Genomic DNA, 66,755 nt, shown 5'->3' with positions numbered 1-66,755 from the left:
AGACATGCTGAACTCTTAGCATTGGTCTTGGGAGTGCAATTGGCCATTGATAATCACCTTACACCTTTGCTAGTGGAGACTGATTGTCTGGATTTGGTGTCTGCAATATCCTCTTCTTCCTTGGATTTGTCGGAACTGGGTGTTCTATTGGCAGACTTGCGGGTCTTGTTGTATGATGCACAGAATGCTAGAGTCCTCAAGGTTGGGAGACAGGCTAATAATGTGGCTCACCTCTTGGCTCAAGAGGCCAAGCATGCTGACTATCAGCTAGATCTTTTTTCATGTATTCCTCCGTCTGTAAAGGCTACTCTAATCTCTGATTGTAATGATCTTCCATCAATGAATTAGTCTTTCATTCCCCTAAAAAAAAAAAAAAAAGGTACAAAGCGTTCTTTCTTTCATTTTTTCAATCGAAAGGGAACAAAGTGCTTAATTTCACTCTCTATCCAACCACATGGAAGGGGCCAACATGCGCAAACAGGCTACGCTAGGACAACTTGATAATCACCTAGTATAATACAACAATAGTAATGAATTTGCCTTCAACCATGTGATTATTATTACACTCGTCGATCACAATATAATAGATCGCCAAAATGTTTGTATGCAAACTAGAATCAACGTGATATTAAAAATATATGCCATGGATAAATGATATAACAACACCGGTTAATAATCACCACAATTATGCTTTCCTTTTTCTTTTCTTTTTTCAAAAGTCCAAAGCACCGGAGTTTGGATTTTAATAAAAGTTTAAAGCTTATGTGATGACTTTTAACAAGTGATGCTACTTTATTGGGTCCACGTCACATAATTTTGATGCACTAGATACGATTAAACTAGTTTGGATGAAAACATTGTCCTAAACCCTTTTGAGCCTCATGAGTCACCCCTTAGATCGATCTATCATTCATTGGAATGATATAGTGAGACCCGCTATTGACTATCGTCGTCCTTGTGGGTCTTGGAAAATGCACAGGCAAAGTGGGGCTCATCCGATGTTGCCATCGGAATTTCCGGAGCAAGGCCAGCACTAGCAACAATTCACCCACCCACAAAAAGGAAAGTGAAGGCTGCCAGGACTTTGGAAACAGAAGAGAGGCCAGTGAGGTGATTGAGACTGAACCAAACACCATCATGGCTATGCAGCATCGCCTGTATTTTCGAGTATCTCTATGACGATCATTATGAATACGGCTTACAAACCCAAAGGCCAAGCAGTCGGCACTGAACCTAGAGATGAAGACAGCAATGGTTTTAGGGTGTGTTTGGAACAAATCTTCTGATGGATATCGGATCTGGACGAAGGTCAGAATGATCGGAATGAGGTGTGCAACTACGTCATTGGGATGATTTGAGGTTGAGGATTGATTCAGAAACTGCCACAAACTAATATTGTTGTTGGTGAAGTACAGGTTGATTACATGATTGATTGGATTTTGGCTCTGCATTGTTCTCAATCCCAGTCACTCCTAGAAAGAAATATTTCTTGGTAATATAGGAATGTTGAGTGATTGGAAAGAGGAGGTAAGGCTATGAGTTCATCCTTTAAATAGAAGTGATTGTCCCTCACCTTTGAGACAGCATCTGTCCCTAACCCTTGTGACAATTTTGATGGAGACTTGATATTCCAAAGCGTTTTTTCTGTTGTCATTTTCCTTCTTGTTTAGTTACGAGCCCAAATCCAAGGGAGTGAGCATGAACGACAAGGAAATGCAACAAAAAGAACCAGAAGTGTGAGATACACTTCTTTTCTGATTGGCGTTTCTTTGGGCGATTTTCTTTATGATTCTATAGATTGAATTCAGAATATTCGATTGATTACAAGTGAACAAATTAGTAGCTGGATAGCTGGTTCTTCCTTTCAGACAATTCCCAGGCTGCACCAAGCTGGAAGGAAATTCTTATTAAGAGGGCGATAACTTTCACGTTGTTTTTGAATAGGTCTTATTTAGCTAGTCTATCTTTTCTAAGTTAAAAACGTCTTATTGTATACACTAGCTAGCTAGAACAAGTCTTATTGTCCACTGGTTGGATAGGATAGTCGAAAGGAATACTAGATTAGGAAATCTGTCTAGCTTTTGATATGTTGGTACTTGGTACTAGTTCACTTCATGTTTTAGAATTGCGATAGCGGCCAGACAAAAGAAGATCCAGTTCGTAACCATTTGGTAGGATTAGAACCAACTCTTAAGTTCTAATGTTTACGGTAACAAACCATTGGCTGAACGTCCAGAAAAATGGAAAAAGAAGAAGAAAAAAAATGCGGGATTATAGAGAAAACAGAAAAGTACTCCATCTAATTTGAAGTTTGCGGACTCTCCTATTTCTAGCATATACTTGAATTATTGAAAGCCTCATTCTTTGGTTCCGTTTTTGCAAAATATAAAAAATAGCCAAATAAATTGTTTGGTCATTTAATTACCATCATTTTCACACTATTTGTTTGCTTAGGTTGGCATTGGATCTAGTTGATTTCTGTACAAACGAGTCTTCCATGCATATAGGAAAATAAAATATTAACAGTTCTGAAATTTAAGTGCATGCTGCCTGAAATGGTAGAAATTTGCAAATATCAAATTTGAGGGAGATTTCTCTAGATGCCCATATATAACCAAGCGCTGAGAAACATTATGAATGGAAGTATGGAACTATAGCTAGGGAATTCAAGAGATTCGATTCTCTCGAATATAACAAAAACAAAATCCATTTTAACAAAATGGAATTGTTTGTTAATGAACTAGTATAATATGAAGACAAAATAAAAATGGCTATGGTAACTACCATATGTCCAATACTACTTAATAGTAATTTATGATAACTAATGCCTAATTAGTTTCACCTTTAGCTGATTTTAATTTGTCAGATGATATTTTAAGTCCGAGGTCAACATTATATCGATAAACTGTGACCTAACCTATTGTTATTCACAAAGTTAGTCCATGAAGAGTCATGCAATCAAATCTTATTGTATAAACGAATAAGGAGATAAAAAAAATTAAGAACCAAATAGTGTCCACCATCTTCTCTATAGCCAAGAATTACAAGGAGCAACATGTGAACAAACTTGGTAAAAAAAAAAAAAAACACATACACACAAAACAAAATAGCAAGCAATAGTAGAATAATATTATGTCATTACTTTGTTCATTGAACAACGAATGATGTGAGAGTGATTCCTTTATGCAAACTTTTTTTTTTTGTTCACTAAAATTTGGAGCCTCAGATCTAAAAAATAAAATCTTTATTGTAAGTGTCATTTAATTTTACAAACAAAACATTGTAAACATTCGATTAACAAATTTGATGATTCAAAAAAAAAAAATTAATATAGAAACGTGAAACCTGAATCCACATAGACCAAGTTCAGGCCAAATTGATTGTGGTGAGCGGCAAAAGTGGATATTTCCTCCCTTTTCGATTTAGCTGCTCCGGACACAACAAAGAAGGAAAGATTTTACGGAGCAGCAGTACTAGCTTGAGGAGGAAGATAAACACTAGCAACAGCTGACCCGTCCACAAAAGATAAAGCACAGCCTGCCAGGAACACTAGTCCAGCAGAAGCCAGATGAGTGAAACAACTGTAACTGAACCAAATACCGATTTGGCTATGCAGCACCAATAATATTTAGCATCACATCTATGACTATAACTCTGAGTTTGACCTATTAGTACCCAGAAGCTTAAGGCCAAGCAATATCCAAGTAAGCTTGACTGAACAAAGATGATGGTGATGGGGTGTGTTGTGAACAGGTTTTCAGCCGGATATCTGATCTGGACCAAGGTCAGGAGTACCGGAATGATAAACGCAACGGTGTCGTGATCATGATCATACCTGTAAGAATATATATCTGGAAGCAGTTCCAGGCAGAATAAATATTTGTCCAAAGTTCTGGAACTGAATTAATGTTGTTAGTGATGGAGTGCATGACTCCCATGGCCGTGAACTGATGTCGATCTCATGCTTATTTAAAGTTTGAAGATGTCTCATTTACAGAAGCAATGAAATTAATCACGTGTTTATTCACCAAAACATAAACATACACGTGATTAATAAAACATCAAAGATGCTCAGAATTTGCACACTCAGAACTTTCATAGAAGCTCACACAATGATCAATAATTTCAACCTCAAGAAAATTAAAATATGACCACAAAATATATTAAATGCTATATTAATGAGAATATGACTCTGATGGATCCATTTGCAACACTCAGCAACAGCGTTATTAACATGAGAGATTATTCAGAGCACCGCCGTGCACTTGCACCAATATAAATGAATGGTTAGATTGCATTAAATACACTTTTTGTTTATTAAAAATAAAGTTGATAATAAATATCAAGGGTTGAGATTATTTTATAAGGGTTTGGTCACTTACACAGTCGGTGCGTAGAATAATTTCCATATTAACACAGGAGAATCATATGCAATATCAATCAAATATTTGAATTCTTGCAGTAGACTACATGAATTTTAAATGCTTCATCATTTGACCTAACTATTTCACATTCAGGTATGTGTGAGTGTGTGTTTATTATATTATTATACTTAATTAATTAGTACTTATTTTTTTAAATTAATTTATATTGTTAAAAGCCAAAGTATTACTGCATCGCATAAAATTATGGCTCAAAAAGATTAAAATATTATACAAATCACAAATCAAAATTAAATACAAACTTTAAATTCTCACATGCTCATTCATATTTCATTTATGACTAAACCCGAGCCAAACTAGATGTTGGCTGCCTGTTTCAAAACTATAAAAATTAGAGCATCTAATCTAAATATAGATAGAAAAACTCAATCATACATATGAACTCTTGGGCAATATTGAAACTTTCGACGTTGAAATACTTCACATTCTCATATATGTGATGTGTCCCACATAGCAAGAAAAATATATACAACATATTGTATTTTAATTAATTAATACTTTCTATATTCCACATTCATTCGTGTCCTGGAAGGATTGGTTTCTGGATAGAGCCACTACTATGACTCCCGAGGGTTTTGATAAACTACTTGTTTTGATGTGGAGTCTCTGGAGGAATTGAAATGATAAGATGTGGAGGGATCGCTCACACACAGGGCTTGGTGTTGTGGCGTCTGCCATGGCTTGGTTTGAGGAGTATTCTTGAGTTCATAGGGATTTGGATGCTATGGAGCGCAGTCGACTTTCTCGTAGTAAGACGTGGACTTCACCGAGGGAAGGTAGCCTCAAACTCAACGTAGATGGAGCGTTCCTTCCTTCTGTTCAGTATGGAGGGACGGGTGGAGTGTTACGGAATTCTCACGGGGGTTTTATTGCTGCCTTCTCGCACATGTCAGATTTTGTCACCTCTTCGTTGCATACTGAACTGTTGGCACTCAAGTTTGGTTTGGAGTTGCTGCAGGCTTGGAATGTTACAAGGGCGGTGATTGAGAGTGATTGCTTAACTGCGGTTCAGGCCATTAATATATTCTGTGGCTGGGGACCTATCTGAACTGGTAGCTTTGATTGCTGATATCAAAGGTTTAGTGACTGCCATAGGGGAAGTGACAATCTGCTTCTCTCCTAGACAAGCAAACATGGTTGCTCATCGTCTAGCTCATCATAGTTTTGAATCAAATGTCCATCTTGAATGGTTTACTACTGCTCCAGAATTTATACTAGATGCCCTCACGTACGATTGTAATCGTATCTAGTTTATAAAGTTTTTCTTCTCCTTCAAAAAAAAATTTGACCTAGTGTGTGGGATTTACAATAAGACACTATTCAAACATGATGAAGGAAATATTAGAAGTGGCCATCTCACCCCTCTCAACCCTTGATAAGGCTCAAACCAGGGCCGGTCCTGACATTTTGAAGGCCTTAGGCAAATAATTAAAATGTGTCCTCAAAAAAAAAAATCAAATAATCGAACAAATTTTATATATATATATATATAAATTAAGAGAAGTTTTAAATACACACCCCTAATTACTTAATACACACTCCTTACTCAATACACCAACCATTTAATTACTCATTCTAATATTTTACTAAATACACAACCCAAATTACCTAAAATATCCTTAACCTAAAAAACCATGAAATTCACTATTATTTAACTACATTAAGGCTACTATTTAATTTGATTAGTATATATTTAACATATTAGTATTTTATAATTGACCATATTAATTACTTGTGTTAGTTATTGAGAAATCCATAAGGAATTGTTATTGTTCCCTTCAAATAGATGCTTAGAAACAGGTTTTGTATTATTTAAGTTCTCATCCACCAAACACCATATGATAAAGTATAAAATTTTGAGTCGAACATTCAACCAAGACTGTATCAGTAGTTTCTCCACCATGGAGGAACTACGAAATTGTCATTGGATGGTCAAACAAATTAACAATTACAAAATTTTATACATGTGATTTTTTTATATTAGATAATAAATTGACTAATCATAACTTTTAGAAAGAAAAAAAACTAAAAGTGGGAGTAAAGCGATTTGTTTTAAAAACATTTAATGTCATTGATTTTGTAAATGATATGATTTCTCACCCCTTTAATTACAATTTATTTAAGGAAAATTTAAATTAGATGCACTACACCAAAAATCTTATCAGACAACGGCAGAAAACCGTTGTGGGATTTAGAGATCCACCGTTGTAGAGTGAGCCGTTGTCTGATGAAAAATCAGACAACAGTGGAACACAGTTGTGTGAGAAACACACAGACAACAGGTATGTGTTATAACTGTTGTGTGATAGCTCGGCAGATGCCAAGCGCAGCTGCGCAGCAGTTGAGGCGCTGTCTTCAGACAACAGTGCCAGTTTTAAGCTGTTGTATGTTAAGCGTGTCAGACAACATATTTTTATTTTGTCTGTTGTCTGATTGATCTTCAAACTTCAGTTCTCGGACTATATCTGTTGTGTGATTAACTTTACGACAACAGAGTTCAATTGATTCTGTTGTGTGATTAACTTTTAGAACAACAGACTTCAATAAATTCTGTTGTGTGATTAACTTTTAGGACAACAGAGTTCAATTAATTCTGTTGTCTGAATATAAATTAGAAGACATTGATTTGTTAAAAACTGATGTGTGATATGATTGATTACAATGTGTTTTTGTCCTATTTTTGTTACCTGATCATTGTGTGATTAGAATTAGGCAAAATTAATGCTCCATTATTACCTAAATAATGGTACATCTAGATCGTTGATCAATTGGAAAGAAAACACATTGCAAATGCTCAAATGAGTAATCAAACCTATTTCATATATCTCTTAATGTTAAAAGCATTTCCCAAAATCTAATACAACTACGTAAAACATGCCACATATAGAGTTTGTGCGCAGGAACTTGGTTTCAATAGCCAACATATTGATACAAACTCTTGTCTTCCCACTATTCCAGGAACTTAGTCTGTGCAGCCATGGTGTCAAACCTTTAAAGTTGAAGCGAGTGGTTTGCAATTTCTGTCCAAATGTCCAACCAAAGACACCTCAACCAAAAAAGCCAGTTCAGAACCTATATACAAACAAATAAGCTTCAGAAAGTTGAAATTCATTTCTATCCATCAGAACACAACTTTCTACATGCCATCCAAAAGTGCATATATCCAATTGTTATGCTTATGATTTAAATATTGAAAGAGGCAGCTCACCATTTTTTGTGAAAATTGTAAATAAATAAATAGAGCAACAGGCAGCTCACCATTCACACACAAGCAAATCTCCGAAACCTCACACAGAAGCTATCTTCGCAAATCTCCTTTTTCATATCTCCAGATCCAACACATTTCCTCTCCTTCCCTCATTTCAATGAAGAGATTGTTTGCTAAGTATCGACAATCTCGAGATGAAGATCATGAAGAGATGTGTAATACTAATGCTCTTGTGGTAGCAGCAGTCGCTGAAGCTGAAGCTTCCTCTCAAACACGAAGAGGGGGTTCTCGACCGGGGCGTGCACCGAATGATAAGCGATTTAGGGAATCAAGAAGGAAAAACATGATGGAAGATTACTTTGTGGAACGTCCAATTTTCAGTGAAGAGGAGTTTCGGACAAGGTACCGGATGAGTCACAATGTTTTCAACCGCATCTCCAGTGACCTTTGTCACTATGACCAGTACTTTGTCCAAAAATCAGATGCTGCTAAGAAAGTCGGACTACTTCCCTAACAGAAGCTGACATGTTCCGTAAGAATGCTTGCTTACGGTGCTGGGGCAGATCAATGAGCTGAGTATTGTCGAATGGCGAAATCTACCGCCATCGAGGCTCTGAAACGATTTACAAGAGGAATCATTAATCTGTACTCGGTAGAATACCTCCAGGCTCCTACTCCAGCTGACCTCAGAAGACTTCTCGCCAAAGCTGAGAGAAGAGGTTTTCCTGGGATGATTGGAAGCATCGACTGCATGCATTGGCAATGGAAGAATTGTCCAACAGGTTGGGCTGGAGAATACAGCGGTCGAAAACGTGTGCCCACTATCATCCTCGAAGCAGTCGCTTCTTATGACACATGGATATGGCATGCCTTCTTTGGAATGCCTGGATCAAGCAACGACCTCAACGTGCTTGCTAAGTCCCCGTTGTTTAACGAGCTCACTGCTGGTCGAGCTCCTCAGATCCAAATTCAAGTGAATAAAAGAATTCACAATTTAATATACTATCTCGCTGATGGTATCTACCCGCAATGGGCGACATTCATGAAATCAATTCCAAGGCCTACACGACCCAAGGATCTGAAGTTTTCCCAGGCTCAAGAGGGGTACAGGAAGGATGTTGAAAGATGTTTCGGTATTTTACAGTCGCGCTTTAATACATCATGTTGACATGTATTGTTCTACACAACATGATAATCGAGGATGAAAGACCAGATGACAGCGAGTATTGTTAGAGGAGCGGCTTGTGGATGGGATAGAGAAGACCTTCAATACATCATGCTGACATGTATTATATTACACAACATGATAATCGAGGATGAAAGACCAGATGACAGCGATGAGGATTTGGAGTCCGATGAAGAAGAGGATAACAATATGAGGCCCAAGTTAGCCCAGGTTTGGGAAGGACCGACCGGTGATGACTTCGATCCTGTTGGTAGAGATGGTTATTATTTCAACAGATTCATGGGTGCCTCTCTGACTTTTAATTGGACATGTAACTGGGAACCTTATTCCCAAATGACTTTTAATTGGGGTACTATTTTTAAAATTTTCTCTAAAGAAAAATGGTATGAGAGGGAATCTCTCACTACGTACCTGACGGGCGGTCTATATATGAAGACGTAAGGTACGTACACACTTAAAATTCGATACTACTTGGGTATGTAGCATACCTGGCCAGCTATAATACAATGTTAAATTTGCATACATATTGGAGTGTTCTTTTGGTTGTGATACTGTCGTGTTTTTTTTTTTTTGTACATACGTGCTGTCGTATAGGTATTTTGTACATACATGTGGTAGTTTGGTAAGTAGTTGTCTATAAATTATCATTTCACTTCTTGGCTCTGAAAACCAGATTCCTCTTCTAATATCCCCTCTCATACGTCTAAACAATCTGGTTAAGCTTGGTGCTTCATTAATATTTGTATCTATGGCAAGCATCAGTTTTTTTGTGTTGGGCTGATCAACAATCCTCATTTCAATCATGTTGACATGTACTTGATCAATAACTACATGCTGTTCATGGATTTTTCTGTGCAAAACCATCATGAAGGTGAGATTGTTGTTCGGTTCGCCATTCCCATACTGCTAACCTTGGTTCAGATCAGATATCCAGCCGAAGATTTGTTCCGAACACGCCCTATAACCATCACGGTTGTCCTGTCTACCTTGCTTTCCTATGGCATGGCCCTCGCCTTCGGGGTACTAATTAGGCAAAGACGTGGCCATGCTCATTTTCATGGTCATGGCCGGTCATAGTTTGTCTCCTCGAAGTTATTGGTATCGGATTGCCTTGACGGTGTTTGGATCAATTTCTGTGGCGTCACTCCTTGCACTTCTGTTTCCACACAACAACTCCACTTCAGAGCTGCATCCTCGATCTGCTCTTCGTTTTCTTCGTCTTCGTGTTGCTGGGAAGCTTGGTGCGGAAATTGTACAGGCGAAATCGGGTCATGATCTGAAGGGCACGTCCACTTTTACGTCTGTCCTTCATGGATTTGCATATGCCACGACCTAGAGGGATAGTCATGCCAATGACCAACGTTGAAGAGGCCAATCATTTTCCATGCATTTTCTCGGTTGGACTTTTCTTTTGAAGATTTTATCATTTGAAGAATGTTCCCTCGAGTTTTATTTCAATAGTTTAATGACGAAATACATGTCTGTGATTCTGTGAAATGATAGTTTTAATATAAATAATAAAACAGATTCGATTAAAAAACTCCACCACCAATAAAACAATAAACCTTTTTTTTTTTTCACTCTATGAGAGTCTAATTAGGACCTAACAGAAGAGAGATTTATATCACTACACCAATTAGTACTGCTTTCTTTCAAACACTTGGCAAGAAAACTGAAATTTACTGCAGTAAAAATTTAAGTAGTCATAATATTGACTTGTTTTTTTATCTCATTTTTTATTTTGTTCGACTCATATATGTCAAGCAATTTCACGGGAATCAGTTTGTTCGGAATTAGTTAATTAACCCAAAATTCCACCAATCCACCATGATGCCAGCACCATCTATATTGATCGATCAGACTAGCTAAGAGAGAGTTGAATCAGTTTAAAAGAATCTGGATAAATTGGTCTGCTCGTATATTGGCTTGACATAAATAAATTTATGAATTTTTTTCTCAGATTCGGCAAATCAAAGAAAGAAAATAATTGAAATACATCTAATGGTACACTTGTTTTTGTCTCGTCTACCACATACCATTATGAATTGGTCAATACAAATTTATAGAGTTATGCATAACTACATGAACTTAGCAAAAATATATATATATATATATATATATATGTGTGTGTGTGTATTGTTGCATCAATGCAACTATATATAACTAGCCAAAGAGAACACTAACATCGTCAAAAGCAGATTTTGCAACTTATGATCCAACAAACAAGCAGATGCTTTAGCAAATTCATAATTCACTATCTTATTTTTGGTACTCAAATTTATCATCTTGCTAATTTGTTTTGCAACAACAAAAGACCATATTTACTATTCTCGCAGCAAATCCGTCGACGTCAGTGGCAAAAGTGGAAGTTTCCTCCTTTTGCCCTGTAGCCGAAGGAATTTAACCACCACCAACAACAGTACTACTACTAGCAGCAAGACCAAACCAAGAAGTGCTGGCAGCAGCAACACTGACTGACATATCCATAAGATGACCGGAAAAAGAAGGGCCACGAGTAACGAAACTGAGACAAAACCAAAGAAAATCATGCCCAGGCCGCACCACTTACGAGCTCCAGCATATCGATCACAATCAACATCTTGACTTTGGCTTGTAAGAATCCGGAATCCCGTTGAGGACAAGCAATGTGCGAGTAAGCTGAGCACGACAAGGATGATGGTGACAGGGTGAGTTTGGAACAGATTCTCTGCTGGATATCTGATCTGGATGAAGGTGAGGAGTATCGGAACAGTGAAAGCAACAACGTCGTGATGGCTAGAATAGATTGAATATGCTTTCGTGTACCGCCGATTGTTGTCGAAGAAGTACATATTGACATTTGAAGGATTACTCATTCCAATAAAAAGACGATAAATAGCCATTTTTCTTACGTACCCTACTTGGTTTCGCAGAGACGAATTAATGGAACTGCAAGTAATTTATAGAGAAACCTAGCTTTCGATCACTTCTTGGTATCCATGTAATCCAATGGCATTTCTTGTAATAATATGTAGGTCAACATTTGCAAGGGTAAATAACTAAATACCTATTGTTGCCGCCTTTATCCATGTCAGCTGAGCAATGATCCTTAAACCGACTTTGCTACTGCTTAAACCGGCCAACATATTTGTCCTGCACAGTGCCTCTCTGACTTTTCTCACATGCGGCCATGCTGCCACGTAAACGCAATGGGAAACAAAAGGGAAGGTTATTTTCAACATTTGTTAGCCCATTGCCCTTGACGTGTATTGGTTATTACAAAGGTTGCCCTACATACTCGCCCCCTTTCCATGATTCTGGAATTTGACCCAAAAAAAAAAAAAAGATGATTGATTCTGAAAAGAAATTTCGTGAGTATTGTATTTGACAATATGTGGCTCAATTTTCTAAATCAATATCTGAAACCTTTTATTGTTTTATTGTATCGCATCCACATTGATTGTTCTCCGACGTCTACATTATCACAATTTTCTTAGTCAATTTTTAAAAAAAAAAACAATCAGCACAACAAAAACATATTATGCGTCTTCGTCAAAGCGACTGACGGAGAGGGAATCAAGGAATCAGCGATTACCATCAATCAGCACAATTACGGGTCAATCAGCATTTAATGTCATCATTGTAATTGATATTTCGGTTGTAATTCTCTCCTTATATAAAGGGACTATGAAATGAAATGAGAATACCAATTCCAAATCTCAATTTACTTTTACACATTATCAGCACGCTCAGAGCAAATAGCCAAATGAAAAAAAAACAACAACAACAACAACCGAAAATCCTAGAAGAAAAACTTTTTCTTGGCCGCCACCCTACAAAAAAAAAAAAAAAAATTCCTTTTCTCTCCAGCCACACATCAGCCTGCCCACACCTCGTCTTCCCCAGACTGGCCTGCCACCCTCCCTGCCTACAGCAGACCCGCGTCCAGTAGCCCGCGCCTTGCACACCCCGCCTCCTCACCTGCAACGGAGCTGCTACACCTGTACGCACGGCCCAACTCTCGCCTAGTCTCGCACAGCCCGCTGCCCACCTCGCCTAGCCTTGCACGACCCAAGAAGGCTACTGCTCGCCAGCTCTCTCCACCGTCGCAGTATCCAGATCGGATTCGTCAACCCATTATCTGCACAGCCTCCAGATCGCATTTCTCCAGATCGGCGTCAGCCCATCAGTTGCCGGAGTTAGCCCAGCGCAGCGCACGGTTACGCAGATCCCAGCGCCCTTCCACCTGCGCACACCCTGCCTCCAACAGACCCGCTAGCTTGCTGCTTCTGCCAGCGTCTCCCACCCATCAACAGCAGCATGTGAAGAAAGAAGAAGACGCGACGCGAAAGAGGAAGAAGAGAGAGAAAAAAAAAACGGTGTGACCCGGCCCAAAAAAAAAAAAAAAGGCCTGCGGCCCAGCAGAAAAAAAAAAAAAAAAACAGAGAAAAGCAAAGGGAAAAAAAAAGCAAGGCCTTATGGCCCACTGCTGAAAAAAGAGGAAGCTGCCTAGTTTTTCTCAAACCCAAAAACATCGCTACGCACACATGCGTGTGCTAGGATTGTTTTATTTTCTCAACAACAAGTATGTTCTCTTTTATTTATTTAATTTAATACTATGGTATATTTAATTATTTATAATTAGAATTTTTTTTTTAGCATGCTATTTTATTGATTGTTATATATGTGATATATATTCGTGGAATTTAAAGCATGTGATTTTCATTTATGTTTACTATTTTTTTAAGCATGCTCTATATTTTATTGTTTATGTTTGTATCATGAAATTTTGAGCATGTTTTATTTTATTTACGCTTATATAATTATTTCTAAGCATGTCTTTATCTTATGCTATTGTTTATATTTTATTTTTACACATGATATATGTAGCATATATTTTGTTGTATATTTGTGCAATTTGAGCATGCCATGCAATTTATTTTTATACATGCTATGTTTTATTCTTTATTATGTGCTATGATTATTCCTTATTTAGAATGCTATACAAAAATTCGGTTTTGCCTTGATAATGAAAATTCATGCGCATTATACATACACACTTACCATGATAAAGTATTTTCACATAGCATCGAAAAAAATGTGACCATTACGAATTTTGGTCTTGAAATCTAATTCATATTTTTGGAATAAAAATTCACGTGGATGTCTTTATGACTGCGTAATTTATATCTTCCCTCTTGTTTATGTAGATGTCTGATCCAACTCGACCTGAATTTGACGTCTTGGACTCAGAAGGACTTGAGTACCATCGTTGGGTTTCCAATGTGGAAACTGCCTTTGTGGCAAAAGACTACACTGCTACCATTACCAACCCCAAAGATGATGAACTATCTAATAAGGTGAAAGCAAATGCCTTAATGTTTCTGAGGTGACATATTGATCCTAGCCTACGCTGGGAGTACATTCAGTTGAAGACACCCAAAGAACTGTGGGATGCCCTTAAGGAAAGTTTTGGAAACATTCATGACACTTTGCTCTCAGAACTGGCCGTTCAGTGGAATAAAATCCGCTTGCTTGACTACAAAAGGGTCAATGACTTCAACAAGGAATTGTTGCGCTTAAAGGCACGTCTCAATTTCTGTGAAAGGAAAATCACAGAAGATGATATGATCTACAAAACTCTTTCCACCTTTCCTACTTCAGTGCTTATACTAGCGAACCAGTATAGGCTGGAATATGACCACAAAAGAATCACAACCTTCAATAAGTTGATCAGCCTACTGCAAGTGGCTGAGAGGCATAATGAGATTCTCTTGAACAACAATGTCAGGTAGGGGTCATCATGGGCAGGGCTAGGGTCGGCCCTACCCTAAATTTTAGGGCTTAGGGTCAGGCTGGGCCGAGCCTAGTCAAAGTCAACAAAATTTAGGGTCAGGCCGGGGCTTAAATATGCTAACCCTTACCTGCCCGAAAAGCCTGAGCCACTAGGGCCAAAGGGCCGGGTCGGGCTGGCCTTCCGAATAGGGCCAAATAGGGCCTTAATTTGTTTAACAAAAAGAAATATATTACTTTTATTTTTTATCTCAAAATGTAGCTCTCAATGATTATATAGGTAATACAAGACTCATTATTTTTGTTGATCATATTTAATATAAATATATATATTGAAATTAACTTATAAGTTATAACATTTATAAATATTAGTTAAGATGGTTATATTCAATTAACTATCTCTCTAAATCTCCCAAAATTAATTGTTGTTTAGCAAAGGAAACAAAAATTAAAGAAAATAAAGCTTAGGAAATCAATTACAAAAAATAGATAAGTTGTATGTTATAGACTAAAGAGAAACATATTTAAAAAATAGAAAAAATAGAAAATTATTAGGGCTTAATTGGCGGGCTTAAAGGGCTGGGTCGGGCCGTAGGGTAGGGTCGTGCTTCATTTGCATAACCCTTACCCTACCCTATTTGAGAAAGGGTAGGGCCGGCCTGCCCTAATGCAAGGGCCGGGTAGGGCTTCGGCCCTATGGGCCAGGCGGGCTAAGGGCCAAAGGGCTAAATGATGAGGCCTAATGTCAGGCCCACTGGGACAAAGAAAATTCCCGAGGCTAATTATGAAAAAATGAAAGGTGGAAAGAACTCCAATGCAAAGGGGTTTAGATCGATGTGCTGATCCCTACCCACGTGGCAACAATGCACCACGTGGAAAGGGACATGGGGGTCATGGAAACAAGGTGCAAAGGGCACCTACAAACCCTTCAGTCAAACAGGATAGCGTTGGCAATGAACCATGCTATAGGTGTGGAGTCATTGGGCATTGGTACATGAACTGCCAAGCAAGCAACATAGTTGCAGCCAATTACAAGAGGTATAGGGAGTCTAAAGAACAAGAGGCTCACTATATGGAAGAAGGAGGCCATGACCTAGACGTCAACCTCACAATTGCAGACTTCAATGGTAACGAGGAACTTGCTCAGTCAATGGATGGTCTCAATCTTGACTGATCTGCTTTATTTATTTTATTTTCCAAAGACAGATGTGAAGGCATAATGCCTCATTTTTAATTAGACTATTGCTTGGTCTTAAAGTTTCTTTCAATAATGGTTTGATGAATTAGAACAAGACCTTGATTTGATTATCGTTGGCTTATTAATAAATTTTGAATTTTCTTCTGAAGCATTGAATTTATTCAAATTTATTTACTACACATATTTACATGGTTTGAAATAGCACTATAAATATGTAAAGCAATACATCTAGAAAAAAAGAAAAATTTAGAATGAAAAGATTATCATTCTACCTAAATAGAAATACTCTAAAGAAAACGAGATATGCTATGTATGCACCATGTTAGGTCCATAATTACCTAGTAATTATTCCCCTAATCTTGCACTTTTGCTTAGCCTTTGTGTTTATTTATATCTATTTATTATGTTTTCCTTATCATGCTAGGAAATGATGGAGAAACTTGAAAATGCACTAAAAAGTCAGTCTTAGGACATTTTCCTACTCTGGCTAGGAGAAACCGAGTAAGGCAAGGAAGGAGTAGCGGCAGACTGACCAAATGAACTCCGAATGATTTGAAAATTTCCATATCCATTCTAGACATCCTAAGGATCATTTTTTATGAATAGTGTAAGAGCTAGTTCGGAGTGGAAGGCCTTCAAAATATAGGTGCAAGTTTCTAACTAAAAGAAGAAAACTACTAAACCGGAGCTGCAATGATTCCCGCAGCATTTACGGCCACACCACTGTGAATTAAGCTCTGAAATTTTACCAGGATGATCTACACTCATGGAGGAATATTTTTTATGAAGAAACCGAAGGCCAATTCCAAAGTCTCCGTGGAGATTCAATTGAAGGAAGAAAGGAGAAGAAAGTGCGCAAAATGACAAAAAAATGGGTCAATGGAGGTCAATGCCGAATTTCCAACCATTTCTAGCCAAGGACATGTGTGGGGGGTATGGAACAGCTGTTGACTAGGGTTAGAGAGTTTAGGTGGGAAGACTTTAGGTGTAGGTTCTTTTGAAATCCAAAATTTGAAGGATGACAAGTGGTCCTCCTCTTACATCTTACACCTTTGTCTCCCATGACCCTTCTATTCTTACTTTATCTCCTCCACCAAAATATCTATGGGCTTCCTAGGTCATTTTCATGTAGAGTTAAGGATTAGATCCACATTTTGTGCTTACACATTTGTTCTTTACATCTAGCTCTTCATTTCCTTTGATCTCCACCCTCCATTCATCACTCTTGGCCTATAAAAACACCCTCCCCTCATGGTGGACCTTTTTCATGTTCTTCTCTCACTTTCTCACACATCTCTTCACACATTTCTCTTAGTTTCATAGCTTTAGTTCATAGCTAGTTTCTTAGTTTTGTGTAGAGATAAGTGTATAGCTTCTTGGGTTCTTGGTTTTTCCTTACCAAAACCGAAGTATCTATACACTTTTGATCAATCACAACTCTAGTTTCACATATTCGAGTCTTGCTCATCATACTTCTAAGAGACTTTGTGGAGTTGCATGGTGTTTTTGGATTCTTTCTCTTATTAGAAACCAAAAATACCATGCTAGGAAACATTTCTCACCTTATTTTGCATCTTAGAGGGTAGAAAGTGTTCTTAGAGGTACGGTTTGGTTCTTTTTGGAACCAAACCCGTGGGTATTCCTTCCTTTATCTACTATTTTCTCTCTTAACTTGATGCTTTACAAGTTTATGGCTTTAATTTATGGAACTATGAGTTGTGAATAGAATAATTTTGAGGCTAGGGTTTAGCCCTAGCCGAATTTGTGTACAAACTATGTAGTTAAATTTAATATGGATCATGCCATGAATTTTTACTTTGCTAGTTTAATTGTTCATCATTTATGCTTCTTAGATTCGTCACCTAAGGTTGGTAAATGTTGATAATTTCATGGAAGTATGCTAGGCTTGACAAACTTAGTAAACTAAAGCATGTTGCAAATGTAGAAATGGTAATCTTGTGATAATCAAATAAGGTTGCTTGGGTCCTTATAATTGAGCTTATCATGTGGATGTGGCTTAGGTGTCCGATAATCAAGGGATCTTAGCTTGCATCTACATAGGTCTACTTGTGTCCAATAATCAAGGAATGGGTAGAAACTAAAAGGATTGTAGGAGAGTTATGTCCGATAATCAAGGGGTAGCTTCGATACATTCTCTAGTATAATTGTTTATTGGTTACTCGATAATCAAGAGAACCGAGGGGGATTCCATCTTGGCTTGAGCATGTTAGATTTCGTTGCTTAGAATTTGAACAAAGGAGGTTAGGTGTGATGCCTTACAACCCCTTTTATCTCATTTGATCAAATCTCTTACACTTTGTTAATTAGTTTATTTTGCTTTATTTGCACTTTAATTTTTAATATAGTTAAAATTAACTCAAAAGCCGATTCACTACTATCCATTGTTAATATCACTTTTGGTAATTAGACTTCCAAAGGGCCAAAACTATTGAACTTGTAAAAAGGTAGACTTTGCATGTTTTTCTAGGTTTATTTTCGCGGTGATCTAGTTAGGGTGGAGTTTCCCCCAATCCCTTGGGTACGATACACTACACTTTCCCTTACTAAAACTTGACCTTCTACACTTGGAAGTAAGGAACATCATACACAAATTTGCACACACTTTCACACTCAATGATGTCTCTAACACACCAAGAGCTAATCGAACCTTGTTAAGTTTCAAAGATATTCGTGCCAATGATTATCATGTAGAAATACACTGAGAGAATGGAACTGAATACCTTTATATTACCTCCAATGAATGTGGAAGGAAACACATTTTAGAGAAAATTATGAATCAATATAGTGGACTGTACCTCACTACGATTCGGATCATTGAATCCTATGCTGTCACCAACAACAAAATGTGAGACACTGACTCATACAGGCTTTGGCATGACCGCCTAGGGCACTCTGGTCGTGACATGATGATTCATATTTTAAAGAACTCATATGGACATCCCTAGCTTCTTTTGAGTGAAAAATAAAATGAGACAAAAATCCGTCACACTGCAAGGTGTCGGTCCTAGTACTGCTTAAATGCAGCCAATGCCTTCTGAAGTACCAGAAGCACTACCTCACTCCCATTATGCTTCATTGACTATTTCAAAGGCACATCACTCGTTTTGCAAAGCCTACTCTTTAGTAAAAATAGGATCGAGACCTTCCTATGCTAAAGATACAAAACAAAACATTTCATTCTTACAAAGGATACAAGGAGATATCTGTGGACCTATCCATCCAGAATGTGGACCATTCAAGTACTTTATGGTTATGGTGGATGCTTTGACATGCTGGTCACATGTCGCTTTATTGTCCACAAGAAATGCTGCATTTGCAAAACTCCTAGCACAAATTATACGCTTAAGGGCTCACCACCTTGATTACCCTATCAAGTCTATAAGGCTTGATAACGCTGGAGAGTTCACATCAAAAGCATTTGATGATTATTGTATGTCTATTGGGATCTATGTAGAGCATCATGTACCCCATGTGCATACACAAAATGGTCTCGCAAAAACCACCATCAAAAGGCTACATATGGTGGCTAGGGCACTGGTTATGCGTACCAACCTGCCTATATCTACATGGGGTTATGCAATATTGCACGCAGCTTTACTTATTCGTTTCAGACCCACTGCTAGCCAACCATTTTCTGCGTACTAGTTGGTAACTGGATATGAGCCTGACATTTCACACTTACGCATATTTGCTTGCGTAGTATATGTGCCTATTGCGCCCCCACAGCGCACCAAAATGGGTCCCCAGAGACGATTAAGTATTTATGTTTGATACGAATCCCCAACAATTATCCGCTATTTGGAACCCTTGACAGGCGATCTCTTTACCGCTAGATTTGCAGATTGTCACTTTGATGAGATAGTCTTCCCGTCGTTAGGAGGAGATAGGAAAAAGGATTTTCCAAGAGAACGACAGGAATTGTCGTGTTTTGTCCCCACTCTGTCTCATTTTGATCCCCGCACTTCACAATGTGAAAGTGAAGTGAAAAGAATAATCGATCTTCATAGCGTAGCAGATTCGATGCCTGATACGTTTACTGATATCGCAAAAGTGATGAGATCACATATACCAGCTGCAACGTGCCTGGAAGGTTAGAAGTCCCTAACAAGGGGCACGATGCCGTAGACAGAGGCGATGCAACCACACTTAGTGGAGGTGTGGTTGAGGTAGTGGCTCCCCAAAGGAAGAGGGGGAGGCCACTTGGTTCGATTGATACTCACCCAAGGAAGAAGTGGTCGAGTAAGGCACAAACCGATCCATTAATCATCAATGTAGAGAATCCCTCTCATGAGATTGTCTCTGATTATAGTTATGTCCATGAATCAATACTGGAGGACGCTCTGATGTTTGAAATGATTCCAGAGAACAAAGAAATCTCAATGGATTATGAGAGTGCGTATGAGTTGATAGAAAGATCTTCCATACACATTGATGATGAATTGCTCAAGAAATCATAGAGCACGATGATATCGAACCACGCTCTGTTGCAAAATGTCAACAAAGAGTAGATTGGCCTAAATGGAAAGAAGCAATCCAGGTAGAACTAGATTCTCTGGCAAAGAGACATGTATTTGGTCCAGTAGTGCTAACCCCACCAAGTGTAAAGCCTGTAGGACATAAATGGGTCTTTGTCAGAAAGCGTAATGAGAAGAATGAAGTCCTGAGGTACAAGGCTCGCCTTGTGGAGCAAGGTTTCTCACAACGCCCTGGAATTGACTATGAGGAGACATACTCTCCCGTAATGAACGTTATAACGTTCCGTTACTTAGTTAGCTTGGTAGTTTCCGAAGGACTGAAAATGCAGCTCATGGATGTGGTTACTGCATATCTCTATGGGGATCTTGATTCATATATATATATATATATGAAAGTGCCTGATGGCCTTACATTACCCAAGACAATTGACTCTAAACCACAGAGTGCGTTTGCAATTAGATTGAAACACTCACTTTACGGATTGAAAGTACAATCCGGGCTGATGTGGTATACCCGTCTAAGTGACTACTTGATTGGGAAGGGATATAAGAATGATGAATTATGCCCCTGCGTATTCATAAAGCAAACAAGTTCCCGATTTGCAGTTGTAGATGTATATGTCGATGATATGAACATAATAGGTACTCTTGATGAAATAAGAGAAACCGCGAGCTACTAGAAATCTAAATTTGAGATGAAAGATCTTGGGAAAACTCGATTCTGTCTAGGCCTTGAACTAGAACACCGAGTTTGTGGAATACTAATCTACCAGGCTGCGTATGTCCAAAAGTCAGGCGATTTAACATGGACAAAGTGCATCTTGCTAGCACTCCCATGATCGGTTGAAGTTTGGATGCAAGGAAAGATCAATTTCGTCCAAAGGAAGATGACGAAGAGGTGTTGGGAGCTGAAATTCCCTATCTAAGTGCAATAGGCGCATTATTGTACTTAGCCCAATATACTCGACCAGACATTATATTCTCAGTGAACTTGTTAGTTAGATTTATCTCAGCGCCAACGCAGCGTCACTGGAATGGTATCAAGAACATTTTCCGATACCTAAAAGGAACCATTGACTTGGGACTGTTCTTTCCCTATAGAGAGACAAGAGGGACCGCAGATGGAACTGCAATCCCTAAAGGAAATGTTGATGGCGAAAGCGCCACTCACTACACTGAAACGCCAAATGACGTTATGGTTGGTTTTGCTGATGCTGGGTACCTCTCTGACCCACATAAAGGGCGTTCCCAAAATGGTTATGTATTTACCATTGGGAACACGGCGATATCTTGGAGATCAACCAAGCAAACCCTTGTGGCTACCTCCTCGAACCACTTAGAGATCATTGCTCTACATGAGGTGATTCGTGAGTGTATATGGTTAAGAGCTATCGTTACACATATTCGAGGGACTAGTGGTTTGAGTTCTACCACTAAAGAGCCTACTTGCATTTATAAAGATAATGCAGCTTGCATCGAATAAATGAAGCTAGGATATATCAAGAGTCATAATACAAAACACATATCGCCAAAGTTTTCCTACAATAAGCAACAACAGGCCCTCCTCAAGATTCAAGTGAATCAAGTAAAGTCTGAGGAGAATATGACAGATTTGTTCACCAAATCACTGCCTAAGGCCACATTTGAGAAACATGTGAAAAGCATAGGAATGCGAAGACTTTCCAAGGTTCCTTGATTAATGTAAGGATCAGGGGGAGGTGTAGACGTCAGGGGGAGTCTAACACACACATGTCATCCTCAAATGTAAAAGGTGCGTCGTGCTCTTTTCCTTCGACCAAGGTGTATTTTTTGTCCCACAGGATTTTTATTGTTACTTGGCAAGGTTTTTAGTGAGGCAACAACTCATGCACCATTTCGTCTTTGACTTGGCACAAGGGGGAGTGTTAAAGGAAAAACATATTATGTGCCTTCGTCAAAGCAACTGACGGAGAGGTAATCAAGGAATCAACGATTACCATCAATCAGCACAATTACGGATCAATCAGCATTTAATGTCATCATTGTAATTGATATTTCGGTTGTAATTCTCTCCCTATATAAAGGGACTATGAAATGAAATGAGAAAACCAATTCCAATTCTCAATTTACTTATACACAATCTCCTTAAAGTGGTACATATTATTATGGGTTTATGTCCATTTACCTCATTTCTAGAGATTTTTTTTCCCACTTACCCCATTAAGTTTTTTTAACTCCCTCTTACCCAAAACACTCTAAGGAGGTCTTCTCTAATACCCCATTAAGAATTTTTTTTTTTTAATACCATTTTACCCTCACCCCTTTGTTACTTAGAGAGAGAGAGATAGAAAATGGAAGAGAGAGAAACCATAAGAGACTTCGCTGGAGCCGGTCACCAGATTCCTGTCACTGGCCGCTGGATTCCCGTCGTCGGATTCAGGCCAACTTTTCTCCGAATTCCAGTCACCGGTAGCCAGAATCCGGTCATAGGCCGCCAACTACCAGAATTTTCTGAAAACCTCTATTTCCCCCAATAGACGTCTATGTCCCTCCAATACACGTCTATTGGCACCCAATAGAGAGGCAATAAACCTCTATTGCCCCCCAATAGAACTTTTGATAGCCGGAATGAGAACTAATCTTCCTAAAATTAGAAAATAAAACTTTGATTAAAGAAAAAAACGAAAAGGTTATATCAATTTTAAAATGTCTATTGCCCTCCAATAGACACTCAATTTTTTTTCTTTCCTTCTGTCCCATTATTAAAAAAAAATTGGTCTGGGCACCCATCTCTTCCTACACGGCCATGCCTTCATCTCCCTTCCATTGCCGACAATTCCCTAACCACATTGGAGCTAGATCCATTCACTTTCTTCCTCTCCACCTTACAATCCAAGCTCCTGGTCATACAAGTGTTTGGCCTCAACCTCTCCGAACACCGGTACTACTCTATCAGCCTGGTATTCTGCTCTGATCCGGACTCACTGGCGTCGAAGCCTTCCCCCTCTCTGGCATGCCTTTCCTCGCAGTCGGAGACGGCGCTCGCTTCTCTTTACTCACCTAGAGCGAGTACGACTCGCCCTGAAATGAAACCGGTAAACTTCCGGTCATATGTGAAGAGCAGGTTGGAAAACTCTTAGAGGAAGACTGGAGATGGCCACGGAGGCGAGATGATGGCCATCGATTCCCAGCGTTTCTTCCACATTAGATTGAGATTACAAATTTTAGGCCTCATTTGAGGCTACAGTCATTTTCCTAAATAATAATAGGGTCCTTGTAAAAGACCCACCATCCTCATCTACACCATCAGCCGGCGTAGCAACCACCATAGCCATTGTAATTCCCACAACCAATACCCTAACCAAGAAAAGCTCTGCCAAGCCAACTCCAGCCTCCTCAGCTTGGGCCACGAAGTAAAGTCAACAGAGTAAAGAAGTGGATGATGATGAGGACGGAGACAACATCGATGAAGACGGTTCTCTAGCTAGGAGGGCTATCAGGGACTTGATGGCTCGATCTGAAACTTTTTCTTTTAGGCTCAATCAATCAGAAAGAAAGAGAAAAATCTTCTCAATTTTTTTTAAATTCAATTATTTATTTTTTAGTGAGAGTTGAAAGAGTTAGTGCGGTGTTAGATTAGTGGTTACGTGTCAAACCTTTATTCTTGGACAGGGTTGAGATAAGAAATTTGGAGACAGGTGATCTTCACCCATCTAAGCACGAGTATAATTTTTTTTTTCTTGTTTTAATCAATTGTAAAAGTAATGAAGAATTTTGTTTCTTGTTCTGAATTAGAAAAAAGATTATTGTTTTAATCTAAATGTGAGTGTGATGAAACGAAGAATAAAAAAAATATATTAAGAGTCATTAGATTTTGGAGAGACAGTATGGTCTTTTTAAAACAATTACATGATATAATGTGACAAATAGGTGGTGTGCATGCTTAACATGACATGCCACATTAGATTGAGATTACAAACTTTAGGCCTCATTTGAGGCTACAGTCATTTTCCTAAATAATAATAGGGTCCTTGTAAACTTTGAGGATGGTGGGTCTTTTAGGGGGAGACCCTAGTCATAGTCCTCGTCGAGAGCGACGCGTATGGCATCGATGACAACCGGAGAATTGGGCTACAAGTCGTCTTGCTCTTCTAATGCAGCTTCATTCTTCTCTGAATTCGATTTTCTAGAAATAAAGTACTGGCTATTTCATTCGGAAGAGGAACACTTAAATATGTCTCCCAAAATCGGATTTCTTCTTCAAATTTATAAGGGATACAAGTGTCTCAGACTCTGACGCCCCCAAGTTCAAGTTGATTACACAGGCCATTCTCTTTGGTTGTCTTAGGATCGATGGCTCTCTGGCTATGAGGGCTACCAGGGAGTTGATGGCTTAATCTGAAACATTTTCTTCTAGGCTCAACCGATCGGAAAGAAAAAGAAAATTCATCATATTTTATTATTTATTTATTTTATTGAGAGTTAACAGACTTAGGCTTAGTTTGGTATTGCAGTGAGAATAATCTACTGTGAAATAAATCAATGATAAAAATAAGGGCTAAATACTGATTATTACCCTGTAGTTTGGGTCCAAAATCAATTCAGTCTCTGAACTTCTAATTTCATCAAAAACACCCATGCACTTTTAATTTTGATATAATAGGTCCAATTTGTTAGTTTTCCAATAATTGAAGTTATTTAACTTGTTAACGTGACTCATATATGACATGTGTTTTATGATGTGGTGTCGAGGTGGCCTGCATAGTCAATTAAGGAGTGAGTCCTACTATAAAATAAATAGTTTTTTAACAAATAATCCAACTATAACTTGAACTCATAACAGAATATTAACGAATTGGACCTATTAGATCAAAATTGAAAGTGCAGGGGTGTTTTTCATGAAATTAGAAGTCCAGGGACTGAATTGATTTTGGACCTAAACCACAGGGTAGTAACTAGTATTTAGCCCTAAAAATAATCAGCAGTGAATCAAAGCAGTTAGGCGTTTGGTAAATTTTTGAGTAAAAATGAAATTTCATTGATCAAGTGAGATGATTACAATCATAGATAATTATATCCGACACGATAGTTAGAGCATTATTATGCTAAACATTGTCTATATTGGACTCATAAGCTAAACTAGCTAGCTAGTCTGTGAGCAACACAGTTTGTGTTCCTAGGAGTGTGAGCCACTGTCAATACTCAAATGGTTTTCAGAGATGCTTGAATATCAAATATCAAGCTTCTGTGTTCTGAAAAATCCAGTTTAGTGGCAGAGATCTAGCACTGCTAGTAAATAATCGCTTTCCAAATCAACATTAGTAACATGAATCTGTTGATCGAAGTCCCACTTTACTGCCAACAGCTCAACCTGCTGTGCAGAGGCAACATGCTCAATATGATGTGTGAAACCATCAATGAATTCACTGGTTCCATTCCTAAGAACACCTCCAACACCACCAACAGTGGAGGATGGCAAGAAAGCACCATCAACATTCAATTTTAATCTATTCTGCAAAGAAGGCTTCCAATACCTGCTCTTCTATGACTTCTGTCCTTTAGCATCACTACACTGAACAACTTTATACTCTTCATACTATGTCAAACTACTTAAGAGAATTGTTTGAGGATGCATTGAAGTTTCAAACCATAACATGGTATTTCTATTTTTTTAGACATCCCAAATCACCATAAGTAGTTTTTCAAAGCTATTAGCCGGCAAAGTGCGAGGTTTCTCAAGCATCCATTCTTTGAATTGAAAGGCAGGTGAAATTTGTACCTAAATATTAAAAGGTAGTGCTGCAAGTATGGTGACTGCAACATGACTCCCACAGAACACATGATTAATATCTTCAAAGGGGTGCTGACAGATGAAACACTTAGTATCACCCTTCCCTTAGTGAGTAATCTTGCTTTACTTGGTAGCAAATTGTTACATGCTCTCCATATACATATATTTACCTTTCTAGGAACATTAGCTTTCCATAAAGCCAAAGAGTTTTAAATGGATCACCATTAGAAGATGAGGCCAAAGTATCACTCAGTACCATGTCTCTAGCTATCCAATAGGAAGTCTTGACCAAGAAGAAACCTTTCCTCTCTAACTTTCAAGTGGGTTGATAAGCTAATTGGTGCCTACTAATGAGAATACATTAATCATTTCCACAATATTAGCCTGGAAAAGATGATGCAGTACTGGAGTGAACCAATGCTGGTTAGCATCATCTAACTTATATTATGTGCTATTGTGTGTGATGTTACCAATTCCCCAGATTAGGAGGTCAGGTAATTTTAGCAAAGGGGAAAAGTAGAGTATCCTACCCAAAGGATTTGGTCAAACTCAACCTAACTAAATTACTACGAAAATATACCTAGAAAACACATGCAATCTACATTTTTACAAGCCTAAAAACCACAAACCCTTTAGAGGCTGTGATTCCTAGAGATGATATTTACAATGTTTGTGTAGTGATTCGATTTTTCAAAGGTCCAAAGTCACAACAAATTAAAGTAAGAAAAAGTAATTTAAACTAGTTAACTAAAGGAAGAGAATTCGGTATAAGAATGAAGAGGGAAACCAAGGCATCACACCTAGCCTCCATTGTGTCAAGCTTTGTGATAAGATGCAAAATGATCACACTTTTGATGACATTCTTCTCGGCTTTAACAGGGATATACTGAGAGACAAATATGCTTTAACTAAAATACCATTGATTATTGAAAACAGCCATTCCACATGTTCATTGCACTACACCAAAAATGGTTTTTTACGGCCTACCATGTGTGCCGTAAAAACTTATTTACAGCGCACAAAAACGGGCTGTAAAAACTTGCGCGGTAAAAGACATGGGGTCTTTTACGGTGCACAAAAATGCGTCATAAAAGAACAATTAACGGGCCATAAAAGTAATTCCACAAATGTTATTGAGGTCATTTATGGCCCACGTTGCACGCCGTAAAAGACCTCCTATTTAAAGCATATCCTGCACGCTGTAAATAAGTGACTGAATTCCTATTTAAGGTCCACTTTACACGCCGTAAATGAGGTCTTTTCAAACAAACAAAAAATTATATTGCTCAAATGTCATATTCATATTACCCTTATGTTATATATATATAAGAAGCTGAATGTAAAAGAAACACTTCATAAAATTTTCATCCCTAACAGATGCCACTACATATATCTCGTACACTTTACTTGATAAGATGAGTACAAAATCAAATCTGTAAGACTTAGTATCACACCACTAAAGCCATTCATTTACCCATGCTTTCAGCAAAGGGTTAAAGGTAAAGTTGCCAACACGCTCATCCTGTAAAGAAAAAATGGTGAACAAGTATTTCAGCTATATCAGATTCAAAGATCTTATGAGTAAAAGTTCACATTTAATAAACTGAAGTTCATGTTCCATTTTTATAAATTTTAACTACCCAGTATCCAATGAAGGAAGACACACAGACAAATCTGGGACGAATATGACAATAATCTCTTTATGGCTAAAGAATCCATCTTTCCAATCCTATAGTTGTGTATCTGCACATGTCAAATATAATGAAAACCTAGTCATGAATTAAACCTGCAAAATCAAACTGACTTGCAACTACTTAACCATCGCAATAATTATAAGGGAAAAGCTATACCTTAAGAAAACGATTCCAGTTCTTGCAGTTCTGAAGATCAAGTTTCGCAACATCCTTTCCATATCTACAAATATAACATCATTCAATATAATACCAAAAGTAGTATTGTCTTTGCTACTAAATAATAGATAGCAAGCAGCACAAACCTTATTGCAGTTTGAATTAAAGAGCTATCATCAACTGATGGATCACCACCATCAGTGGAATTCCATGGACTACCAATTGTCATGAATGAGTAGTGTTTTGAAGAATGGCAAACCTAAGCTTTTCTAAGAAGTGAGAAAACAAAAATAGAGACAAACCTTGCAGAATTCTGAGGGTATAAAGAGCCTGGGATATCGTTTATCCATTGAAAGATAATCCCTTCCTACATCTATCAGGCTAGATGAGTAAGCCTGCAAAAAGATGATGTTGTTATTTGTCGAGAAACTCAGCAGTTTACATTGCCTAATCAACCCACCACATACATAGATACTATAATAGTATAACTGCAGGCACATATTATCTCATTTACTAAGCATTCTCATTCTCTTCTGAGGTGAATTGATCCCATCATCCTATGATTACTAAAGCTTAAAGCCGAACAAGGCCAGAGGGCAATAAATATTGATCAAGCCAAAAGCAGGAAAAAAAGTCATATAAAAGCATAAAAAAGAGTTATAAGGATTATATTATATGACAGATGCATATGGGCTTACAAAACTAGCAGAAGGGATTTCTGAATCAGACATTTACGATGCCTCACAACTTCAACCAATCAAGTAAATGTCTTTTACACAGTTACAAGGATCAAGTTTTCAGCTTTTTCCCTACTGCATTAAACACTGTACAAGCTAGAAAGAATTACAATTTATTTTTTAAAGCTTTTCCAGAACTTCTTCTTCCTATACTAAAAATGATTGAAAAACTTTCAGTCTGCCCTTTGTACTGTGGTCTTAAACAAGAGGATGTACAACTTTTGATCCATTGAGAAATACATAAAGCCACTTACTGAGTGTGTCATAAAAGACCCAAAACTTGTTCCTACAATGCAGTGCCATGCTGGTCCATATACCCCATCAAACTCCTGCACAAGAAAAAGTAGCACAATCCCACAAAACCACACTAATCAATCAAAATTTCACATACCCAATTCAAATTCTAACTTAAACAATTAAACATAATCAACAACCAATCAATTTTACTTTTATGAGAGTCAAATCTAGAGTCTCGGAATTGAATTTTTCTAAGCTATCATAAGTCTTTCTTGCACTTTCCACAGCATAGATCTGCATAAATGGAGGCATATCAACTGAAACCACTTTTACATAATTGCTTGCAACTTACGTCTAGTAAGGTAATGAAACTTAGCAACTAACATCCACTCAGATCCTAACTCAAACTTTGAATCCAGCAGCTTACTTCCAGTGGGGTAATGAAACTTAGCAATTGAACAAAATAATAAGTGTAGGATCAGAAAGCAGGTAAGTAAATGAGTGGGAATTGAAGCAACCCACCAGAAATGTGCATAAATCGAGCTCTCTCCTCAGTTGCATGTTAAGTGAGCTCATCCCAGTAGAGTCTTCAACCTTGGAGCTGAAAGAGGAAGAATTGAGAGAAATTGATTTGACATATTGAAAATCAAGAAAGAGAAACCAGCTTTTCCTCACCAAAGTTTGAGTCGAAATGGGTTATTGGTTTGCGGAACTTTCTCTAAGAAGTGACGTCATCGGAGAACAAGACAATAGTATGGAACTTGCCAAATCATATCAGGAATTCATAGCGCTGGGCACTCCAGAAGTGTACTTTGCCGGAATCCAATCTGAAAAGCCTAACGCTTTGCAAATCCCACCTCTGCTTGACCGAATGTACCTACAAGATGTGGGAAGAATTAAAAGCTAGAATGAATTGTAGGGGAAATTGGAGAAGGTAAAAGAAGAGGAGGACGGAGGATCGATCTCTCTCATCCCACTTTGTCTGAGTTTAACCACAACCAAGTTTTTGGAAACCAGCTTGTTGATCGGACTAAATTGCAGCGTGAGACCTAATTGTTAAATAGGGGAGAGAAATTCAACTTTTAGCCAAAAAAAATGGGCGGGCAGGGCTATGGCATTTAAGGCGTGCTATTGACACATGCCGTAAAATACCAAACACACATGACTTATACGGCGTGCAATACATGTGCGCCGTAAATGCATGTCATTTACGGCGTGCTTTTTTGTGCGCAGTAAATTTTGCATAGTAAAAGCCTACTTTTGTTGTAGTGTTGTTTTTACCATTCCCTTGATTATCAGCTAAAGGTAAAATTTATGTAAATGCAAACTAAAGTTCCATGATTATCGGTTTGCCAAAGTACGTTCACATAAACAAGCATTAAGCTCTTTTGAAAGGAAATCAAGCAATTTACTTCATTATTGTTAACCACCATTTCTACGTTGCACATCTTTTATTACTAAGTTCATGACTCCTATCTACCATTTCAATATCCATACACATAGATCATAACTTCTAATGACATAAATGAAGAACAATTAAGCTAACAATATAAAAATACAAAAGCATGCTCATAAATTGCATCAAAACATAAGGTTTGTACAACCTTTAGCTCTAAATCCACTACTCACTACTCATATCCCACTACTAGAAAAAAGGGATACCAGGACACCAAATAAGGACTCATAATTTATGAGGAGTCCTTGAAGGTTTTTAAAGACACACAGTGTTAAATTGAAAATTTTTAGTGAGTGGAGAGTTTTTCAAGGACACCCAGTTTAGGGTTGCTGTGTCCTAGTATTGGGCTCCAATTAAAAAACTAAAATCCTATTGAAATAACAAAATGCCGCACACTGCAGCTGTACTTCTTGTTTTCGATTCCCTCCCCAAATTTCACTTCCCTCCTTCCCTAATTTTCGATTTCCCGCTTCAATTGAAACCCTCCCCAAATAGATAAAGATGTTTCATTCACTCTATTTCCAGTTCTTAGTTGTAAAAGAAAAAAGAAACTGGAGCTGAAAATAGATTCAATCTTATTCAACTCGGCGGAGGAGGCGGCGACTCGTAACAAGGGCTCAACTCCGTAGTCGGGTAGAGAGTCTCTGTTGTGCTCTCTCTCTCTCTCTCTCACTTAATTTCTTGGTCGCTTCCTCTAACAACTCGCACAAACTCGCCTTTATCTCTCTCTATATATCTCTCGTCTTTAATCTATTTCTGTATATCTAGGGTTTCCAGGACTCTGATTCATAGAGCAACTCTTCTCGTCCTCAAACGCGAAGCGGTACCAATCTCGATCCGGTTCATTTTTTCTTTTTTTCTTTTACCGGATTGGAATTTTTGATTTTTTTTGTTTGGGTTTGATAGGTGCTAATGGGTTTTTTTGGGTGATTGCAGATCTGTTCGGACACGAGGAAACATAAGGAGACGATGAGATAAAGGCTGAGTTTTTGTGCCCCTTTTGCGTGGAAGATTTCGATGTCATTGGGGTATAATTTTGCAAAGAACGGGGTATAATTATGCAAGTTATTTTATTTTATTTTAATTTTTTTTAATTTGAAGTATGAAGCTTTGTGTAAATTGGTTGATTGGAGCTTGCTTTGTTCTAATTGTGTAAAGATGCAACCTTTCGAGTGCGTAAATTGGTGTGCTTCTAGCAGGCTCTATAGGCTTCACTGGATTCCTTTGAGCCACGCCTATGAAATTGCTGAACAAGACGCACCCAGATAATAATGGGGATCGTTTCTCAAGAGGCGATCAAGCAATTCCAAGCTTTAATGGATCAAGGTTACTTCTCTCTCTCTCTCTCTCTCTCTCTCTCTCTCTCACTGTGTCTTACTATTGCTCATTGTTACTATTGAAATGCCAGTTGATGAACCACAGAAGAGAACATTTCAGGTACACATTTTCTCTCTCCAATCTGTTCTCACCTCACCTCAGATACAAAATGATATTTGTTTGCTGTTCCAGTTGATGGATTGTTTAAACTGGAGGGTACAAAATGAGATGACAATATATTGGCCGTAAGTTATTCCTACTCTCATGCTTTGCATAACATCATGTTATTTTTTCAGTGACTTCCAAATTAACAATCTATCTAGCCCCTGTGGTGGTCAATGAATGCTGACATTATCAGACTCTTATTCGTCTGTGCAGAAACCCATAATTCCAACTGAATTTTACAGAGGAGTGCAAGACTCACAGCTCATAGGCCTTTCAGGTTACTCTAGAGAGGTAGTCTATGGATTAAGTACATTTAATAAAGCTTCTGTAAGTATCATGATTATGTAGACCATCTTCTAAGACAACAGTTCCTAAATTTGAATTGCGTGCTTCTACCTCTTCACCTTGATGCTTGGGCTCCTTATGAAATAGGTGTCTGTGTTCATTGCAGTTTCACTACTATGTGCATTCACACATTCAAATAAATGAATATCGAGATCATGTTATTTTGGTTAGTATTAGATCTTGGAGTCTGAAGTTTCTCAAGTCATTTTCTGATATGTGCATTTGGTTGCAGCCCTCTGCATCGAAGAAGTATGGTAAGCCTATCACCACGTGTGTGAAGGTTTTAGATATGACTGGGTTGAAGCTTTTAGCACTAAGCCAAATTAAGGTATGAATCAATATAATTTAATATCACATAATTTTAGTTAATTCATTACTATTTCAACAGCATTCTTCTTTCCTATTGTACACACATGGCAAGATTTGTCCAAAACTCCAATGTCACTTGGTGAAATTATAATTTTTTATTTGGAAACTAACTAAAGTCAGGTTGGTTTCATGTCTCAAGGGATGCGTAACTGTCAATATTATACTTTCTACGTATAGAAATGAGCTCTTTAATGCAAATCTTGTTAAACCTTGTAATATTTATTACCTTTATGTTTTATTTTCGCGCAGTTGTTGACAATTATATCAATAGTTGATGATTTGAACTACCGAGAGAAGACAAATACGTACTGCATTGTAAATGCGCCGTACATATTCTCAGTTTGTTGGAAGGTCAGCCTTCACATTATTGATCTTTGTGATATACTGAATTCTTGTGTTGTATTTAACTGAGTTTATTGTATGAGCAATGTTGCCGCTATAGAGGTATGATGCTCATATTTGTTCCTAAAATGTTATTTATAAGGTCCTTTTGGAAATAGCAGTGGTTTAATTCTTGGACTGTTGGCAGGTTGTCAAGCCCCTTTTGCAAGAGAGGATAAGAAAAAGGTACAATTATTCTCTGGTTGTGGTACAGATGAGTTGTTGAAGGTAATGTGTTTTTCCTGTGATGGTTAGTGCTTTAATATTGGGAACTTGAATATGTGTGAATTATCTACAAATCATGTCTCTAATAGTGCTTTAGCTAGGAAGTGACATTATTTTAACTGAAAATTTTACCTCTCATATAAAAATATAAATTTAGATACACATGTATACATGAATACTCGGCTCAATTATATGTAGTTGTATTTTTGATTAGTTGTGCGTGCTTACTGGGCTGCTCATTGTAGGTTATATTCAACATTCTTAAATCATGTACTTCTCATTTATTCTTGTGCTAACTCAATTGCTATTCACATTTTATTGTCTTCTTAATAATGGCATGTAGGAGTTCAAAATTTTTACTTCACTCACTGAGCTAGGCCTATCTGACAACAACATATCAACACTTCCTCCAAAATTGGTCAGTATATGAGAACCTCTTGCTATTGAGTTGATCTTATATGTTGAGACTTCAATGGGTTACAAAAATTAGCAGATTGATTCTATATTATAAAGAAAATAATCATAATTAGACTTATAAGTTCGGCTATATAAAAACAATGCCCACTCCATGAGGTTCCTGCCATTGCAGAATCTAGGGAGGGTCAGATACTAGCTCACTTGAGGAGAGATTGTTTCTCATTTCATACATGGTTGCAATGAAGTAACCTTACCAGGCAAATTGACTGTAATTATAAAAAACTGTAGGATCCATTGAACATGCCTATTTTCGTCACACCGTATGCAACATCCTAATCTGTTATGCAGATTACTTAATTCTAATGCTAAATGTTCTATCTTACATTTTCTTTTTATTAATGATTTGCAGATATATTACTTGGTTTGAAGGAAGGGCGTGAGAAAATGTCAGTTTTAGTCAACTCTTTTTTTTTCTCTTCCCCCTTTCCTGCAAACAAAAGTGGGTCTTATATCTACGTCGTTCCCCATATTTCCCTTTTCAGAAGTGTACTTGAAATAGGCAGTTGCTCTTCATGGCTCGGATGTATGTACAAATAATCATAATTTGTTATACTTTATAAATTTGTTTGCATATGGTGTATTTTGATTCAGTTAATTTTGCATTTGGTGGTGTATTTTGAGGGGTGTACAATTGGAGAAAGCTCCCTTTTATTATTAATTAATTTTTTTTTTTGGGTTTTTTACAAGTTTTAAGGACACGTTTTGAATGTCCTCTATGACTCTTTTAAGTGTCCTGTTTTAGTTTTAAGGACACATATGAGTGTTTTTTTTGTGTCCTCTTATGGTTTTAAGGACTCCATTTTCAGAGCTTTTAGGACACCGTTTGTGTGTCCTAGTATAGAATAGAGGACACATATTAGAAGATATAAGGATGCAATTTACGTGTCCTTGTATGAATTTAAGGACACAGCATCCATAGCTTTAAGGACACACAAACTGTGTCCTCGTATGGAAAAGAGGACACGTTTACAGTGTCCTTGTTTGAGACTTATAATGACTGCTGGATAGAGGACTCTTTTTTAAAGAGTCCTTGTATGTATTTAAGGACACAGTTTCAGTGTCCTTAAATGGTGTTTTTCTAGTAGTGGATCCAACTCCAAATCCACTACCCACTAATTATATCCACATACATCAAACCTATAAACTTGTAAAACATCAAAGGAAAATAGAGGAAATAGTAAGGAGAGAGGGAGATTACCACGGGTTTGGTACCAAAAATATCAAACCGTACCTCTAAGATGCTCTATTACCTACTAAGATGTAGCACAAGGTAAGAAAATGCTTCCAAGTATGGTATTAATGGGTTCTAACAAAGTAAGAACATCATACAAGTCCACACAATCTATCAAGAACAAAGCTTGAAGTATGAAATAAGAGTAGAGGATAAAGAGAAAGTGAAGGGGGATGAAGAGAAAGTGAAGTGGGTATGGTTTTGATAAAATCCCTAAGCTTTCACAACCCTTTCTTACACGAAAACTCAAATATATGAACTATGGAAGAAACCTAACCTAAAAAAAGAGAGAAACTAAAACTAAAAACTTGAAAAATAGAAAAAGAGAGAGCCCCCTTGGTCCAAAATGAGAGAAAGGGTTTTTATAGGCCTAGGTCCTTGAAATGAATGGCAGAGATCAAAAGAATGAATGGTTGGATGTAATGGACAAATGTGTAAGCATGAAATGTAGATCTAGTCTTTAATTCCACATAAAGATGACTTAAAAGTCCATAGATATTTTAGCAGAAGAGAAAAAGTAAGGGTAGGAGGGTCATTGTGCAAGGAAACAAGGAGACAAGGGTCAACATCAAGCACATGGGCTTGTCATATTCTCTTCTGAAATTCAAAAAATTTAATCATCTTTCCCTCCAAGCATTGACCTGCTACATTTTCATGTTAACCACCATGAGCTGCCATGCCACAACCATGCATGCTGGAAAGTGGCTGGAATCCGGGATTTCGGCGATACGGATTTTTGTCTTTTTGCACAATTTCATCTCATTTCTTCCTTATTGAACTAGACATAAGCATTTTCACTTAAGCTGACATTGTGAGGAGTATTAGAATTCAGTTTGTAACATCAGAGTATTAAATAAAACTTGTAATCAAAAGTAGTTTTATTAATGCAATCTGTTTTGAATTTGAATTCAAATAGGTATGGTTATTTAGAGTAATCCATCAGACAAACATAAGGAAGTTATAAGATAGTTCCTTGATGGAAGGAACTGTCTTAACTGCTTTTTCTAATATAAAGGTATTACAACATCCTATTGAACCCTGCTAGAGCACCATACCTCAATCAAATTGTCCCATTAACAATTTGAGATTAAGGGTGAATCTAGGAGAAGAACAATGGAATGAGGCAGTGGATCTAGTTAGTATCTCTATACACCCTTTATCTTTGATTTCAACTTATATTGTTTAGTTGCTATAGATATCTACTTACTGTGTTATAGGATTGCAAAGTTTTATACATCCTAACTTATGATCAGAATAACTCATCAATCCTTTATTTGTCATAGTTGATTTTTTGTTCATGTAAATATGTAGATATTAGGATATATATATATATATATATATATATATATATATATATATATGCTTCCACAATCCTAATATACACTGTGATTACTGCTGCACTCCTAAAATATAAATTACAGTATATGTGTTTACATGGGCTTATTCTGAGATAGTTTATAGTACTTGTTTTGTGTAAATTCTAACAATTGGTATAAGAGCTCACTATCTTCAGATGAGTTACATGTTATTGCTACTTTAAACAAATTTCTTTTGAAACAATTTTTGGGAATTTTGTTATAATCCGCATTCAGTTATCTATATATATAATTTATGTTTGATAGATAGTCACTAATATGAAAGAAATGCTAAATGATATATATGCTTGTTTCAAGTAACTGATATTTGATTCATTGAAAAATTCATCATGTTGTGTGCTACCAAAGTGGCCCCATGAATGAACATTCCAAAGGATCTAATATACTGATGAAATATTTAGTATGAATTCAGTTATATGTTGCATAATAAAGTGCTGTCAAAATGGCCAATATATAGCAATAAAACTGTCTTTAGTTTCATTAGAAAAAAAACTATGAAACTTAAAACCAATTTTTTTCTAATTTTCAAATAAATTTTTCATCAAACATTTGGTTTCATAGCTTCGTATATTTTAGATAAATGAACATTCAGAAACTATGAGAGATGAGTACATTCGATTTTGCTTTGGTGCTGATTGCATTTTAGAGAAGAAGAGCTGATATGGCTGGAGGAATTCTTATTGAAGTAGCATGTTTAACATTGCCTATTGTTAAACTTACTTTCCCTAGCGTCATTGTTCTCCAACTCAAATGTCACGCCCCGAATTTTGAATAAAGGAATTCAAATCCGAAACTCGAAAACTCAACAAGCACAAGAAACACTTAGAAAAATTTTCATTTAAATTAAGCAACTAAACAAACTGAGCTCACAATGTCAATACCGACTCGTTCTTTAGTGTTACATATTTCATTACCAAGAGTTTACAAATTACACTGAATAACAATTCAATAAGTAAACGCACCCACCACACTCACTACACAGCGGAAGACTAAAATCAAAGTACTCTTTGACGTCCACGCTACTAAACGTACACCTCAGTTTCGACGATGATCACTTGATATTCTAACATGCACAATAACCCCTACACCATGGAATAATGCACCAGGTTGAAACGACAAACCTGGTAAGCTTTTGCAAACTTGTGTGAGTAAACCTAAATAACACCGAAAACACACTTCCGACTCAAGGACAATAAATCACACAATGATTAATTCCAACATCAGAATCCTTTTCTTTTTAAGGAACACACAGGTCACTATCGTGACAAATCAAATCATTCTAAATGAAAACCGATAATCCATGCATAGAAAATTAGTTCAGGAGATCATGGAGAAGCACACAATCCAAATAGAAATTATAGTAATCCCTGCATAGAGTTTAGTTTAGGAAATTATATTAAAACAAACAATTTAAAAGGCAGTAATCCCTGCATACAACTTAGTTCAAGAGATTACACTAAAATCAAACCATTCAAATAAAACCAAAATCAATAATAAAATCAAACAATTTAAATAAAGCAGAAATCACCCTTTCAACTCCATTAAAATGATCCCACAATGACTCTTTTTCAAAACTCAACAACCTTACCTCATAAGGGTAACATACATCACTAAAGTGACAAAATCATATTATTTTCAACTCACAATTTAATATGAAATTCAAGTCCCTCCTCGGACAATAAAAGAAAGAAAATACTTGAAACTCTCTTTTAAAAACGTATATTCATGAGTTGCAAGTAACCTGCTTGTTACCCACAATGACATACAATGACAGACAGACTAAAGCTCTAACTGAATCATAACCATACCCCGGCCAAGGGCATGGTTCTGATAACCGACCCTCGGTCACTACTGTGGCCCTCGATACAAAGACCAAAACATTTAAAAAAAGACAAAATACTGTTTACTTCCTATACTTATAGAGTTTCGACGTTTCAGTCCCTGACGTTTCAATTTCACCTAAAAAGTCTTTGAACTTTCCAATTTCACCCAATTGGTCATTGCCGTCAATTTTCCGTTAAAAAAATCCGTTATCTTGCTGACGTGGCACTCTTTCAACAGTAAAATGACTATTTTACCCTTACTAACCCAAATTTTTTTTTTTTTTTTTTTTAACTCTTTTCTCTGTTTTCTCTATTTTTTAAATTTGTTTTTTTTTCCTACTCTTTTTTTTTTAACTCTCTTTTCTCTTTTTTTTTTTTAACTCTTTTTCTCTATTTTTTTAATTTGTTCTCTTTTTTTTTTTTACTCTCTTTTTTTTTTTTTAATTCTCTTTTCTCTTTTTTTTTAAACTCTCTTTTTTTTTTTTGTTCTCTCTTTTTTTTTTTAATTTGTTCTCTTTTTTTTCCTACTTTTTTTCTATTTTGTTTTTTTTTTAACTGTTTTCCTCTTTTTTATTTGTTCTCTCTCTCTCTCTCTTTTTTCCTTTTTTATATATCTTTCTGTTTACCTCTTCCTCCTCTCTGCTCTTCGGCCATATTTTCCTCCTTCCTGATCGCAGCTCCAGTTTTCGGCCACGCCTGGAAGCCGGAATGGTCGGGTTCTTTTCCCTTCAGATTCCAGCCCCTTCGTGGTGTCGGAGCTATATCAGAAGCTTTCTCTCGACGTCGATAACGTTTCTTTGGTGTTGGTTTGCTGAGATGATGAGCCCCTTCGTGGATTGATTTGATTTGATTTGGGCGTGCTCCGATTTGGTTTGGAACCTCTGTATGGAGAGGGGTGATTAGGAGAGGTGGGGATGCTTGCTAGCATGACTGGGATGTTGGATGGATGCTGGAATGGCCAGCACTTGCTTGGAGCAGCGGGCACGCCAACGGTGATTAGGAGAGGTGGTGAAACTCGCTGAAAACTGGAGCTGCGATCAGGGAGGAGGAAAAGAAGGCTGAAGAGCATAGAGGAGGAAGAGGTAAACAGAAAAGAGAAAGAAATAAAACAAAAACAAAAGAGAGAGAACAAATAAAAAAAAGAGGAAAAAAGTTATTAAAAAAAAAGGGATAATGATAAAAAAGGTCATTTTGAAGTGCCTTATTATAATTCAAACACCACAAATGTCTCCATGATAATTAAGGTCACGTGTTCACAACCTACCACTATAGTTTAATTTAATTACAAAACTGCCACCGTCAGTTTTCTTTGGCAGTTTACGGCCGGTAAAGTAAAACGCCACTATTGTTCATCTTCTCCATATCATTTCGGGATTTCAAACGTCAAAAAATCACTCAACCCTACTCCGAAACAGAGAATTCTTAATCCTCTTCATCTCCGGCTGCCACATTCTGAGACACATACATTCTCCGACGACTGTTTTGCTCAACGGTGAAGCAGCGCCGACTGTGCAAAAGTACTTCACAGAAAAAGCCCCAAATTTTAGGGATTTGAAGAATTGCAGAACTCATATCGTCTACCTCGACCGGGTAATCTTTCAGCCTCGATTCTCAGAAACTTCTCTTACTTAATTTCGAGTCATTGAGATAGTGTTTAGTTTTGAAATTATAAGTCGAATATGATTTATAATTATTTCTGTATTTGATTCTGAAACAAAACAATTCGATTCCAAGTTTTGGTTTGGTTTGAGTGAAGATTTAAAGATTTTTTGAGTGGAGATGATCAGTGACTGTCTTAAAAATTAAGTTTGATGCTGTAACATAGCCAGTGACATAGGCTACTGAGTGGGTATCATTCCATTTTGGAGTGGCTCTGTTTCCATTTTGGTGTGATTTGATACATAGTCATTACCATGTATGTGGAGATAATGACTGTGTGTGATGCTGTTTAGGCTTTAGGCTTTACTTGAATGGAAATTCTGCATGTAACTTACATGTATATGTTTGATGCTGTAACATAGCCAGTGACATAGCCATGCTGTAACATGGCCATGTAACTGCCCATGTAACTGCCCATGTAACTTACATGCATGTAACTGGCCATGTAACTGCCCATGTAACTGGCCATTTAACTTACATGCATGTAACTGGCCATGCATGTAACTGGCCATGTAACTTACATGTAACTGGCCAAGTAACTGACTATGTATCTCTCCAAGTAACTGACTATGTAACTACAAACTCAATGCTAACCTTCTTATTTTTTCAACAGAATTTAAACATCAGAAATGACAAGAACAAAAAGAAAAGAAAGGGAACCAAGTGATGATAACGAAGACTACCAAGAGGTGGAATTGGAAGATGAAGAAGACGATCAAACGATACACAGAAAGAAGAATTCGAAGAAGAGCTTGAAGAAATCAAAAAAAAGGAGAGAGGAAGAATCAGAAGATGAAGAAGAAGAAGAAGAAAAAGAAGAACCATCACCGAAGAGATTGAAATAAAAAAAAAAAGACAGGAAGAAACAGAAGAAGAAGAAGTAGAACAATCACCAAAGAAGGATTCTTCGAAAGTTATTAGCAAAAAACAGAAAGAAAAGAAGGTAAAAGATTTTGAAGAGCAAGAAGAAGTAGAAGAAAAACCTGAAGCAGCACCAAAGAGGAAAAAAAATGTGAAACCAGGACATGTGCAGTACAGGTGCACTTTAATAAGTGTCTTGAACACAATTAAAGATAACAAGCAGAATCTCAGTGCAAGAACATTAGATTTGCTCAGGCAGTCACCATTTGGAAATATTGTCGATGCATTCCATGGTGGATACATAGAGGAGAAGTCAGCCAAGAAATCTGATGATTTCATTACACTCCTCCTGCAGGCCTACGACCATGAAAATGACCTCTTCTTCTTTGGAAAGAAGAAATTCAGGATCTCGACAAGAGATATTTCAAAGATCCTAGGAATGCCAGAAAAAGGTGAGTTGGTCCCAAAGACTTCTGAGGGGGCATATCAGTCCGACTTTATCCAGCAGTTTTTTTCAAACACAGTGAGAATTAACAAGAGAGCCGTGGAGAAAGCTCTGCAAGATGCGCTCAAAGAGAATGCAACAACAGAGGAAGGGATTGAGAAGAAGGACAAAAATGTGGCAAGATTAATCTTGCTGGACTTGTTCATCAAGTTTCTGTTCCCAAATGCAGGAGGAACAATTTCATGGGACTACGTAAAAGCCTGCGAAAATTTGGATAAGATCGGATCTTATGACTGGGCAAGGGAAGTTGGAAGCTTCTTAAAAAAGTCTATAAAGACTTTGAAAAAGAAAAAGGAGTCAAGCAGCCCATATAGTAATACAGGGGGCTGTGTTCTGATAATACTGGTAAGTTACTGTTAGACTGAAATGTAACTGGTCAAGTCACTGATCAACTCAAACTGCGTGTCATTCATCAAGTCACTATGACTAATTTTTTTTTTTTTTTTTGTGCAAGCAGTATTGGTTCTGCCAAAAGACTGGAAAAATCAAGCCAATATCTGGAAGGGAGAACGAAGATCATGGGATGAGAAAATGGGACATCCAGAAACTGATAAAGAATTGGCCAAGTTTTAACAGCTTGAAAAAAATAGAGGTATTTTCTTTTTTGTCAAAGTAGTTGTCATTGGACAAGTGACTGGCCAAGTAACTATCTTGGTTAAAAGTCACTGACTAAGTCACTGTCACACTGCATGTCAATGGTCAAGTCACACTTCATGTCACTGGCCTTCATAACTGTTGTAAACATGTCATTGCTCATGTCACATAGCATGTCACTGACATATTGAATATGTTTCTTTCAGAAAATATTTGAAAACCTGAAGGAGGATAGAGAGGAATCAGAATCCGAGGAAGAGGAGAATAGATCAGATGAAGCAAAGACAGTTCCGGAAGGAGAGGAAAAAGGAGCTGATGATCAGAATTGTGAAAACGAAGAAGATAACCTACAAGTTGAGATGGCTGAACAGGAAACAGCTTCAGAAAAAAACAAATGGGAGAAAGAGCTTCAGAAAAAGGAGGAGGAGATAAGATATATGACTAAGGAGAAAGATAATTTGAAGAAAAAGCTGAACGAAAAGGAACAGGAACTAAGGAAAATCACAGAGGACATGGTGAATCTGGAGGAACGAAATGCTACACTTGTGACCGAGAATTTCTGCCTTGCTTCATCGGTGAACGAGTTAGAGATAAAATTGAAGGAATTGGAGAAAATGTTGAGCCCAAAGACTCGCACCTCAACAGCAGCTCAGCAGCACAGCTCCCCACCTCCTAACTCAACAGAAGGAAAAAATGAATTAAATGGAGCTGCATCTAAGGCTGCTGAAAACACAAAAGAGAAAGATCAATTGACTGTTGAGGAAGGTCAGTCCCATGGGATCTGCACAGTCGAAGAATCTGCAGAAGCAGCATCTCAATCTCCACCTCACTGCACAGTGGCAGAAGAAACTAAATCTACGCCTCCATCACACAAGGAGTCACAGTTCCAGAGCCCCACATTCCACATGCTCACAGTGGCAGAAATGGAACAACAAGCTGACAAGTGTCAGATAGTGAAAAGTCCTATAGTTGAAGAAGCATTTCAACTTCGTACGTTGAGCATAGAGAAAGAGAAGAAGACACCAGAGCAGAGCCAAAAGGGAGAGTTAACAATGCACCTTACAGAGCAACATTCCGGTGAAACGGTATCATCAATGGGTCTCTACTCTTACGTTGTGAGATTAAAGAATAAGAGAAGAACACAGAAAAAGGACAACATTTACTGGTGGGGAGATGTGAAAGCAAAACGACAGAAGAAAGCAAAGGAGATTGAAGAGAGATTGAAAGATGCTGAAAAGAGAGAAAAAGAAAAGGAGATGAAGGCCTCACTGCCAGATGCTGAACGTAAAAAGCTAGAACATGGTAGCACAACAGAAGTTGGACGATTTACCAGAGGATGTTCTGGAAGCAATAAGAGAGATGGACGCTGCAGAAAATGCACAAATCAATAAAGAGCCAGAAGAGAAACAGCTACCTGCTGAGGTCGTACTCTGGGAGGAGAGCAAAGTATACAATTTTATGGACCAGGACACCAAGAGGAGAGTCCAGAAATACTAGCAAAATGCACCATCAGGGTAATACTTTAATTAAGTTAAATTTCTATTTTAAACTTATTGTCGCTGGCCAAGTCACTGTTTATGTAACTGACAAAGTAACTGGCCAAGTCACTGTCCATGTAAATGCGGAAGTCACTGGCCATGTGAAGTAACTGGCCAAGTCACTGTTCATGTAACTGACAAAGTAACTGGCAAAGTCACTGTCCATGGCCAAGTCACTGTCCATGTATATGGCGAAGTCACTGGCCAAGTCACTGTCCATGTAACTGACAAAGTAACTGGCCAAGTCACTGTCCATGTATATGGCGGAAGTCACTGGCCATGTGAAGTCACTGGCCAAGTCACTGTACATGTAACTGACAAAGTAACTGTCCATGTAAATGCGGAAGTCACTGGCCAAGTGAAGTTACTGGCCAAGTCACTGTCCATGTAACTGACAAAGTAACTGACCAAGTCAAGTCGCTGGCCAAGTCACTGTTTATGTAACTGACAAAGTAACTGGCCAAGTCACTGTCCATGTAAATGCAGAAGTCACTAGCCATGTGAAGACAATGGCCATGTGATTGTTAAATTACCAACATCACAAACTATGTTACTTACACTTCATTCTTTGCAGAGTATACTTCTGGGATGGAAGACGGTATGGAGCACAGGTTTCAAGACAGGATTTAAAAGACATAATCATGGATGAACCGATAGCAAGCAATTGCATCGAATGTTATGGAATTCTCTTGACTGATCAGTTGTTGGAGAAAGAATCACAAGGCTTGGATGTCCCAACTTTTATAAATCCCTTATGCTGGGTAAGTAGTGGAACGATTATCAATCTAAAATCAAAGCAAATAATTCTTAATTGATAATAACTTGTCTTCTTTTTTTCTTACAAACAGCATTCTGCAGAAAATTTGACGGTGTATTATGTACATCTGTACCTCTGCGAACCACTATTTGAAAATCTGGCAAGATCCAACTATATATTCTTCCCAATCTCACATGAATCAGGATTTCATCATTCATTGCTCATTTTTGACAAGGAATTAAAGAAATGGTTCCACTCTGATTCAAAAAGACCAAAAAAATCATCAACTGGAAAATGCTTTCAAAATGTTCAAAAAATGGTATGAAACACTTTCGTCATACTAATTTCATATATTTAATTTAAGCAGAAAGAAAGCATATTATTGATTATGTCGCGATGTTGGAAATGCAGGTTGAAATGGTAGAACTTTGGATGACTGCCGTAAAAGAACAAGCAGATGACATGGTAGAACAAGGTTGCAGGATGAAATTTGATGAAAAGAACAGTTCAGAAGAACAACTGAAAATGATAGAAGTTCCATTGATTGAAACAGAGAGAGAAAGCATAAGGTGGATCAAGGATAACTACAAACGAAAAATGACAGTGACAGAACTCAAAGACAACCCTCAGCAAGGAGAAGATTCGTAAGTACACAGCTCTTTAAAAATGTCCATATAATCATTATAAAGTTCAAAATCATTTACTTCAATTTTTATATGATGAACAGATTGGATTGCGGACTTTTTGTAATGTACACAATGGAGAAAATTTCGAAAAAAGGGAAAGTTCCCAAGAAGCTCACAAAGGATGATATTTTGAAATTTAGAGCTCATGTGGTAAAGTCATTTGCAGAAAGTAGGAACAGTTGGAACTCACAACATAATGAAGTGTAGAAATTTGTTTAGGAAATAGGATAGCTTATATAGTTTTTTCGAATTGATTCATCATATATATCCATTCATTCGTTCAATCGGAATTTCCATTTTTTAATATTTTCTTGCAGATATTGCTTCAGTATATAAAATTTTGTTTGATATGATCTTTTGAAACGAATTCATATACTTAGGTAACTTTTAAAGTAAGTAAATGGCCAAGTAACTGTTTATGTAACTATCAAAGTAACTGGCCAAGTCACTGTCCATGTATATGGCGAAGTCACTGGCCAAGTCACTGTCCATGTAACTGACAAAGTAACTGGCCAAGTCACTGTCCATGGCCAAGTCACTGTCCATGTAACTGACAAAGTAACTGGCCAAGTCACTGTCCATTTAAATGCGGAAGTCACTGGCTAAGTTACAGAGAAACTGAATGTCACTGGCCAAGTCACTGTCCGTCTCAAGTAACTGGCAAAGTCACTGACAACGTAACTGCCAAAGTAACTAGCCAAGACACTGAACAAGTCACCAGCCATGATTTGGCAAAATAATTTTAAAAGGTAATGTCATGAGCAAATACATAAAGTAACTGGCCAAGTCACTGGCAAAGTAACTGACAAAGTCACTCACTAGCAAAAGACAAGACATTACCAAACTGATCTTTTTATTTTTAATTGCAGCGTGCCGCTGCACCGCGACTGTAAAAAAATTCATATCCTTACATGCATTATAAAGTAACTGCCCAAGTCACTACCCAAGTCACTGGCCAAGTAACTTAAAAAATAATGTCATGAGCCAATAAATAGAACAAGTAACTGTAAAAATTGAAGTCACTGCTTATGTCACTGTCTATGTTTCAAATTACCTATCCAACCCTTCAACTTCCATAAAACTGCCACTGGCAGTTATCTAACCCGAGGGCGACTATATCTCTTGGTTCATTTTACAATATCTTTTCACAATTTCAAAATTCAGGGAAACTGCTCAAAGATTTTCTCTCCTGCTAAAATAGCGGACAACGACTGAATTCCTCCACCGTCAACCGTGGGTAAGCAAAAGCGATTCACCGACTAAGCCCCAAATTCTACGGTTCTACAAATTTACTGAAAATATTTGAAAATCTGTACTCGTCAGACAGCCGCCGGTAACTTCCTCCTACTTCTTTCATATAATTTAGATTTGAATAGCATGCGTTTTGTTTGAATTAGAAAAGATATTTCAATTACATGTGGAGTCTCATGAGAAAATGAATTTGAATGCGAGATTTGTTTGACTTACATGTGGAATCTGATGAGAAAATGGTGAGATTTGTTTGACTTACATGTGGAATCTGATGAGAAAATGATGATTTCTGTTTCAATTACATGTGGGATTTGATGAGAAAATGAATTTCCATGTTAGTTTTGTTTGAATTACATGTGGGATAATGCCATAAAATTTCAGCATTTTGTCATAGTTCAATGTCTTTGTCACTGCCCATGTCACTGCACTGGTCACTGGCTATGATAATGTAATTGGTCATGTCACTGCTTATGTCACTATTTTAAACATGTGCATAAATATGTCACTGGTTATGTAACTATCAAAATAACTATTGAATCACTATCATAAACATGTGCATAAATATGTCACTGGTTATGTAACTATCAAAATAACTATTGAATTCTAATTTTCTTAACTGTTTACAGGATTTTTAAAAAAAGTTCGAGAAATGGCCCAACTAAAAAGAAAACAAAGTGAGGAATCCAGAGAAGAACAATCTGAAGAACAAAGTTCAGAAGAAACAATTGCGGAAAAGTTAAAACAAATAAAACGGAATAAAGTAAATGAGAGAAAAAGGCGAAGCAAAAAACTGAAGATGAAGAAGAATCAAGTGAAGATGAGGAAGAAACAACTAAAGTTGAAGAAGAATCTAATGAAGAACAAGTCCGGGGTAAGAAGACGAAGAAGGATAAAAAGAAGAAAAGAAGAAACAGGGAAGAAACTGAAGATGAAGAAGAAGAATTTGATGGAGAAGAAGTTCCTGCCAAGAAGAAGAAGAAAATGGATAAAAGGAAGGCAAAAAAGAGAGTACAAAGAAGAAGGAAGAAACTGACGAGGAAGAAGATACAAAGGATGAGGTAGAGGAAAAAGTCCCAGGGAAAAGGAAAAGATATGTAAAAGAGGGTTATGTGCAATATCGCTGCACAATGATTGCTTTTCTGAAAACAATTGCAGAAAACAAAAATAACCTGACTGAAGGGACTTTAGAACTGCTGCAGAAAACTCCCTTTGCAACGCTGATAGATGCATTCCATGGCGGTTCAATTAAAGAAAAGGATGCAAAGAAATCAGATGATTTAATCACACTTCTGCTACAAGCATACGACAGCGACACAGACCTTTTTGTGTTTGGAAACAAGAAATTCAGAATGTCAACAAGTGATATATCTATGATTTTAGGAGTGCCGGGATCCGGGTTATCAGTACCAAAGACCAAAGAAGGGGCATACGAATCTGAGTTCGTGACTAAATACTTTGACAAAAAGCAGAGGATCAACAAGGCGGCTGCAGAGGAAGCTTTGAAGAAGGCATTGGCAGAAACTCCAGAAACAGGGGAAGAAAAAACGAAACGGGACAGAAATGTTGCCATATTAATACTCTTGAACCTTTTCATCAAACTCCTGTTCCCAAACTCTGGAGGAACAATATCTTGGGACTATATAAGAGTCTGTGAAGAGGTGGAAAGTCTGGGAAAATATAGCTGGGCAAAGGAAGTTGGCGACTTCCTTAAAAAATCAATTAAACGAAAAGGAAAAGAATCCCAAAACATGGCAGGTTGCGTGATATTGGTGATGGTAAATTCCCGTACCTTGTTCAAAATTTGTTTATGCATCATTTTGCTGTACCATAATTAACTACGTATGCTGTTGTAAGTACAAAAACTAGATCAGTGTCATGTCATTGGTCAAGTCACTGGACAGGTAACTTGCCAGGTCACTGTTGATGTTACTGTCAAGTTTATGTCACTGACAATGTCACTGTTTGTGTATTTGCATATGTCATTGCTTATGTTTGTGATATTCATATTGCTAAGCAGCTGTTTGAAAAATAACTAACTAGTTTTCTATTTTTATTTTTTATTTTCCAAACAGTACTGGTTTTGCCACAAGACGGGAGTAGTGCCGCCAATCTCTGGAAGAGAAACCGAAAAACACGGAATAAGAAAGTGGCAATTAAAGACCCTGATAGAAAAAAAAAAAGGGGATTTCAACACCATGGGGAAGTTGAAGGTATGTTAATTTGATGTAGACAAACTAGGTCACTGGTCTTGTTAATGTTGTAGGGTTCCAACTGCTCAGGTCACTGAGCAAGTCATTGACTATGTCACTGCTCATGTTATTGTTATATTTTCATGTCACAGTGCATGTAACTTTACATGTCTATGATTGTGTTGTTGTTTTATTTCTGTCACTGCTTATGTCACTAACAACTTTTGTAATTTTGTTTCAGAAAATATTTGATAAAGTTAAAGAAGATGCAGAGGAAGAAGATTCTGAGTCTAATACAGACACAGAAAGTAAAGAAAAAAAGAATGATGGGCAAGAAGAAAATGTTGAAACTAGAACCAATGGAAATATGGTGAAGGAGACTGCATTGAATGATAAACAGAAGAAAGAATTAGAGACAAATCTTCAGAAAAAGGAAGAAGAGCTAAGAGAGGTGGAAATAGAGAAAAAAGTCTTGGATGAAAAAATAAGGAAATTGGAGAAAGAACTGGAAACAAGAGAAAAGAAAGGTGACAACATTAACAATGAGAAGATGGAGACAGAGATAGGAAAGACCAATGAAGAGAAGAATGAATTACAGACAAAGCTCGAGGGAAAGGAAGAAGAGCTAAGTGCTTTGAAAAAAGAAGTTGAGGAGAAAGAAAAGGAAATTGGCAAAATAAACGAAGAGAAGGAGGATATGTTATTGGAAAATGAGGTGTTGCAAATTGAGAAAGGCTCACTGATTAAAAGAGTGAAGCAATTGGAAGGCATAGTAATGGCACTAACTGAGAAGTATGAGTCGCCAATAGCACGTCCAGGTGATGACAACGACTCAACTCCTCCTCACTCTACCGACCGAGGACATCAGTCACCACTTGAATGCCTTGCCCAAGTAGCTGCACAAGTTCATTCACCAACCTCTCCTGATGTTAAATTGAGAATGATGGAAGATGCTTGCACACCGAATACTGCTTGGGTCAATGCATTGTTTGTGTTTCCACCTCCGGGCGCGTTACAAACTCCACCTCCAAGAAAAGTCCATTTGGAAGATATAGAAGCAGAGCCACACAAGTATCAGATCATTGTATCACCAGAAGTTCAGCCTATTTTTGACGTTGAACCAATCAATTGCTGTCCTCATATGGAACAGATGACAAGAGCTGAGTTCACAAAGCCAATATTAGATGACATATCAGGGCAGGACTCAGAATCTATTGGCCTCTATTGTTATGTGGTTAGGACGAAGAGAAACGAGACAGTACAAAAAAAACATCATATTTTCTGGTGGGACGAAGTGAAAGAGCAAAGGCAGAGGGCGAAAATGACCAGAATCAAAGCACTGAAAAAGAAAAAAGGACAGACAGCTGAACAGCAGCCAGAGCAGGAAGTGATACATGATTTGACGATTCAAGTGGATGACGACGAAGAAACAGAAAAAAGCGAAATTGAAGTCATAGATTGGCAAAAGCTACAACTGTACAACCTACTTGACATGCCAAATAAAAGCAAATTAGAGAAGTACTGGAACAAGGCAGAACAAAGGTAAAATTTCATGTTACAGCCCACCACCTAGTGACTTCAATTGCAATGTAGCTGACATAGTCACTGGCCAAGTCACTGTCCAGATCATTTTCAATTGCCATGTAGCTGGCCAAGTCACTGGTCAAGTAACTGTCCAGATCACTTTCAATTGACATGTAGCTGGCCTAGTCACTGGCCAAGTCACTGTCCAGATCATGGCAATTGAGATGTAGCTGGCCTAGTCACTGGCCAAATCACTGTCCAGATCATTTTCAATTTCCATGTAGCTGGCCAAGTCACTGTCCAAATCATTTTCAATTTCCATGTAGTTGGCCAAGTCACTGTCCAGATTATTGGCAAGTGAAAAGTAACTGGCTAAGTCACTGGACTAACACCGTTCTATGTTATGCAGCGTATTATTCTGGGAGGGAAAAGAGCCTGGAAGCGAAATCACAAGGGCAGATGTCAAAATGTTCATAACCAATCAATCAATAGCAAACAACTGGATTGATTGCTATGGGGAAATATTGAAGGATGAAATGCAAAACCAAAGTTCACAAAATTTGGGAAGATCTGCTTTTATGCATACCATGTGTTGGGTAAGTATGACGAGCAATTTCTATAAAAATTGAATCCTTATCTCTCATTCTTTGTTTATTTATAACTCGTTCTATGTATTTCTTTCTTTCTTTTTTTAAATAGTATTCGACAATACATTTAACTGTGAGAAACCTCCATCAATACATGTGTGAGCCGCTGTTCCAAAACATGGGAAAATGCAGCATGCTTTTCTTCCCAATTACCCATAATGAAGAATTTCACCACACGCTATTGGTCTTTGACAAGGACATACCGCAATGGCTGCATTTTGATTCAATGAAACCAAGAAGAGCAGGAACAGGGGAGTGCTTTAAAAGCATAAAAAAATTGGTAAGAAACTTCTTACTGACCATGTATCTGACCATGTAACTATCACTCACTAATCTGTTAAAAAATACAGGTTGAAATGGTCGAGCTGTGGATGAGAGCAGTCAAAGATCAAGCAGACGATATGCTGCAGCAAGGCAGCCGAATGAAATTTGACAAGAGTCAAAGCACTCACATAAAATTAAAGATGGTTGAAAGTATTTTGAGCGATGATGAGATAAGAACAATAAGGTGGATAAAGGAAAATTATGACGGTGGAAGGATCCCTTTGAACCATGCCAGAATCTGCCCCCAACAAGACGAAGGATCGTAAGTCTATATTCAAAAATTTAAAATGATAACTTTACTGTTACTAAGTTGGTCAAAATCATTAACATGAAATTTTTAATTGACAACAGATTAGATTGCGGAGCTTTTGTAATGTATTACATGGACAGGATGGCAAAAGAGGAGAAGATGCCAAACAAAGTCACCAAAGCTCAGATCAGGGTTAAGTCACCATTAACCCTGCATAAATAAGCCTTCACAAGCCAATTGTAGCCCTGAGAATGTTTCTTAGAACACTGAGCAATAACACGAACCTTGTCATTTCTAACAAACTCATATGAAAAACCAATTTCTATGGCATACTTACGCAGCTTATCTCTAAACTCAACAACCCCACCCTCAAACTTTTGGCCTTCAGAATGAATATAACTCTCCCAACCTTTCGTCATATAACTCTTCGGTGCCTCTGCCCTATAACACCCCAAATAATCATTCTCCTCAAGCATGGTACTAGAATCCTCACACACTGTATTACTCACCACGCTTTCACTAATAGAAGGCAAATCAGTCACAAACACTTCAACGAAATCAGAATTGTAACGAACCAAATTCCTAAAAATCATTCTCATATCAACTTCACTCTCTAGAAAACATGAACTAGAATCTGGAGGAATAATGTACCTCAACATGAAATTTCCTTGAATCAAATCCGGAAAACGAGAGCGTATTGATTTGCATAGGTCAACAAACGACCAATTATGCAACAATGGAACTGTCGCTGCTTCACCAGAATAAATAAACTTGACAACATAGCTAGTATCCATAACAACTGCATAAGAATAAAACAAAATCACTATCCATGTCACTACTAAGAAAATCAACAGAATCAACACAAACAAGTCACTGCCAAAGTAACTGTTAAAGCCTGAACAAAACAGCAGTATTAAAAATGTAACTGGCCATGTCACTGATAAAAAAAACACAGTATAGAACAAATATAGTACCGCAATAGCACAAAACATCATCAACAATTCAACATAGAATTGAGTCGACGAAGGAGAAGAACACAGTAATCCAAAACGAACAATTCAACAATTTAACACAAACAACAAAAAAACACTGCAAAATCCAAAACGAACAAATTCACAGAGAGAAGGCTTACAGATCAAATCAGAGAAAACCAGAGAGAGGAAGAAATACAGAGACCGTAACTAAGCACTGAGTCGACGAAGAAGAAGAACACAATAACGTGATCAAGACGAACACCGACGAAGCCAAAGATCCAGAAAAAGAGAAGAGCCACGGAAGCTCCAAAACCACTCAAAACTGAGATTTCAGATTGTCGCAGAAGCACAAAACTAAATTGGAAGCTTCCGACGGAGAGGACGGAGAAGAAAAAATCTCGGAAAGAGATCTCCGAACAAATCGAATCGGAAGGTTTCTGATCAAAGGAGAGAGAAAATTTGAGCTCGCAGATTTTGAAATGGAAGGTTATAAAGGTTTATTACCTTAGGGGCAGAATCAGAATGATAAAAATTAAAAACTGACCTTTTATAACATGACCTCATTATTCATAAGGACTAAACTAATATTAATAACAATTCACAGTGGACCTTTTTATCAAGTGGAAAACTATGTGACCTTATTATCATTTCACTCTCTAAAGTGACCTTTTCCATCATTTCCCTTTAAAAAAGAGAGAGAGAGAGAGAGAGAACAAATTTAAAAAATAGAGAAAAGACAGTTAAAAAAAGAGTAGGAAAAAAAAAGAGAACAAATTAAAAAAATAGAGAAAAAGAGTAGGAATAAAAAAGAACAAATTAAAAAAATAGAGAAAAGAGAGTTAAAAAAGAAAAAAAGAGAAAAGAGAATAAAAAAAATTAAAAAATAAGAAAAAAAAAAAGTTTTATTTTTGTCAGTATGGGTAAAATAGTCATTTTACTGTTGAAGGAGTGCCACGTCAGCAAGATAACTGATTTTTTAACGGAAAATTGACGGCAATGACCAATTTGGTGAAATTGGAAAGTTCAGGGACTTTTTAGGTGAAATTGAAACGTCAGGGACTGAAACGTCGAAACCCTATAAGTATAGGGAGTAAACAGTATTTTGTCCTTTAAAAAATCACACAAGACTCAAAATGTTACACAACCTCAACACTTTCCAAAACAATATAATTGACTGTAACAAATATTGTTTTCAAAGCTCAACTCCCATTTCAAAAACAATATAGAAATCAATTTCGAAATATTGTTTTCACACCACAAACCACCAACACAATTTAACAAGTTACTCTCAATTCCAAAACTCATTCATTTCCTTGCAAAATTAAATCACAACCATAGCAACATCGAATTCACCTAACATGTTAATTCCATCTCATTACTGCACTGATTACACACATTTTTATGCGCGTAATTACGTTCTAATAACTAGAATTAAGCAAATCCCCATGTCAATTAATATATAATTAATTCATTTTTATTTATTTTATAGGAAATAAGCGGAGTTGCGGAAACGAGATAAAATGTCGCAATAATGGTGAAGATTTGAGTTTTCGACAAAAAGACGAAATTGGAGATTTGTTAATTGCTTAATTAAACTTAATTACACAATTATGCGTAATTGGTTCATTAAGCCTTTGAGCTGCAGCACGTGGAGTAATCAAACCATCAATTGATGGTTTGATTAATCAATTAAACTATGAATTAGTTAATCATTCTACCTCCCAAACCAATTTGGTTTTGCCACGTGTCCTCCCTAGCATCATTTCCTTTCGTTGTTTCATTCTAGCATTGTCTCTCAACCAAGGAGAATAACCATCACGTGCCCCTTATCCTTCATTCACATGCCAGCCTTATCTCGTTTTCTCTTCTTGACCACAAAATAAATGAGAGCCATTCTTCCATTTTTATAGTCTACAGCTGCACACCTATAGATATATCCCCTCTCTCCAACAGTGCCGCAGCGCACTCCACCTCCTCCTCCATATATTTATCATTCCTTCTCATTTTCTTTCACCCATCACCTCACTCTCTCTCCTCTTCCCTTTTTCATTTTTTATTTCAATCTTTTGGGATTGAACACTCAAGGCTTCAAGGAAATCATCATCAAGAGCACACATCCATTTTTGGGTAGTTGAGTGAAGAAATTACTTGGTTCATACTAGCTCATAGCTAGAAGTGACCAAGCTAACTCTCCTCTCTCTTCCTTATTATCTCTTTCATAATTTTTCTATGCTTTTGGTGATGTATTTGAGTATGGGTAGTGAGTAGTTCAATTTTGGGAGTTAGGGTTGTGAAGCCCTAACTCATCTTGTATAAATATTGATGCTTTACTTTTAATAAATGTAATTTCCATTGTGTATGCTTTAGATCCGAATTTATTGGTCCTTAGAAACATGTTTCTAGGCTTTGTCACCATTTGAAATTATGTTGTGGGCAATTATGATGAGTAAATTGATAAATTGACAACTTATTAGTCTTGTTGCATCTAGGATTTAAGTGTGGTGACCATTAGCTAGCTTAATTGTAGCTAAACTTACTTGGGTTTCTATTATCTTACTCTCTAGGCCTCTAATTTTGGATATTACGACCTTAACTGGCGTAATGCCCAAATTAGAAAGTTGATTGTGGCCTTAACCGGCATAGTCAATACACCGAAAGGATAATTGGTTTAGTAGCCTTAACCGGTACTAGATACGGAACTCGACACATATAGGAAATGCATGCATTTGTGAAATTGACATCGATGTTTACAAGATAGTTAGTGTGGATCACCCGACACTCCCATGTTCCCATTAATTTGAAATCCGAATTTAATTTATTGCTTGATAATTAGTTGTTTGCTTTTAATTTAGTTAATTCCCAATTCAAAACTCCCAAACAAAATTCTACCTTCAATTGTGCATAACTCATTTGGGCTACAAGTTAGTGGCTTTGATTAGGCTTAGTGTGAGCTAAGCTGAACATTGCCGAGGCTTGGTGCCTTGTGAATATTATTTTGCTTTATTTTATTTTTATTTTTATTTTTCATTGTATGCCTTTAAGTTACTCTAGCGCCAATCACCTCAGTTAGGTCTAACGCCTAATCCCCGAGGTACGATAATCAAGGTTCAAATACTTCCCTTACTTGACAACGATTTGTACGCTTGCGAAAGTTTATGATTCAAGTCAATGGCGCAGTTGCCGGGGATTAGGTTTTCGGATCTTAATCCCTTGGTAATTGGCATCTTGGGTCACTTTTAGCATACTTTTATTTTATTTTTATTTTTATCTCTTGTTTCTTTGTTTAGTTGTTATTTTTTATTTCTTTGGTTAGTGCAGTCAAATTTAGTACTACTTGTGTTTAATTTCTCTTCACCCCTCTAATTATTTGTCAATTTGTTGTGAGTTGAATTGGTGCTTATCTTGCTTATATTTTTGTTATTGAGATACTTGATTTCTTATTGGTTTTCCGTAGGTATATGAGCGATACTCTACTACCTATCAATTTGAGAAGTGGTCGTGTTTTGCAAAGACTACCTAGAGGAAGACCAACAAGGAGATTTAGGAGACCAAGACATCGCTCACAAGCACCTTCTAGGTCTCCTATTCGAGTAGTAGATATGGCCAACGAGCGTCAAGAACTACAAGATGAGGAGGAGATTCTGTTGAGCCATTATTCATGTCCTAGAATTGTAAATGCTCCATCTTGCATTGTGCTTCCTCTGACAAATGCCAACTTTGAGATCAAGCCTAACATGTTGTCTATTCTACCTACTTTCCATGGCATGGCTAGTGAGAGGCCATATGATCATATAATTGAGTTTGATGTCATATGTTCCACTATGCACTTGGGAGGATTAACTTTGGAAGGATTGAAGCTTCGATTATTCCCATTTTCTTTGAAAGATCAAGCACGCACTTGGTTTCATAAGCTTAAGCCAAGATCCATTCTCTCTTGGGCCGATATGCAAAGAGTCTTCTTGAATGCATATTATCCACATCATCGGACTACTTATATGCGGGATAGCTTGACCAAGTTCTTTCAAGAGGATAATGAGACTTTTTATGATGCATGAGAGCGCTTCAAGGATATTGAGTTAGGTTGCCCTCATCATGGACTCACCAAGTGGCTTCTTTGTGAATCTTTCTACAATGGGTTGATTATTGATGATAGAAGAAGATTGGACAATGCATCGGGTGGAAATTTTCTTAAGAAAGGTCCTAATGCCGCTTGGGATATTTGTGAGGAAGTGGCTACCCAATCCGGTCAATGGGATAATCATCAAAGGAGAAGAGGAGGTAGAGATGACCGCACTACATCTAGAGGCCGAGATTCACATGCATATGGTACTAGAGGCCGAGTTGATATGGAGCCTCGATGTAGAGGTGTGTTTGATGTTTCTCATATTGATAAAAATGATGGAGTTATGAATTCCAAACTCGATAGGCTCGAATCAAAGATTGATAAGAAATTTGAGATGCTTCTTCAAGCGCAAAAGGGTGTTGGTACTTCTTCTTCACATGTCAAGAGTGTTAGTTCTTCATATCTTTGCTTGATTTGTGAGTCCCCTCATCATTCTACTTATGATTGTCACTTGGCTTCCCAATTTCTGAAATTTGTTGAGGAGCAAGTTAAAGCGGTTAGTTCTTATCAAAGGCCACCAAGAAATGATCCTTACTGTACTAAATATAATCTGGGTTGGCGAAATCACCCAAATTTCTCATGGAGAGATAGTGGATGGTCTTCTAATGCACACCAAGGTGGTTCTCACTCATATGGAGGGAATCGAGGCCTTAATTCTTCATCTTTTAGTCCCCACGGTCATGGTAACACACAATTTGGTGCACAAAGTCATTTTAGGCAGCAAGCATCTACTTACAATTCTCAAGGCCAAGAGCCATCTTTTGGTCTACACATGCTTATGGAGGAGCCCCACATGATACTCAAGCAACATCAACCACCACATAATTGAAAAAAACAAAAAACAGTTAATTCCTCTTCTGTCCAATTAATTTATGGTTCTTCTAGATTCAAATAGTCCAGATGCGAGGTTTGCATTTCTCACGAGATGCCAAAATTTCCTGCAATCAGAAAGTCTTATTATTAACTGCAGATTGACATTCATCACAAGACAAATTGAATTAAGAACCACAGGCTTGAATAGCAAATAACTGTCAATATATCATATATCATGGCACAAGAATTGAAATCTTGAGAGGAGAAACAAGAAAAGAACAAACCCAAATTAACCAAATGTGAAGATCAAATAAGAGTGTGAGTTCCAGCCTTGTAATGGGTCTATATATGGCCTAGATTTGACAAGTTTTTATCATCAGCCCTATCATTCCTGCACAGCAAATAACAAGAGTCTTACTGAAAGCCCAAAGACCATGAGTTAATTAGGTATATCCAATCATAGGTATATTCAAGTTTAGAAAGACTAATGGATACCAGAGCATCAGTTGCAACCTAAATGCTTATCAAGGGGAGACATCGACCAACAACAAAACCTCAATAAAGTACAGCAAAACTAATACTCCTACAAATTAAGGAGGCATGCTTGAGAATGAGAAAACATGAAAGTCATAAGCATGCGGAGAGTATAAGTGACTAACCAGTTGATGCTCTCTTGGACTGATATGAAGCTGCTTTCTTGTTCTTCTTCTTCTCAAAACCTTCAATTACATCACTAAGATCATGAATTATTGATTTCAAATCTTTAATAAACCACTACAATTTGGAGCAATTAAAATACAAACAACTGGTAGCAATCATGAGTAACTTAATACGAAACAAAAGTAAAGCTAGGGAAGGGAGATCTAACCAACCTCTGCTCCAATCAATTAATCCTACACCACAAACCATAAAAACCAAAATTATGAACAAACTACACCTCTGCTCCAATCATGAAATACCAAAATCAAACAAGACAATAAGAAATGCACTATACTTTGCATCATGAGATCAAGAAGAAAAAGATGCAGACTTTACCTGTGAAAGGAGCACTCAACCCAACCCAATCAAGCCTTTCATTTGGCACAAAACCTCAGACCCATCTTTAACAATCACAACAACTCCATCGTCGTCCCAGCAACCCACAAAATAATAGGGTGCGGCTATTGCCACCCTATTAATTACTTTGTTCCTACATTTTTTTCTCACTTTACACATATTTTTTTTTAATTTCATGTTTACTTTGTTCACCCATTTGTAGTACCCAAAATACCATTTTCCAATGTAGGGTTTAACTCGAATTCTTTTTCTATTTGGCTTCCCCCACGTCTCTCTCAATTGTTTTTGGCTTCCTCCTCGTCTCTCTCAGTTAATCAATCTCATGAAGTCTTAATCAATCTCACCAGGTTTAACGATGAATAAAAAGATTAAGAATGAAGTTTAAGTACGTATTATGTAAGGGTAATAAGAAAAACTAATTGTAATTTTCAATAAGACATTGTCCCTTATTGTAATTTCATATAAGGATATATTAGTATTTCAATAAAACAGAAATTTATAGGGTGAACAAAGTAGTTAGTAGGGTGGCAATAGCCGCACCCAAATAATATCATCAATTTCAAATGATATCCACATAATTATGTAAATTCATAGCTCAAGAAGAAAAAGATGCAAACTTTAACTTTACCTGTGAAAGGAGATCTCAACCTAACCATTAACACTCAACCCAACCCAGTAGCTCCATCTTCTCTGCCATTATCAACAACCCACAAAATCATATCATCGGTTGCAAATAATAATCACCACATAATTATGTAAATTCATAGATCAAGAAGAAAATATGCAAACTTTACCTGTGAAACAATCAAGATTGGATAAAGAAAAAAAGATGAGGAGTATTTGATAATGGGTTTGAGCAAAGAGAGCAGAGAGCATCACAAGGAAGGAGAGAGCGTGGGATTTCGATGAAATGGGAGCCGAAGGATCTGCGGAGAGAAAAGAGAGGAACTGAAGAAAGATAAGGTATACAGTGAGAGGCTCTGAAGAGAGGAACTGAAGAATGTGGCTGCGAGAAAACTATTTATATCGCGCCTTAGGGTTTGGTTTCAGACTGAGAGGCAAAACGACGTCGTTTTGGTACTTTCGGTTCGGTTCGGTTTAGGTTTAGGTTTTAACGCCCTAAAACCGAAAATCAAACCGAACCGCTAGTTCGGTTTTTTCTTTTATGCTCTTTTCGGCTCGGTTTTTTTTTCTTTCTGTTTTCAGTTTCACGAACCCACCCCTACTTTTAAGACAGGTTCACTTTTATCCAAAAAAGAAAATGTCTTAGGTTCACGTGCGGATGTGCCTACAAGACCCTTTTTCTTTTAAGAAATAGGTTTAGTAGTCGCTTGCATTTGACAATTTAGCATTCAAATTGCCTTGGCACAGTTTTTCAATTTCTTCGAGATTTGCTACATCTGCATGGGAGCTAAAAGTGATGTAAAATGACTAGAGAAGTTTGTGAAAGTAATGGTTAGCAGAAAATGACTAAACTGTCTTTTATGACTAAATTACTTTAAATTCATTTGAGAGTAATGAGCAAATATATGATTTCGAAAGATATTTTTATTTTCACCAATTTACAAAAGATTAATTGTAGATTTTTCTCATTCTTGGCCAATTAATAACCTCTTAACTAAAAATAAAAATGAACAGGTACGCAATCGGTCAATACAATAGGCAATGCATTCGTTGAGTAAGATTACAAATTGTAATAATGTAGCCACCGAACAATAGTCGAATCACTCAATGCGATACAACAAAAAATTTCCTGATATTATTTTAGAAAATAAAGGCACGTACTGTCAAATACAATAGTCATGAATTTTAGAGAACCATTGGAACGTGGAAAAGTTAGAAGGGGAACCTTTGTGATACCAAGGGAAGGACAACGTGGGTCAAACAAATTTTGAAAAATGACCTTAACGTTGCAAGGTAAGAAGTTGGTTTAAGGCTTTGTTTGGTTCGCGGAATGGAAATGTTGGGAAAGGAAAGTTGATCCTTTCCTGTGTTTGGCACACCCAAGGAAAAGAATAACTTTCCTGCATGAAGGGAAAATAGGGGGGGAAATGGATCCTCCCACACCCCATGGGATTCATTTTCCCTCATACTTTCCTTGTATTAATTGCACATTAATTACCTACCCTAAAAATTATTTTAATGGTTGTTATTACCAATTTATCCATGAAACTTTTAAATCTTGAATTGTTTATGTTTTTATAATAAGGATATTATTGGAGAATTGATGTTACCTACTTTCCTATTCATGCACAAACCAAACATTGGAAAGGAAAGTAAAATATATTTTGCGATTACATTCTTGCTGTTTTCAAACATTGGTAGGGAAACTAGTGGGAAATTTACTTTCCCATGCTCATGGGAAAGATCAAGGAACCAATTTCCTTTCCGGCAACCAAACGAGGCCTAAGTGTCAATGGTCTGCCTCAGAATGTTGTGGAAAAAGGCCTGGACAAAAGGTGTCTACCCCTACATATGTACGCTTATTATTACAAACAATGCGATTAGGTCGATCATGCCAGCGAATATGATCTACACCTTTGGACAGTTACATACATCTGGTTAAATTTTGCATTTCTCTATATATTACTTTCAGTTTTATTACTCTGTCATCCACATTCCACAACAGCAGCTTCTTCTTCTTCTTCTTCTTTTTTCCTTCTCCTTCACTTTGAGAAACCAGGTAGTGCAAGAAAAATGGTAATTTATCATCTTTATGTTGGAATGAGTAATCCTTCATATCGATGTCAATATGTACTTCTTCTTCAATAATCAGCAAAACACGAACCCATCTTCAATTTATTCTAGCCATCACGAGATTCACGACGTTGTTGCCTGTTAGAATTTACACAAAATGGGTACTATAAACTATCTTAGAAAAAGCTTATGTAAACACATATACTGTAATTTGCATTTTAGGAGTGCAGCAGTAATCGCAGAGTATATAAGGATTGTGGAAGCATACCTATCCTAATATCTATATATTTACATGAGCAAAAAAAAATCAACTATATATGACAAATAAAGGATTGATATGCTATTCTAATCATAAGTTAGGATGCGTAAAACATTGCAATCCTATAACACAGTAAGTACATAGATATAGCAGCTAAACAATATAAGTTGAAATCATAGATAAAGGGCATATAGAGATACTAACTTGATCCACTGCCGCCTTCCATTGTTCTTCTCCTAGATTCACCCTTGATCTCAGATTGTTAATGGGACAATTTGATTGAGGTGTGGTGCTCTAGCAGGGATCAATGAGGATGTTGTAATTCCTTTATATCAGAAAAAGCAGTTAAGGCAGCTCATTCCATTAAGGAACTGTCTTATAACTCCCTAATCTTTGTCTGATGGATTACTCTAAATAACCATACCTATTTGAATTAAAATTCAAAACAGATTGCATTAATAAAACTACTTTCGATTACAAGTTTTATTTAATACTTTGACGTTACAAACTAAACTCTAATACTCCTCACAATGTCAGCTTAAGTGAAAATGCTGATGTCTAGTTCAACAAGGTCTGACAATCTCCCACTAAACTAGATATCATGCAAAATCAACTTACATTGTTGAGTTGTATTCTTAAGTGTGCACAAGAGTTCAAGGACATCATCTATTTTTCAAAGTCCTGTCAATTTTGCTAAACTGCATTGAACTACAGAAAATTATAATGAATTGGAAAATCGTTAGTTTTCTGTGATCACAATGCAGTAAGTAAAATTGGATGAAACTACCTCAAGTATGATTTTTTACATGTTTAATTTATTTACAGTAATCGATTTGTAAAACATGTTTGATCCAAAATTATTTTCAACTAGATGAAGAGCTGTATTATCTTACTGATTTGACATATTAGTACCAGGTTCTTCTGCATATGTACATATTCACTGATTTAGTATATCAGTATCAGGTTCCTTACATGTACATGGTTCTGCATATGTACATATTCTAACTATACAACAACTAAATTTTGAAAACTAATTTTATTCAAATGACAAAAGTCAGATGATAAATTCACAAATGACTGATTGACTGAAAACATATGCATTACAAGATAGTACTAAACACAATATGTTTATACGAATACATCACATATTAACATAATCTATTCACATTAATAACCATTGATGAATTGGAATAAATAAAAAGATAAGACATTTAAGCACTATACAAATAATCTGTCATAACCATCCTATAGTCGCTAAGTTTAGAAGTCTTGTTTCAAGAGACTTAAACTCGACTACTTAATTGTGAACAAAGTATTTATGCATAATTGGATAGTTTAAGATTGATTCATGATGCATCACAACTTATTTTTTCTGAACAACCAAATCTTCTTGGTATGGTAAAGTAAGGGGAAACAATAAGCTCGCTATGAGTTTATAATACTATACAATGCACAATTTAATTCATGATCAAGATATATGTCATCATTGAAGAAAATAGATCTATAATAGAGAATTATAACTATACTACGGAAGGAGGGCATCATAAGAGTCATAAATTATTATGCCTAGATCAATCCTTAGTCGCTAAATACATCATACAATTACTCTGTGTGTGTGTGTGAGAGAGAACAAAATTAAACAACAATATACAGATAAAGTACAAAAGGATTGCAGTAATGTTTCAATCCTAATATGCGAGTGCAGTATTAATCCTAATATACTAGCAAAATCAAAATCACTAATAAACAAATGAAAATAAACAAAAGATTTCAGATTTCACTCTCAACCTTGGGTCAAAAGTGTCGTTGTTGCATGCTATCAATCGCCTACACATAGCAACCAGTCATTTCTATTCTGGTGATTAAACTATACACCAGAAATGTATGTCCCAAATGTTAATTCAAATTTTGAACAACATTTTAATATATGCACATACACAAATCAACAGACTATGATATTTTCAAGAAATTGGAATCATTTGTGATACACTTATCTCTGATATCGTTTGAATGTTTATTGATGTACACATGCAAACTTAAATAGCCAAATGTTTTATCACTGACGTCTTTGGAAATCAGAGTCAAATCAAGTTTTAAGCTAATTTGAGTAATACTTTTCTGTTAACAAATGAATCAGTTCATGCATTTACACAACAACCACTTTGATGACAAGAAGTATAAGATGCATGAAATAATTAAGAAAACACCTTTAGGCACCTTTAGTTTGCATATACTTTGCATACACGGCTACTTTGGCAGCATAATATAATACAATGTAAATGCAGCAGTTTCTGGTCTTACACTCAGCACTGAACAATTGTTAGATATTTCAAGTCACAAATATGTATAAATCAATACCAATAACTATGTCAAATTCAAGGATTGATTTATGATAACTTGAAACATAAGAAATACAGTAATATACACTTTGCAGATAAATATTATGAATGAAGATAATGATTCGTATGCTGCTGAGATATAATCAACACACTCAAAAATTTGATCATCCATAATGTATCATGCATTTGTAAATCATACAAATATAATTTACAGCAAAAAGTATAAAACTGATATGCAGCAATATAAAACTCTAAAGTTACTATTAGAATAAGTTATAAGTCACCAGGAAGTTACTCCCACTGTTCCTCACTTTTACCTTTTGTGATATAATATGAGAATTCACAAAAATACTATGAAAAGCTGATTTTAAGAGGGGACTTGGTAAATTTAAAACTTGAGATAGTCAAGTTTCAGTCCAAAAGAAAAATAACTATGATAATAAAAACACATATACATGTATATTTCCTCCAGTTTTTATTATTTCTTGAACAAGAAATTAAAATGAAGACACATAGATGAGGGTGGTCTAAACTAGATCTCATATATATGACAGAACAAATGTAAATAGTATCAATAAATAGTTTAAAATGTATTGTTTCAAGAATCTGAAGGTTACTGATGAAAACGGTGACATAACTAAATTTCAAAGAAAACAAAACCTTTATCAAAATTGATGAAACTAAAACATTGGAGTCTATTGTATTGTTCTCCAATATGTGGATTACTAGTAACTCAATGTAGAATAACAACCAAGATTACAAGACTAACACACCATAGATCATATAGAACAATTCCATGTCACCTTTCCACTTCTTAAAATTTGAGTCATTCAACAGTTCAATCTGACTTATGCTCATTGGAAGATGTATTGCCACAAATGAAGATGGTCAGTCAAAATTTTCTAGTGTATCATGATACTAGAATATTTTAAATGTCCCAAACAAATGAAATTCATTTAACTAAAATATATATGTATATATAGAAAATTGAAACTTTTCTATTTTCAAGACCTGACATCCTTTGTGGAGTACTCATCTCTCATAGTTTTTGAATGTTCATTTATCTAAAATATATGAAGATGGGAAACCAAATGTTTGATGAAAAATTTATTTGGAAATTAGAATAAAAATGATTTTAAGTTTCATAGTTTCTTTTCTAATGAAACTGAAGACAGTTTTATTGTAATGCCCTAAGCCGCACCTCACCAGCTTAAGTTCGTTATAGTGCCGCGAATCTCTAGAACATAAACTGAATGGTCGATTTACATCCTAAAGAATCGCTAGGCATTTTGTTTGAAAAACTTTTTGTAAAAACACAGCGTAAGCTACAAATGCTTTTGAGGTGAAAATTCGTTTCATTCGTCTAAAGCTTGGAATTAATGTTCACATGGAAAGTGCGAACTTCAAAGAATAAGAGTGTGACTAGATTTGACACACAGCTAACTATTCACAAGTCGCGGAATACGAAGTTCAAGAAATATAATTTAAAATAAAACCCAAACGGTAATTTACCGAACTTGTTCTGCATACCCAGCTCTGTCCGCTATTGTCTCGTTATCAGTGCATAGTACCTGCATCTATACTGTTGTAAGGGTGAGCTTTTGTCCTCGCTGCTCAACAGAAACTCTACCTCGACTAGGTTTGAAAATCAACAGATGAGTGTTTGGAGCTCCAGTATGAAAACATTCTTTAACCAAGTATTTAAAAGAAAGACAAACTTTTCTTAAACTGTTTTCGAGAATCGATGCATGTTACTCAATTGAGTACCCTCGTTAAATCTTACCCGATGGCGGGTCCCATAGACCCACTACACAACCAATTTACTTTATCACCAGGTAAGTGTAGTGAGAGCGTCCGCTACCTAACTACACACACGCACCGAGTCCGTTATTACGGATACTCGGACGACCGGCATAGCTAACCCTCCGGAGGTTTAGGGAATCGAACCCAAGGAAGTCAGTGCCCCTTTCGCTCTCAAGCCATCACATTTCTCACGATTTGGTTAATATGCATTGCATTTTAATATAACCAAACCATACCACTTAACATGCATCACTTTAATAAAATATACAAGAAAACCACTAACCGAGGAGAGTCCTGAATCCTTACCTGGATTCTGATGCTTTCTCTCACGTACTTCGAGAGTTGCGAACCTTCTGTTCCTCAGGTAACTAGAGTCCTAGATTCCGACATTTCGACAGTTAATATCTCATTGAACTAATAATTGAAATCTCAACGATTGACAAATCGTACAACCAACTTTTCCTGGTTTGACCAGTAGTTGACCAACTTTGACTAACCTTTCTTGGTTTGACCAGGATTGACCACTTTGACTATTGTTTGACCGACATTTCTTAGTTTGATCAGTGTTGACCAATTTGACCACGTTTGACCAGTCGCAACAAGTTTGATAATTAACCCAAATTACTGAACATTCACTTGAAGTTTACGATATCGACCAAATATATATTAAGTGCATCCAATTTACTAAGGCCACCCAATATATATAATTTCTTTTCTTTACTAATTATCAAACCGCAAAATACACAAGCAAACTAATAATGACTTCACTAACGAAAGATCTCAAATTTACTTAACCGTTTTGTCACATAGTAATTCCACGGAATTTACTATGGACACCCAATACTTTCCAATTTGCATACAAGGTGTACTCAAAACTACTAAGGACACCCAATAAGCTTTATAACTTGACCATTTTTCGATTATTCCACAACCATTCCGAATAAGCTGCCTTAGCAACACTAACAAGACATCAAGCATGATAATCACAATCCATTCTGACAAAACTCCACAGCCAAGGAAATTGATTTCAACCAAGGCATACCAACTCAAGCAACTAACTTCAGATTTGCACGACAAGAACCAAACTTTAATTCAAGATTTCGAATTATACCTTCAAAAATCCAACAGCAACCAAACCAAACTCCTTGCGGAAACTAGGTAGAAGATGAACTGAGGATGTCGACGTGATCTACCCAGCTAAACAATATAAGTTGAAATCAAAGATAAAGGGTGTATAGAGATACTAACTAGATCCACTGCCTCATTTCATTGTTCTTCTCCTAGATTCTCCCTTGATCTCAGATTGTTAATGGGACAATTTGATTGAGATGTGGTGCTCTAGCAGAGATTAATGATTGAGGATGTTGTAATTCCTTTATATTAGAAAAAGCAGTTAAGGCAATTCTTGTAATACTCCAAAAATTCGTTATTAATTCCAAAATTCTTCGGGAATTATTATAGTGTTCGTTGATACGATTTTCTAATTCGAGGGTGTCACGCCCCTGATTTTTAACACAAATAAAAATCGATATATAATCCCATAATTACATATGCGTGAACGTTTAGCCATCAATATAAAACACCTTAAATATTTTTCCCTTTAAACCAAGTACATACTGATACCCTGAACCCTCAAAGTTAATATACACTAGTTCCATAGAGTTATATATTACACAAGCTTACGAATAAATTACCAACAACAAAATAAAACGTAAGTGCTCTTCAGAGCTCACTACAAGCGGAAGTCTTAATAATGGTAAAGTCACAAAATTGGCTTCCTATCGTAAAGCTGCTAGCTCGCTACCTCAGTTTTCAGCCACGATTTCCCTGACCTGCAGGATTAAC

The 66,755-nt window shown here is 36.8% G+C and overlaps 1 protein-coding gene and 2 pseudogenes across 1 annotated transcript; 2 read left to right on the top strand and 1 right to left on the bottom strand.

Moving 5' to 3' along the window:
- Nucleotides 1-8,236: 8,236 nt before the first annotated feature.
- LOC112167291 (putative nuclease HARBI1) lies at nt 8,237-8,818 on the top strand. Its single transcript, XM_024304302.1, has one exon. It carries the CDS (start codon nt 8,237-8,239, stop codon nt 8,816-8,818), a length of 582 nt encoding a protein of 193 aa, XP_024160070.1.
- A 22,805-nt stretch (nt 8,819-31,623) lies between these two features.
- Nucleotides 31,624-33,184, top strand: LOC112167281 (annotated as a pseudogene).
- Nucleotides 33,185-55,806: 22,622 nt separating this feature from the next.
- LOC112183157 lies at nt 55,807-55,919 on the bottom strand (annotated as a pseudogene).
- Between the last annotated feature and the right edge of the window lie 10,836 nt (nt 55,920-66,755).

Source organism: Rosa chinensis, chromosome 1, assembly GCF_002994745.2.
Source record: "Rosa chinensis cultivar Old Blush chromosome 1, RchiOBHm-V2, whole genome shotgun sequence".
Classification (NCBI taxonomy): Eukaryota; Viridiplantae; Streptophyta; class Magnoliopsida; order Rosales; family Rosaceae; genus Rosa; species Rosa chinensis.
This window is presented reverse-complemented; position numbering and strand designations above follow the sequence as displayed.

Excerpts from the sequence above, each read along its gene's own strand:
- LOC112167291 (XM_024304302.1), top strand. The coding sequence starts at position 8,237 with ATGGCGAAATCTACCGCCATCGAGGCTCTGAAACGATTTACAAGAGGA.